This window comes from Atractosteus spatula, chromosome 16 (assembly GCF_055471065.1).
Source record: "Atractosteus spatula isolate fAtrSpa1 chromosome 16, fAtrSpa1.hap1, whole genome shotgun sequence".
Classification (NCBI taxonomy): Eukaryota; Metazoa; Chordata; class Actinopteri; order Semionotiformes; family Lepisosteidae; genus Atractosteus; species Atractosteus spatula.
Genome location: NC_142721.1, coordinates 9,151,472 through 9,212,386, shown reverse-complemented (window position 1 = coordinate 9,212,386; position 60,915 = coordinate 9,151,472). Strand labels below are relative to the sequence as shown.

The 60,915-nt window shown below is 35.0% G+C and overlaps 1 protein-coding gene across 2 annotated transcripts; it reads left to right on the top strand.

Moving 5' to 3' along the window:
- Positions 1-26,421: 26,421 nt before the first annotated feature.
- syt9b (synaptotagmin IXb) lies at positions 26,422-60,070 on the top strand. 2 transcript variants are annotated; one of them, XM_088934823.1, is made up of 7 exons: positions 26,422-26,697; positions 41,109-41,460; positions 42,933-43,479; positions 55,833-55,953; positions 56,837-57,008; positions 57,465-57,594; positions 59,434-60,070. In XM_088934823.1, exons 1-7 carry the CDS (start codon positions 26,550-26,552, stop codon positions 59,506-59,508), a joined length of 1,545 nt encoding a protein of 514 aa, XP_088790949.1. In that variant the 5' UTR covers positions 26,422-26,549; the 3' UTR covers positions 59,509-60,070. The 2 variants fall into 2 exon arrangements, 1 of the variants encoding a protein (XP_088790949.1); XR_016094312.1 differs by having other exon boundaries at positions 26,423-26,697; positions 57,470-57,594.
- The last annotated feature ends 845 nt before the right edge of the window (positions 60,071-60,915 follow it).

The window sequence follows — 60,915 nt, the reverse complement described above, 5'->3', positions numbered from 1 at the left end:
ACTGAGGGAGCAGAGGGGCTGCAGCCCCCCCCATGTAGTCACAGGAGTTTCTTTTTGCTAGGAAGCTGAAAGAGCCCTGCCATGGCTGACTAACCCCGGCACTGCCTGGACAGCGGTCTGACCATTGTGAGATAAAAAAAAAATGAAATCACCAGCCATCTTTCTTTTCTTTGCCAACCCAAGCTGGGATTTCTAAGGGAGGAATAATGAAGACTGGACATGCTGAAAACTGACATACTGTACAGCTTTACTGGTGCCTCCAAGCCATTCTTACAATGGTAATCTTAAGTGGTATCTGTTGATTGTAAAGCCTATGTATGAATGACTTTGGCCAGTCAAGCCATCAAAACATAAGAGACTCTGGAGTATGACTGCTGGACCATGGTGGTAGATACTGGCTGTTGGGACAGCCAAATAATTCTGAACATTCCCTTAATGAGTCAAACTACACTTTAACATGGACGATAAAGAGCATACACTTCATATGAAGACTACTGACAATGGAATAATGTTTGCTAAATATTTTTATAAAATATGCATGGAAAAGAGAAAACATTTGCAACACAAAGTTTCTTCAGGAGAGATTTCTTCTGGAAGTATTTGGACCTCATTGTAAAATGGGTCAGCCAGACCTTACAGAGATTAAAGATTTATGAAGACTGAGAAACTATATGGTGACAACAAAGCCTTACTGTGGAAGATATTTATCTGATATTTCCTCACGTTTGTGGCTATAGGACAAGTTAGGATTATGTAAATATTTATTGTTATTGTAAAATGGAAGGAAACATGCTGTAGAAACAAAAAAATATACAATTAAAGGGCATTTTAATACAGTATGTTTTGTGTCTATATATAGTACAGATAGTACATTAATAATGCTCAGGCAACAAACAGAAGTCATAAAACTATATGAGATGAAAGAGCTAACAATGTCATTGTGCTACCTCCTTATAGATTCATGGAAAATTCAGAGGGATAGCCACAGTAATGTACAGTGTACAGGAATGTACAGAGCACTGAAGGAGTTTACAGTAATTTTAATAATTATTTTTGATTTGATTAATCTTTGTTAAGGAAATGTGTATTTTCAACAGTATTATATATAGCAGTGCATGTGTTTTGGTATCATTTAATATCTAATAATAGTCTAGTAATAATAGAATGAAGGTAATTAGTTTAAGTACAAAAACAGCATATTATTAATGTTATGTTTTACTGCACAATAATTGTCCAGTTTCACAAGTGATCAATATGTGGCCACTAATTAATCATATTGTATAACACAAATAAGATTAGATTTATAATTAAAAAGTCTGGTCAGCAAACAAATGCCTCTGTTATGTTTTCACTGGTCAAACACAAAACATGCCTCAGATTTTTCTTGCCTTATTACTTAAAATAGAGCCCATTGTGTATTCAGTTTTAAAATCTCTGCTGAACAGACCAGTCAATAAAGAAGCAAAAAGAGATTTTATGGTAACATTTGATAAGGAGGCATCTATGTCAGAAAGAGAAGAATGATTTTTTTTCTAAACTAAGTGGTGGAGAAGAATTAATGGCTCTTAAACAATTAAGACAAGAGATTAATTTCACAGGCACACAGAACAGAAACTTAAAAAGAAATGTGACATTATCAGCCGATCAAAGCCTTCTTCAGTGGCAATCTAAGTAATGAAACTCTTTAACAGGAACACAATTAAAACGGTCAATGTGCAAGATTACAGACTTCCTACAGTGTAAAATGTGCCCTAAATAATGCATAACCATGAAATGCATTCTCATAAAAATGGCAAAAAACCTTCTAAAGCTTGATTAGATTTTTAAGAAAAGGACAATATGCTTCGTAAAAAAAAAATGGTATTAACTCTTTCAATGCTCAATAGTTTGTTTAAAGTAACAACATTGTTCAGTCTTTAATAATGTGATTTGAAATTAAGGGATGGGATTGGAATTTAATATACAATTACCTTTTATCTAATATTTGCATCACATAGGGGTGGAGAGGTGAATACAGTAAATGTGACATACTGTACTGTACAGTGGGATTTACAATAATCCGCACTTTTGCTCTTTTCTGTTCTTCAGTGCCAGGAGGTGGCAGCACAGCCAGTATGGCTGTACACCACCAATTAGAATAGGCTAGAATTTGTAAATTATAATCCTAAACTAGAAGACACAATAATTTCAATTGTTTTAGCAGCAAAAGTCACTTATTTTAATCCAATATTCCTTTTCAGCCCGAAGAGCAAATCAGGCAAAATGTAGTTCTCCACATCTGGCATTTTGCTCAGTTTATGATGCTCTTTTTCTAATTATGTTGTGCTCTGTCTAGAAGTCTTTTGGTTTATTAAAAATCTTAAATTATCATTACTAGCATTATAGCGACTTCATGTCTGAAAATCTTGTGGTCTTATTTGTTTTACCTTCTTAAGATTTTTATAAATGAGCTATACATATGAAAATATAGATGTCTCCAAAGCAGTGTTGTAGAATATCCTACAAAAGCACCAGTGTGTCTGCAGGTTTTTCCATTTCCATTTCAGGTCTTAATGACCTAGATCTGCTCCTTATTGGACCAGATTGTTCAGGTGCTGCTGCCCTTAAAGCAATATTTCTCAGACTACTAACCCTTACTGCTTTTTTATTGACTTCACATCCAACATGACTTATATTTGCACCCATTTACCCAGCTGAGTATTTTAATGGAGCAATTTGGGAAATGTACCTTTTCTCAGGGGTACACCAGTGTCTCACCTGGGATTTGTGATATAAATGTGTTGGCAATACCATTGATTTTCCTTGCTTTCGTATCATACCTATAAAGTAATGTAATAAATTTGTTATAAGAACTGTCTGTATACCTTCAGTATTTAGTGCTCAGAATCATCCTGATTCCAAATGATGATTCACTCTCATTATGAAATATACATGTTCTTGAGTAACACAGGTCTATTCTTTCTGTTTGACATTATATTGCTCAAAAGTGACATTTTAATGTAGCTCATTGTGTATTGGTAAAAAGGACACTCCTGACGTGGTATACCTATTCCTTGCCAGACAAGGACACATAACTTATCAAACCTTAGGTTACTGGCTTAATGGATGAAGTGGTCCAGCACATCACATCGATCAAAATGAAACTGAATTTACTGGTACTGGAAGAGATCTAAATAAATGATATATTACTGCACTCTGCCACACATCTCCTACAATGAGACAAAAGAGGAGACTAGCCAGGCTTTTAGGTGGAAGGCTTTGATGAATAGATTAAAAAAAAACATAACATCACTGTAGAAGACTGGAACTAATCTAGAACAATAAATAAGGGAATTGCATCAGTTTATGAATGGTAAAGAATTACGATGGCTCTGAGCTGTGCTTCAATGTGCCTGAAAAAAGGCACTTTAATTTGGATGTCTTCACATTAAGCATACTTAGGAGATAAGCTAAAACAGAAATCATTCCTACTTATCAGAAATAATAAGATCACTAAGCTTAGCAAAACCAGTGATTGTTTATGTTTTTATCTTTAATGTTAATGAACATTTTACTGTGCAATTCTCTAACTCCAGGGTGACAATAGTATTACACTGTTACATATTAAGAGTTGTTTTGCTCATTTAGTTCGCATTGAAATTTCTAAAAGCTACAATATTAACATAATTTAAAATGATTTGCAGATACTGTACATAGAATAACCCATTTCACCTCTCTTATGTAACTGTTTAATGTGTTTAAGTGGATAAAAATGTGGTCGCTTTTGTTTTCTTTAAAATTTAATGTGCAGAGGAGGTGTATACATGTGAAAATCAGCTTTGCTGATTTAAATCACATTTCAGTGATTCTAGACCTTAATGAATGCCTGATAAGACATGGGAATATTGAAACTTTTACTAGTAATTAGGACATTTAAAATTTATCCTGTCACAATCACTGAATTTCAATAGAAATCCCATGATTGACTAAGACTTGGTTAGTTAGTTGTGTCGGCATGCGTAGGCTGCAATTAACAAGTAAAGGTTTATTCCATGCTGAAAAGAGAAGCAAAGAAACACGTTTTGGCTGTGGAGCCTCAAGACCTGGTTAGCTTTGTCTAAAAACCTAGTAACAGGATCTCCAGATGAAGAGACCCTAACTGAACATTAACCACATGCTGTAATACAGCTATTTTGCTAAACATGCCTCTTAATGCTACTGTACACATGCTAAACACATCCCCTCTGGGGACATCTACAGGTATAGTCCCCTACACATTCTAATTTCTTAAATACAGCATGACTCACATTACTCTTGTTAAGATGTGAGAAATTGATCGGTAAACTGTCTCTGATTTTGCAGTTGCTTTGTAGATTAGGTGGAAAAACAGTTCAGTGATCCATGTGCAACCTCATTGCTGGTCTGTGTAGTGCCATTTACTTGCTTGTGTAAATCACTTTACATACTGTAGGGGTACTTAAATTGAAGTGTTTTGTCAATGTTGAAAAACCTGTTTACAAATGGTGAAATGGCATCACATCCATTACTTACAGAATAAACCCAAGCTTATCCCACTTATTGTTTATCTGGTATCCAAGTCTCCTTCTTTAAATGTGTATTATTACAGTATATACTGTATATTGGGTACAATGATATTATTGAGTGTAAACAATAGTAAGCACCAAAGGATCTTCATTTCTTTCCATTTCTTTAACAGATGCTGACTAAGAAAACTAATTCAACTAATAAGGTATTCTTAGATGCTTATATTTTGAGTTTGTGACCTCATCATTAAAAGGAAATGTAATCTATTGACAAAAACAGTGCTCACTACAGCAAATGTACAAAAATATACAGCTAAAGAGTAGATTTATTAACTTTGTATTAATTAACGGAAGCACACTTTCTGTGACTCATGAGTGGCTGTTATGCCGTCAGCTAAAGGAGAGAAAGAAGAAAAAAATAAGTTTTACAAGTCAAAGGGTAATACTTGACACTAAATGAATCCAGCTAGTAATAATGACTTACAAGGATTAAAACATGTGAAACCAAAGTTGAAAATATACAGAAAAGAATATTGATTCAATGTACAGGTATTTATGAATTATTATAATTGTAATTTATAGATCTCTTCTACATAGCTATAATGCTTCAAAATGTACTAGACATAACTACATCTGTACTGCTCAATTCTAAGTTTAAGTATTACCTGGAAAGAGTCAAAAGGATTCCTGTGTCTCTATTGAAAATTGTATTTGAATTCACACAAAGACTGATATTTCAATCTAATAGCTCTGTAGTTTAAGGGTTGCAAATTAATACTGTGCACACTGAAGAGAAAATATCAAATGGAAATAGCAGTAATTTGTTTGTAATGTTCTGTAAATGGCACTTTAATGCGTTCAATACCTTACCTACAGGTCAACAGTATGAACAAAGTCATAAAAGTAGAAGCAGACACAATAGAAGTACTAGTGGATATTAATGAAGTAACTGGAGTTTTTCTATTCATTTTAATATGAAATATTGGTGACTTAGAAAAACCAATAAGTTACAAAGCTAAACCATTAAAAATGTGCAAAAGATTCAAAGTACTCATTTAATAGCTTCACATTGATAGCCAGCATTAGTTTTTTAGTCTCACTAGCTTTAGTCAAACCAAATGACATTGTATTAAAAGAACAAAGCAAGACAGCCCAACTGTTGTTTGTAACATGTGTTTGGTGAGACCTATAGCCCATTTGCGTCAGAAATTATTTGAATAAGCTTCATACCACTACTCACTGCAGTATGGAAATAAGCTGAAGACCTTCTGTGTAAATACTAGTTATACTTACAAATCAGTATCCCTAAAAAATCCTCCAGTAATTAAAAGGTTCTGCTTTTTTGCTTCAGTTAACCAAAAATGACAAGGAGACAAGCATTCAATATGAACCCCTTGCACATATTTCATATAGTGTCACCCTGCTCTGTAAACTCCTCACAAACTGCAAAATCTGGTTCAAATTCTTGAACTCTCACCATTTCCCCAGTCACCAAGGACTCAGATCATATCATAAAACATGTCAGTTCTATTATTGGATGGAAGAGTTGTCAATGGCACTTGCATCTTCAACAGGCTCTGCATTAATGCAATTTCCTGCACCCCCTTGCTCCTCTCCTCTTTTCCCATCTAAAGAGAAGCAAAGCCAATTACAAAATGCTTGAAGCCTTTATCTCGCTTGATTATTTCTGATATGCCAAGAAAGTTCTTGTGCGCATTGTAACATTCTGAAAGAAATAGTTATATTACATTTCAAGCAGAAAATAATAAAAAATTGAGCAATTAAAGCAGAAGAGAGGTATCGCAAAAAATTACAAGCAGAGGATTTGTTTTTCTCACCTTAGTAAAAAATTGCATTTGGATGGTAAATATATCATCTCTAGTGTGGGGACTGTGACATAAAGAGATTGACACCTTCTCACACATGATTTTACAGAAGGGATTATACATTTTTTCTTCTTTTATCTAAAGCTTTTTACATTTTCAATATTTTATTTTTTACTAGAATCAATGGAGGGCCACACAGTGAAAGACAAATAAAACACAATAGATGAAAGCATTTTTTTTTCAATTTACTAAAAAAGACTAGTGTCTGCTCATAATGCACTTTGGTGTGTCTGTAGGGTTTTATTTCCAACTCAGTTCTAGATGAGTCAAATTAGCCTCTTATTGGTTTAGGTGGGTAAATTTACAAACTTCAGTTGCTGTTCCTCTAAAGTAATCTAGAAAGGTCTAGGCCTGGACATACTTGAATAACATTGCTCTTGTCACAGCTTTCTTAGGGAAAATATACATTTTAGCAGCCCTAATGAAAAACCCAATTAGTAAAGTGTTCAAAAACATATATTATATTGCACAATCTTCTAAAAAAATGTTACAAGTTTGTAACCAGGGCAACGTACTTCACATTAAACTAAAAATGGTGAGATTCAGAGAGGACAGCCATTTCTATAATAGACCTCCCTGGTATTGTGTTTCCAGAGTCTCACTGTAGGCTAACCACACATTCATGTTCCTTCTCCTTAGTTTGCCAACAACTGTTCCCACTGCTATGCTGCAAATCACTGTAGAACATTCTGAGTGCACTGTTTTTCTTATTCTACTGCTCTGAATAATCTTGAAATTGATTCCACACACTGTTGTCTTACTCTGTGTGTTCATTATCAGGTTTGCAGTTCACTTGCTGACATGCTTCTTACCATCAACCTGCTTCTCTTGCTAAATATAAAAATTCAATAAGGCAAGAATAAATGTATGGGTAATGTAGGATAATGGTACACAAACAGACAACAGTGATGTGGGGTTTAGTACTGCTGCCTTACAGCTGTTGAGCCCTGGATTTTATTTCAAATTGACCGTGTTTGTCAGGTACCCTGGCTTCCTCTCACCTTTCAAAGACTTGCTAGCTAAGTTAATTAGCATCTCTAGATTGGCCCAGCATGCCTGTTTGTGAGCATGCCCTGTAAGGGACTGGTATCCTACCCAGAGTATAGCCTTGTGCCCTATGTTTCTTGGATTTGCTCAAGGTTTTTTTTAAGTGTGAAATCTTTGGAAAGTATATGCATCACATCACTGAGGATTATTGTATTTGATTGCACTATTCTCTTTTCTATAGTTGAGTGTATTTTGTGATATTTGGATATATGTAGAATGATGTAGATTATAGAGGTCCTACAGTATATGAGAAACTCATAGAACAGTGGACACGCTGAATTGTATAAGCATATCACTGACCACGAAAGCTCAAACACTGAGACTTTTAAATTTTTTTGGAGACAGAACCTTATCCACTGATGAACAGTTAGTATTAACTCATACAGTACATTTTCTGGATATATGGTCAAACATTGCAGTTCAAGTTAAAACCAAGAGATAAAACTGGTCAGTATACAATTACACACTCAATTACTGATGTTCAAATGCGAAGGAAGGGGTCTGTAACACTGATGAAAGAAAGATTAACAACATTCACAAACTCTCCTGATCTGAGGATATCACAGGAGAGAAAACAAAATGTGACAATTCTAATTATAATAGTCACAATACACTGTTCCAATATTTACAAGTGTTCATTTAAAACATGTTTCGTGAAACTCTTCCCTCTCATTTTGTGTGGTGGCTTGCTTGAACAGCATATTGTATGTTTGATTTTTCTTCATAAAATTGGAATAATACCCTGTTGCAAGAGTAATATTTATGGCATACAGTCAATTGTCACTACTGCCTGGGAATACCAGAAAAAGTGCTAAGATCATGATCACTGACAGATAAGTATAGGATAACTTTGCTGGTAGAGCCCTCATGTAAATCCATTTCATATTATCAGAATGGTGCTCCTTGTAACCAGGAGGGCTCAAGGACTGGCTGGATTTTAAGTGAACATTTAAAGGAGCTGACAACTTGTTTCCATGGATGCTGATACAATTTGACTATTGGATGCCAACCATGGCCATACAGAAATGCTGGGAGTTGCTCATCAAAACACTTGCACAAGAAATGCCATGCTCTGCTGCTATCTCTTCTATCTGAAAAGTTACACATGTCAGAAGGACATTTATTTAAGCAAATTGATCCAAGGATCAAATCCAGCCATTTCTTGAAAGAAACCAGGGTAAGAGCTTTGACAACTTGTTTCATACTGTACTTCCATAGTCCTTTACATAACATGTGGAGGCTTTGAATGCCAAACACAGCCTCAAACCCACAACCCAGGTTTAAGAGTCTCATGTTCTGCCGAATGGTCATGCTAGGCTGCTATGCCTTAATGATGGTCAATGTTATCATCAGCCATTTTTACAGCCTTCTTATGCCTTCAAGCACGATGACTACGGCAGAGCTTTCAGGCTTCAAATGTCTCCAGGGTTAGGGTTATCCTTATACCTTTATTTCCACTGAAAAGCTCAATTTCTAGTATTTCCTTCTATGAAATTACTAATTTAATGAAGCCTAAACACAGTGAAAAAGTACATTTCAAACTGTAAAACATTGTGTACACACAGTACATGCACATTAGAATCTCTAGCCAAGTTTGACCTTGCGCTGATTACAACGATCCCAATATCATAGGGTTAACTTGAAAGAGCTCTGTGAGAAAATGCTAAAGGAAAGTCCATGCTGATAAACTTTGTAGCTACAGAAGGTTGATAACCAGTTCAGAAATTTAGTCATTCAATCACAATTACAGCAGATCAAAAAGGCTACTGACTCTTCATTCCCTTAAAAAAAATTAATTAGCTTAGTCAATGAATGCTTAACTGTCGTGTCAGCTTCAGACAGCACTAAAATCCTGAGGCACATCACTGCGATTCCCTTCCATAATGCTTTGTACTACAGAAGAGCAGCATGACTTTAAATAAATGATGAGACATTTATAAATAATAAATTAATTGTTACATTAAATATAAATTTGCATCACAGTTTGTCTTTTTTGTTTAGCTTTTAACCCAAGAAACCTGCTGCTAGAATTTATCCCAAGTAAGATTTCCACTTTTCAAAGCAAATCTCCTCAAGCCCAATTTAATTTATACCAGATGAAACAACTGTTTTGTTAATTGATGTCACAAGTGAATCTTTTCTAGAGCTTATGATGTTACTTTCCTTATGATGTTGTTTTACTAGAGCTGTAAAATGCAAAATACAGTAAAAAATATTCCTTAAAAGTTGTATTTTATGTTGATAAATCACAGAAACCTGACTGATCCACCAATTTGTAGGGAAGATATAGTTAGACCTGTTATTGTGTAAGTCAATAGTGGTTGACATCCCTAACATTGTAGTGTACTACTACAGTTAACTTCTATTCATTCCATAGGAATTCTAAGACTTTAGTCAGTTTTTGCTCCTTTCTGTACCACAAAAGGAAAAAGCTTTTCATTAATCTCACACCATGGTGGAATGCCTGCATTGCAATATTAATGAACTTTAGTATGAACTTGAATTAATTTGGAAAACAGGTGATATAACTAACCTTACCCATGAACTCTCTTTGCCTATGAGTATCTAATTATAGATAACATTTTAAAGTGTTCATTTCAACCAGCTTTCTAACATACTAGCATATCCATGCAGCTCTTTTAGATTTTTTTTTCTTTTACAGAGGACTAAATGAATGTGTGTAATCAACACATTGCTTGGAATCCGACAAATATGAGAATGCAGACATCATTTAGGTGACCTTTCAAAAATAGCCCATCTCCCTGCAGTGAAGTAAATTATAATGGGATCAAGTCAGCAAAAGGTCCCAAAGCACTCTGTCATGCAGAATTCTAGTCACAGCAGCTACTGTATTCGATCACTGACACTTGGCAAGCTGTGTCCTGCCAGAGCTGCAGTGTCATTTTATGCGACCACCAGCCCAGTGCCATTCTACACTAATGGCTTTGTTTAAAAAAACCTCTGTAAAGTCACTGAGCCCTCTGTACTCTGTTGGCAGCTACCCACAATAACACAAGTGAAATGTGCTATTAGCAAATCTTTATATTATCCAATAGCAAAAATGTTTAAATAAAAAATATCAGTCGGATTATCTTGTGGCACACCAGAAGACTTAATTAACAGCAAATCATATTAAATGAGAGATTAGCGTTTTGTCTGCTCAGATGTTTCCTGTCATAAATACAGTGCTTCCTGCAATTCACAAAAGGAAACTGAACAGAAAAAATAGGTAACAACCTGATACACATCATAAATCAAGAGACAGTGCTGAATCCTGTTGAATACTTTTATATTATGCCCTCGACCAGACCATTTAAATCTCTTCTATATTGTATCATGATTCCATAATCTCATTTACCATATACTGGTAATCATTGTGTGGAAGCAACTGGCAGGACTTACTCCAGCAGGAGGCTTAAAACTAATTACTTTTTTCAGAATGGAGTTTGACTCTAGAACATGAAAAACCCATAGAACCATTAAACACAAACAAATCAAACATTAATTTTATTTGTCATGCACATTTGCTGCAATTAAACTTGACTAGAAGATCACTTGTGGTGAAACAGAGGTCTTCAAAAAATTATTTTTGCCTTGAGAGTTGTGATGGCTGAATGCAGGAAATTGAAATTTTGAAGAACCGCACAATTATTTGCAGCACATTCGCTAAAGTAAATGTTTGTTTTGATTAAAAAAATGTTTCATTTGCTTCTCTGTATGACAGAAACTGAAAAGCAGCAGCCATTCTGCATATCATTTGATGAAATGGCTTCCCACAAAACAATTATGTAGCAAGGTTAACAGCTAGGTTAAGCTTCTGTTCCCTTTTTGTTGAGTTTTTTTTCAGAACATCTTCCTCCAGAGGTATCGCACTGACTGATTGTACAGTTCTTAGATTGTCAGTCCTTGAAAAAGTCACGCTAGAGCCTTGAGCATTGCGATTTGTTCACAATCATGAAATAAAAAAACAAGGATTTGTGTAAAGCAAAAGGCACTGTGAAAAGGGAAAAGGTTGTATTAACCCTGCTATTTCTGCACTGCACTTGTAAAACATTTAAAAAATGTTGTGTTTTCCAATAGCAAACAGAAACTACATCACAAATTAGATGTGTTGCATTTTACTGTAAAAATTTGGTTTTCTAAGTAGTTATACTAAATTTTACTACTCCTGTGAATACTTCTAAAATGGTAAATTTATGATAAATATTCATATAAAAATATGCCCTTGAAAAAATTACATTGGAGCAGGAATGAAGTTAAAATAATTAAAACGAATAGCCTATAGGACTGGTTTCACACACAACAATTTAATATACTGTATATATTGCTGTTCCGAATGACAAATAATGATTTGAAATGAAACAATTGAATTAGATTAGTGCCAAGCGGGATTTAGAAACCACTGTTTTAATGTGTGAAGCAATGCTCTAGCCAGAACTTCATTACCAAGTTACCTTCTTCTGTGAAGTGCAGTCATTGATGTTTTTAGTGTATTCGTAGGCAAATAATTTTTAAAACCATTTTATCCTTGCACAGTACTTTTTCCCTGAGTACAGTAGTGGTGTATAAAAAATTAAACTTCTTTTGTCATAATATTTGTTAATTTCAACAAATAATCAAACCAGAGAAATAACTCTCCAGTGGTATTATTCTACAGTTTCAGTTGAAAAAGAATAAACATGTTTATTAATATGTTAAATGAAGAAACACTTCAACAGATGACTTTGTTGGAATAGTCAATAAAAATGCACAATCATTGCAACACAGTCCCATGAGTGGGTGGCTTTTTTTGCAGTTATCACAGGAGTTCAAACAGCTAGAACTCCCGAGGGACAAAACAACTCTCTGTTTCATTCACAGACATGGACTCCTGCATATTTTACTATTGGCATTCCTTCATGAGGAGAACCAGAACACATGTTTTTTTCCTAAGGAGTAAGGTGGTTAATGAGATTAAATTAAAATATATCATAAGAGGTCATACTGTATACTGTGGATATTGTGTATCGGAAGATGGCATGGTGGTTAGTTCTGCTGCTTCACAACTCGTAGGTGAAATTCTGGACTGGGGTGCCTTCTGTGGGGGGGGGGTTCCACATTTCTCAGTGCTTGCATGGATTTCCATCAAGCTCTCCAGTCAGTGTGTGCTTTCTAAAGATATACAGTACAGTAAGGGCTAGGTTATTTGGTGTCTCTAAATTGTTTTAATGTGCTCAAGTGTACTGTGTACTGTATGTGTGCCTTGCAGTGGACTGACATCCCATTCCGAGTGCACTGTAGCCCTCACCTACGCTTCCAGGTTCCAAGATGTCACAACCCATCCCAGAAATAAGTGCATTTCTGAAAATGAAGGAATGGGAAGGAAAAGGAAAAGGAAAAGACAGATGGATAAGGTCTGTGTTGATTATATATTGATTGTTTCTATGACACATTGCATTGTTTTTCTTCAGCTAAAATTACTACTTATTGTAGTGGATTTTACCGTTAAGTCTGTTTTAAGGACATTTATTTAATGATTTAAGATTAACATTTGTTTACATTTAATTGAGATTCAAGAGCAAATTTAAGACTTTAAGACAGCTATGTATGCATTGAAATTCTCAATCCCTCAGTTAAAGAAAACCTATACTATTATGTTGTACTTTTCAATCATTTAAATGTAAAATATGAGTGCACCTTGTTCTCTGTCACCTCAATTATATTGCTTTAAAGAGGTTAGAAATGAGGAAACCTTGACACGTATAGATCTGCTTGGTTCTAGTGCACATAAAGACTTGTATCATTATTTTTAGTTCAATTCACACTTTGCAGCGCGTCAGGGGAGACATATCTGTATGTTCCTACCTAATTAACATAATGCTTTTAGGTTGGTGGTTTCACAGCTAAAGCTCAATAATTGCTTATTTTTAATTAGCTGTGTTTGGAACTTGTGAAGTTTCCGTCTTGCATTTTTTAACTGCAAATCTGGTTGTGCGGGTTTTGTTGGGTTGCTAAAGCTTTTCTTATTGCTTTGGTTGGTTGTCTTAACAGATTCAACCTGCTCTCCTGATCTCCATATATTCGTATAAATCTCATGGACAGGTAGAAAAAATAAAAGTTCACTTTACAACACTTGCATCTGTAAAGACAATAAGCAACAAATATTAGAACCACACGGACATTTTTTAGTGATCGCAATGTAAGCAATGTATTGCTGCTCTAGTGACAGTACAAGTGAGAAAACCCGTGTCATTTCTGGGCTGAAGGAAATGTCACACTCAGATATTCAAAACGCTGAAAGGCTATGAACATGTCAGCAACAATACACATTGTGACCTAGACACACAAGTGGAAATTAAATTTTGGAGCACATAAATATATATTATCTTACTCAGGGGACTGTAAGCGTCTGGAACCGGCTCTCTAAAGAATAGTGCCGTCAGGAATTCTCTGGTTGTGGATTCAAGTCTCCGTTGCTGTTGAACCTTGACTAGGTATAAATTGGGAGCTGCATTTTCTGGGGGTAATCCCTGCAATGGACCAGTTAATGCCATGGAAACCAAGGAAAACTCTGGACAGATGAGACGCTCTAGCTTGGATATGGAAGATAACTTACTTGGGATAGTGAATTGGTCACCTAGCTACAAATGCATCTCAATTGTTTTTCCTATTTAAAGGACACTGAATGTTATTGTTCAATATGGATCAAGAAGAGCTTATTTCTATGATGAAAAGTAGAAAGAAACATTTGAAACATCTTCAGGGTGATTGTTCCTTAAGTCAGAATTTGTCTGAAGGCAATTTTCATAACACACCAGAGAGGACCAATAACTGAAAAGGTATGGACAACGAAATGTACTCAAAACACTGGATAGGCAGTTCCCATTGTACTCACTCAACACTTCATTACCTCTACAAATGGACAGTCTTTATGAACCAAAACTATTTTTTAAAAACATTACACAAAAAGAAAAGTCACATGTCGAATATTTGTTTTAACTTAGCCACTGTGACAAAAAAGACTGTTGAATCAAAGGAACTCTCTATTCAGAAAGCTGCAAAGATTTGTATTACTACTAAACAATATAATTTGTCTTCCTATAGAGTTACTTCATGACTGCTAAGGATAATGCCATTTTTTCACAACATTGACAGCTAAATTTTAATGTTATGAAACATTCAAAATAATAATAAAATGAAAAAGATCATTTAGAATTTCCTGGTGTAAAGAAAGCTATACTGTACCTTGCCCATGGTCACATAAAAAATTGCACATTATAGCATGTTATCCACACTTAAGTAAGATTTCAGCCACAAACGTCAGTTATTTTTTTAAAAGAAAACACAGTTGATATGTCAGTAAAATCCCCTTAGGCTCATTTTAACAAAAGATCTCTGTTTTTTTTATCATAATACAATCAGACTTTTGTTCCCCATTTTAAACGATGCATTTCAATAATTTAGCTCATACCACACCAGTGACACCCAGGGACTGATTAATTTATTCTATAAACAGCTAAAAGACACTAGCATGGGTTTGGAAATATGTTTTATTTTGGCATATCACTTACTTAAGACAGCTGGCAATTACTATATTTTCTGTATGTTTTTTTAACACAAAGGCCAATTCTTAATACTGTATGTACAGTATGTATCCAATTTATTGTGTAACAGCATGGCTTTGATCAAATTCCTATATCACAACTCGCTTTCGCTGTCACATCATGGCCTGGGGAAGTAAATGCTACTGTACCTGTGCAAGTTTGCAGTTTTGTATTTTATTGTAGCAAATACTATTACTCTCTTCAAAAGGTCTGCAAGAGAATGTTCTGTGGAAGATCCTGGCGCCAGATAGAGAAACTATGTACATACACATTATTTTGTAGTCAGCATATGATGGTAGGTGATGGGGGTTGCTGCCTCGGGCATCAACACTCAGGCCCAGGCACCATTCCAGTTCCTGAGCATTACATCTCCATGTATGATGTGAAAGCACTCTACTTTGTCTTACAGCACCAGATATAGAGCTGGTTTTAAACGGATCATGTTAAATCTGATTATATGAAAAAATAATCATAGTAAATCATCTAATTAAAATGTCTTAGTATTTTCAGAGCATTCCTTAAGATAAAAAGCGTATCCAGCAAATTTGCTTTAAGTTATGATTAACATTTTTTAATTTTATAATTGGGTTTGAAGAAAGGAAGCACAGTATTTCTGCTACATGTCATAATGATTATATAAGCAATCTATCTTGGTAAAGTGTGCCAAAAAGCACTGATTATGAAAAGAAGCATCCAACAGACTATTTGATACATCAGATTCAGTACATATTAACACCATGCATGGCCTTTTATAACCATCATGAAACATTGAGAGAACAAGACACTGGTGAAGATTAAGAATTAAGAGGGTGGAGATAACTCCACGTTTGTACCAATAGGCTGTGTTTGACAATACACCCAACAGGATGTTTTTACCTACTGTATATGTATAATTTTGTTCGTATGATGCAATGAGTAATCCTACACAAACACCAGGTTTCACAAAAAGAGTGAGAGGCTTATGATCTTAGACACCTCATCCTGGCACTTCAGCTGCGAGTTAAAAGTAGACTGACCTAGTTTCAGTATACAATTTCAACATTGCAAGGCAGGGGCCATCACTATCATTCTGATTATCACATTATTGAATTTTTGCAACTATAACCTCTGAATAAAATTTAATGCTAACATTTTTATTCTGATTCAAAAGAGATTTCAATGAAGGATGCTGTACTGTGTTAAGAAGTCTTGGCACACTGCTCAATGCATCTTGGTTTGGTTTGGGAAACTCTGGGATTTCTCCGACTGGAGAACTCATACACAGTTTTGCTCCAATCCTACAGTAAATTATACTGCAATAACTTCAGACACACCCCATAACATTGTATGATTTAGTGAGCAATTCATTGGCTTGTATTTGGTTCAGGAAACTGAACCCTGCAGGCCTAGAGCTCTTGGTTAACAGTTCGCACTGGTGGAATAAGGTGAGGAGTCACAGCAAAGGATACAAAATCAAGAATGTTGTTATCCATGTTAATTAAGAGGAGACTGAGAATTTGTCTTAAATGTATTTCACTCTTTAAGTTTAGTTAAAAGAGCCCCATTGGCATCCACTGCAACACTGATATGTTGCAAATCCTGTGTTGTTCATCTCAAAATGTTGCTGCAGTAAAAGATTTTTTTTACATCTTGACATCAGTACATTCAATAAGCATTCTTTCAGCCAAAAGAAAAAACATCATACGATATTCTGCAAAAAAATCATACAGTACATGTACACAGTGTATAGTGTAAATTCTATTCTATTTGGTATTTTTACAAATGTTCTTTTGAAATTTTACTTTTCTTTTCTCTGGGCATATTTATTCACAAGAAGACAGGAAGATGTGCAACATAGCACCTAAGGACTATACCTTCTGGCAGCACTGTCGCCTTAGTAGACAGAAGTGATAAATGATGATGACAAAAACTGCTAGACCTTTGATACCAATCCTGTGAACCTAGTCACTGAAACTCTGCAAGAAAACCAAAGCATGGGACCAAAGTGAAGACAGTGAGCTATCTAGTTCATTTAGTGCTGGAAAAATAGAAGTTCAAGATCATAGGGCATGCTGTGAAATGTTTAAATGCAACAATTCTTTAAAACTCGAAATCACTATGCTAAATACTGAAGTGCATCCCTGTAAAGCAAATAATTGTTTCATATTTGTATTTTAAGTGCTTTATTTTTACAGTAAAATGAGAAATAAGAGTGGGGTCAACTGGGGTTAAAACAGGTAAACAAAAGAGTAACTGAACCTGAAAGTAAGACAGAAAGTTTGAAAAACTCTTGGTTCTCAATCTTTCAGTCTTGGACTACAGTAGTGGTTACGGTTGTTAAATGACAATTTCATGTTACTAGAACACCGAACACCGAACACCGAACACATACAGCAACATTTGTTAAAGAACACTGAAACAATGGTAAAAAAAACTAATTAAAGGACACGTTAATATATCAACCCAATGCAGCAAGACAGCATAGGTACAGTATGTGATAATAACACAGTAGCAAAGCCACTGGAAGCTGCAAATCTACTGTGCAAATTTACACTAGCAAGCTTTCAAAAGGTTAAAGATAACTAGCTTTTTAATATTGGTTTCAAATACTATAAGAGAGACTATCTACAGAAGCACGATGCTTCACAAAATTAACAGAATTAGGACATAATTCCCTGTTTTGAATTTTCACTGTGCATCTTTCAGAAGAGTAAGGGTTTGTTACTCAAAGTTGCTGTTTCTTTTCTGCTGTATCAGAAGCACTACTCAGCTTTACACTTTGGAAAGGCACCGCTTTTCTTTGAAGAAAAGATAAAGTATTCCACTCCATGGGGACCTTCAGCCTCAAGTACTTTGTCTCAAATGTTAAACAATTGTAATTTAATTTAACTCTATGTATATATTATTTATTTGAGGGCAGAGCTTGTCCACACTGATCAATTCAAGTTGACATTCAGGTTACTACTCATGGCTTGTGACTGTATGCTTACAAATCATTAGAGCTTGTGATTCCAGTTAAATATTTTAAAGTACTGCACTTGACTCTTTATGGACGAAAGTAACATTTTTGTAATAGAGTGACCTATGTGCTTAAAACCTGGCTGATGGTGGCTGACAACAATATTCCTTAATAGGTTTCTGTATTCTTATGCTTTAAAACTAATTTTCACTGATTCCCACCTTTTAAAATCTCTACAATACAGTATGTTGGAAGCTGCTCTTTATAAAGATCTACTTTTAACTGATTTATATTTATAATTGGCAAAATTCTTGTAAAGATGGACAGAATCCAAAATCATGTATTTAGGTATTTAGGTCATGTATGTAAAATAACTACCGAAATGGCAAACATATTTAAATTAAGAACTAATTGAAGACCAAATGTCATTCAATCTTAAATATTTAATTCAGAAAATGCCCTGCTTTGGAACTAAAAAATGAAATATGTTATCTCAAAAACTTATCTACAGTAGGTGTTGAAAAATTACTGATGACATTTGTACATTTACTGTAATTACATTTAACATTACCATTTATATAATTTGTACATAGATTGTTTTAGCAGGACTCTGTAATGTATTCTGTAATCTGTTAAAACATTGAAAAATGTATACACTTCAAAGCTTGCATCCCAATTAGTATCTGTTATTTTGTATTCTTCATTACATAAAAGAAATCATTGAAGACTTTCAGTAAAAAAAACTACCATCTATTTATCTATAATAGTGCAAAGATACGTCTTTATTTTGATTTTGGTACATTGATATGATTCTTGACACTCACTATAATTCTATGTAATGATCTAGAGATATTTCTTAGAAACACACAAGTCTAATTCACAATGCTTATTAGAATTCAAAACACCTCAAATAAAATGTACAATTGTATGTACTGCTAAAGGGATATTTAACATATCACTCCATTACATGTGGCAGAATCTGGCATAATGGTACACCGATGTAAGATGTACAGAAGCTAAAAATGAAAAACTAAGTAAGAAACGCAAATCTCATTTTGCATTTCCCCCAGAGGTGCCACTTACAGTACACAAAGGATTCAAAAGGATTTGCATTTAATAAATGTCTTCACACAAACATAAAAAGGTTGTAGTAGAACCAAAAAAGGAATGTTTGTTGGAACTCTGATGTATGAAATTAGAACTGTTTGGAATGCTGATGATAAAAGAATGAAATCAGAGACACTCTGTTGGTTTGGTACACATGTAAAAGCTGACCTTAAAATATCAACCAAGAGCCCTACACAGATAGATGGGAGTGTATAACTATGAACAACTAACTCTTTACAGTACATATTCTTTTTATGTCTTCCAGTTTGGAACCACTAATCATGGTTGAATATGACAGCCCTTATACAAGCACAAGAGATGGGAACAAGTCATTCAAAGCATGCACTAGATTTATACTGCAAGCCCACTGCATCAACAACACAGCTAGAGCATCAGAAGGTGGACAGAGACAGCTCTCACTGATATAACACTGCACGCTCACAGGCATTTTGCCAATGGTGTGCAACTGCTTCAGAAGAGCTGGTCATTGTTTGCTGACAACAGCACGGGTAGAAATCATTGGACTGTAGGTCCCAGCCCGCACTCAGAGGTCCGTCTACTGGCTTAGACACTAGGGAGACTTCTGACAAACACACCTAACCTGAAAAATGGTACATTTTATTACATACAGTATATCACACATCCCCTAGATTGTGCACAATCTTAACCTTGTATTTTGCAAATAGGCGATGATAAAGATAATTTTAAGATCAAAATGAATAAGTGGGAATTGTCCTGCATAGAAAGATGCATACAGGTCATATTCATCTCAAAACATACTTCATGTTATTTCTGTATTCTATCAAGTTGATATTTAATTTATAGTATTTGAAGCCAAAGTGTCTATTACTGTATAATTTGCATCTTGCAATAGTCCAGCACATTCAGACTGTAAAGAGCATTTTAATTGGCATACCAGTACTGGGAAAGATTACTTGTTTATCCTTTTTTACCCCTGATAGCATTTATGAATGTAAATGAGCATTGGTAGGGAATTATAAAATAAAAGGCCCTGACTCTATATAACATTTGAAGACAATTGGCATGTTATTCTCATTCATCTATTGGATAGCATACACCGTAGGGTACAATGTTAAATTAAAACACAGCAGGTTTTTTCAGCATTGTGTGGACAGGCTGTTAAATGCAGAAAGGTATTATTGGTCTCATAAGTCTTCATTGCAAAAGCAGGGCAGAAAATCATTGCAAATCTTTAATACTTTCGTCTGTGTCTATGTTGCTTTGCCTTTGGGGAAAAATAAATTGTTTATCTAAGGGCATAAGAAATAGATACACCAAGAGTCACTTTTGTTTTCCAGTTGCCATGGACACTAGAAAGCAGTCTTGATTCTGTGGAGTAAAACTGCATTGTTACCGTATACCACTGACCTTTTCTTAGTGAAGGATTTTTAAAAATTGTTTCATTCATAGCTTTTTGAAGATCTCGATTTTGGCTGGAAGAGGATGACAAGATGTAATAACCAGAATGGACAGAGCAACAGGTCAAAGCCACCTGGAATACGCCAAGTACAAGGGCTCTGGTCTGGGTCCCCTACTGTTCTCCATCTATACCTGCTGCATGGGGCCTCTCTTCTCTTCCTATCATTTTTTGTATAATTTTCATGCTGAGAGCACTCAGATCCTCCTGTATTTTCTTCCTCCTGACACTATGTTTTCCTCCTGTATCTGCAATTCTTAGAGTCATCTCCTCCTAAAAGCACTCCCATCATTGTAAACTCAAATTTACTCGCTCAAAATGTGACTTCCTTTTTCTCCTTTCCTTCACCTTTCTGCGCTCCTCTCACTTTTCCTCAGCTCCATCCCCCAGTCACCCCTCTCTCTCTCTCTACCAAGATCTTCATTGGCCCCTGTGACCCATCCCCCCCTACCTACTCCCAACACATTTCATTTTCAGCCAGCTCCTGTCTCTTCCTCTTGAGCAGGGTTTATAGAACCTCCCTTTCCCTGCTAGTTATTCTATGCAATGTCTAGTACAAGAACTGGTATTGTCTGTCAGTCAGCCACTTTGCCAGTGCTGTTCCTCTTTGTCAGCGCAGTTCACCCAGAATTCTGCTGCCCCCTTTGTCTTTTCTCTGCCTTGCTTTCCTTATGCTACTCCACCACTCCAGTCCATTCACCAATTCCTGTTGTTGCACACAACCAAAACTGCGGTGTGACAGACCCCACCCATAGACAATGTGGCTGCAGGGAACTGAACATATAAAAAAAAAAACAAAACATGATGACAGTCACTTTAAGGTGCAGAAGGCATTACTGCAGGGTTTTATGTGGATCTTACACATAAAAGAAGAAAATCCTGCTAAACTCTCGCCGTCTCCCCAGATTCCTTTCTCAAACCCATGTGGGATTCTGGGGTTACAGTAGCTACTGTTCCAATGAGTAATTACCAAACGAGCATTAAGGGCCAAATGGCCTCCTCTTTTTGTAACCATTCTTATGTTCTTATGCGTTGTTACCCAGGACGATGGCAGATGCTTTGAAAACAAATTATAATTATATATTCAGGTCTAAAGGGGTGAAAACAAAGTATTCATGAACAGGATATGTTTTCTCGTATATAGTTACAGTTGTTAACTGGAGTGTATTTTATTGTTATTAGGCAAATGGCTGAAAAATTCAACACAAGTACGAGCATAAACATTAAAAAGCCAGTGTAGATAGAAAAATACAGTATACAAAATTAAAATGCCATTAAAAAGCAATATACATAGTAAGCAAGTACTGTAGTACAGTACTGTAGGTACAGTGCAGGTACTGTAGTACTGCACTGTAGGTGCAGTGTAACTAAAACTGGAGTATTCTATTCTTTTAAGTTTCATGCCTTCAGATCTCTTCAACTGTGTGCACATCTGGAGCTGAATGGATGAATATGAAATGAACCCATCTAAATGCAATTAATTCACCTGGAATATATACTAATAATTTATAGGACTCAATAACTTCCATCCATTTTTTAACAACTTTATCCAATACACGGTCATGGGGGAGCTAAAGCCAATTCTGGCAAGAATGCAATAACCTACAGTACAAGAGGCAAATCTGTGTGAGAAAAAAATGCCTAAGTGTAGTATAACACTGTTAAACTAATTAGTGAATAATACCGTTTCATATCATGTGTGTCCATAATTGTGTCTGTGAATACATACTGTACAATTGCTTTTTCCTGTTGCGTATATCTTTGAATGGCTGACCCAGTTATTACACAATTATTTTGCTTTCTTTGACTGCTTTGGTGATATTTTACACTGATGGATTATCTCCTCTCTGTTAATCATGTATGTTAAACAGAGGTGTTTTAAGTTACTGCATTACATGATTTGGGTCAATGAAGCCCCTGGGAGAGCCAAGTTTTAGAAATGGCTTTGGTCATCCAGCTGTATGAGTGACACACAAACTCCTATAGCTAGGAAAGGCTGCACTTGCATTTAATTTAATCTACACACTTACATAGACCCCTACAGTAATTCAGAAATCACAGTTACCTTTGAGAACACAATGTAGAAGTATTTACAGTTTCTGTGTTTCCGTCAAGATGGGAATGATTCATATACTTTTGATAACTACTTTTTTAAATAAAAATACAGTACATTTGTCCTTTAAAACTGAAAAAAGCCTAAAACAGTATTCTGTTTCTTTATGATTATGTTTCACTTTGGGGATATAAAATGGCTTCAGATTCAAGATGAAATATTTTGGTTACCTCCAAATGCAGTATCTGATCAGTGGACTGAAAAAACAATATACACTGTGTATTGTTGTACCCAGTTACAGTATAAGCACTGTTAGAAATCTATTTTGTCTGATAAATTAAACACATTTTATATCCAAAGAATACTCTTTGAAGAATTATACTCTTATGCTATTATTTAAATTGATGTACACTGTTTGATGTCTCCCTTACAAAACCAATTACAGTAGAAATACTTGTACCTTTAGAAAACCTACCCTTGGAAAAATCAACTGCCTTTGAAGCCAATGGAAACTATAATGTCCTCATACAAAGATATTGTTTGAGCCAAGGGCAAGATATGATTGTCTTTTTATACACAGGACAGGATGTTTCAACATGACCAAGAATAACCAAGAAAAACAGATTAAAATGCAGATTTATATTTATTGTAATTTCCAACGGAGATCTCTTACTAGTTAGGATATGGTGGTCTTAAAACAGAAATCGTGAATACTCTCTGAGCAGTAAAATTATGAAGATTATGTCTTATCACACTCATTATGCAAGCACTATTTCAACAGATACTATATTTTTAGAAGTGTCCCCTATTTTCATTCCTAAATGCACTTTATTCTAATTTTCACTGGTGCCCTCAGGTCCTGTTTTTGTTGCTGAGCATGAAAGAGTAGACAGAATGACTTTGTTAATAACTTTCAGGATTTTGAATACTTTTATCCATGTAAATCTTCCCTTAAGATCAAAGAGAATATTTATTTTTTCATATAATTATAGTATGGAAGTGGCATTTAGGTCTTATGCAGTTTAACATGAGAACCATTTAAATAACATCTATATTGAAAACTGGCATGATACTTCTTAAATACAGCAGAACAGTACACATGGGATAATATACTATAAATGAAGTTACCAATGGTAGCTTACAATTACACGTTGGTCTAATAAAATGTTATTAACTTACCTATTGATTATTCATTAACTGTATACACCATCCTCGCTGATAGTTACATGTATATAGAGTGTATTGCTTGTTTCATCAACATATTGCAGCACATATACAAAACTTTAGCGGATATTCATATTGCTGAGAAAGTTCAAAATGTTTTGCAAAAGCTGGTTGTTGCTAAGGCCATTGAAAGAACAGAAAATTATCAGGCTTTCCATACAAGTTACTTTAGTGTGAAAAATATTTAGTGGGAGCACTAGTAATCATTTATGAGTAAATGATCTATTTTAACAAATCTTTGCATGCTTGCAAATTAAGCAGTTCCTTACATTTTGGATTATGCTTTTCAGAATTTTCAGATCCCAAAGCACTCTACATATAGTTAGTCATTCACTAATGCAATGCCCCATGCTTCCACTAATTCATTCACTACTGCAATGCACACTACTTTCACTAATTCATTCATTAGTGCAATGCCCACCTGGGTGATGTGAGGCTTCACTACACAACAGATCAGCATAAAAGTTGAGAAATTACATCACCCTTCAAATGAAAGAGCTAGATTAGGGAGGTCTGCTTGTGTAGTCCCAAGGTGGAATCCAATGGATGCCAGGGTCAGCACTCCTTTTACAAATAGTTCCAGATCAAGTAGTCAGGACCTCCGTTTAAATGTCTCATCTGAAAGATGGTACATTCTACAGCATAGTTCCCCCTGTTGCCAAGCTGGGGTATTAGTTTGGAAATTATGAACACAGAAGGAAGAGAGGCATCTACTGTTCACCAACACAACAACGTATGTGAAGTTTTTATTAGAGGTTACCTACAGAATGCTAATACTGACCTGCCCAAATGTTAGCGATTGGTGAGCTCAGAAGAGAATGATAACACACCTGTAATTTGAACCCACAATCCTCTAGTTACAGTACATGCATTTCACAGCATAAAGCCCAACAGTGTCAGTGTAGTGTATCAGCACAGGGGCCAGGAAGAGTTTTCCCCAGAATGTGTAGATTAGTTTTCATGGTGTGTAACAGAATGCAGCATATTTCTAAGTTGTTAACGTTGTACAACATATTTATAATTATTTCCATTAATGTATGCACACCCAAAAGGACTGACCACAAACAATGTCAGCTATGCACTTTACAGTCATGTGTGGTAGATTTTAGATCTTAGATCTTAGATTTGTGCTTTAAAATGTGGTCTACTCTATAGCTTTGCCTTAAGGGATCTATCATACACCTTCTGGAGAATACATTTATGTAAGTGTCTGCCTCATCATTTATTTATCCTAATTTATCTTAAATGCCTAAAGGCATCGTTGAACAAATAAGTGTAAGTATTACAGATATCTATAAGATAACTGGGTATTTTTTCAGACCAAGGGGTTTTCATTTATTTTTCTCCAAAAGTAACCTTAATGTTCCACTTTGCCCAAGATGGAAAAACAGGTGTCGAAAGATATGACAGCAGATGGTAAGAGCACATATCTTCATTACTTCGCTCCAGTTGATGTCTTATTTCATTATAACTGCATGTTATGTCACACAGAAGACGAAACCTTCACTTAAAAGTAAGAAAAAACTTTGAGCATGTTAACATGTAAAAATAAAATGAATGTTTTATAATCTGAAAATAATACTACAGGTAATACAAAAACATATATACTGTACTGAGATGCTATGCTAAATTATTCTAATCTGAATCATTTGTGAGATTTTTTGTATAGTCCAGAAGGCCAACATGAAGTCAAGGGAATTGTTTCATTTGTGGTGTCCTGGTTGGTGTTTGCTTTAATAATTCTGCTTATGTGCCTTTTAAAAATCAAGTGAGAGAAAGCAAAACCACATAATCCTGAAAGATCTCATCACTAAAGGAGCAACTATTCAGTAAGACATTGGCAATTACAGAAAGTGGAAGTTGACCACTTGCCATCATGGATCTAAAACAAAAACTAGGAAAATGTTGTATATGTTGTATATTTACTAATTAACTGTGGAGTGTTATGAATTTATGTACAGTAGCTTGTTTTTGTTAATATTATTAAGTGAAGTGACAGCAGCAGAGGCAACATTTGTAGAAGTGCTGTGATATCATTAATCATTTTATCAAGTCTGGTACAACGAGTACGTTTTATTTTCCTACAGTCTGGAACTAAGGGGGTTATTTTGAAGTCTGCCTTCATAAGTAATTATTTTACCATTTCAAGCGTCAGTGTGTACCGCATTATAATTAAGTTCAGAAAAGCAGCATTTGGATCACTGCGGTGCTATAAAGGAAAGGAAAGACGGGGGGTAACCAAAAGCTTCCAGTAATTAGTTGATCAGTTTCAACCGAGGCAGCTTGGAAATCCCAGGGCGCTCACATTGAGCGAGAAGTGATAGAAGAAGCCTGGAGTTCATTCAGACTCCAAGCGAGCGCGGCACTTCAGCACCATTACTTAAGAACAGCGCACTGGTGATTATCTAGATGTTTTACAAGTGAATTCAACCAGTGTCATTTTTTCCTACTTATTTTCTTAGAAAAGCGGATTGTAATTTCGGGATTGTCTGTTTTGTCTATTTAAACAATTTGCCATTCCTCTGTAAAAGAAAAAAAAAACTGCAAAAAAAAAAAAGACGTAACCCCCCTTGCTCTACAAGGTTTTAACCGTGTACCCGATCTTCGCCTACAAGGATTAGCTGGGCTGTTACAAAGTGTGCTTCCGACTGAGCAGATGCGCTGAGTATTGTGGATCCGTGTCTCTAAGGCGGTCGGAGTGGTGTGGTGCTGCCTAAGAGCCCCTCCATTCAGAAGGATGCTGGTGGGAAATGCCTGGCGACAGAGAGGACGAGATTTGTCAAAAGGCGCTGGAACTCTTGTCGGATCTCTGCTCTAAAGGCGAAGTGCAAAACGAAAACTGCTTGGATTTCATCTATTATTTCCGCGATCTTGCCAGACCAAGATACACAGATTCAGGTAATGCTTTCATTGTCACGGCAGAGACTCTGCTCTGGGATCAATAGTCTCTCCTTGAATGTTATACTTTGCATTTGTTCCGCACCCTTTTCCTATTTGTAGAATTTTAGCAGAAATGTGCCAGAGACGAAAGTACCTTTTGCTTTTTTTCCCCCACTTTGCACAGAATTTTCATTCACAACTTTGCAGCGTGTGAATGGCGCTACGGTACTCCACCCACCAGGCGCAAAAAGGCACCAGGATTAATCTTTAGGTACCTCCTTGCTTTCCCGAGCTAAGAACTAGAATAGAGAAGCCAGAGTTTAAATAAATGGCATGGGTGTTCTTTCGGAGAAAAAGCCAATCAAATACAATAAATACGAGTAACTTGTTGCAGCAACTATAATATACGCACTTTGTTTTCGCTGTCTTTCTTCGTTTAAATTAAGCAGACGTGAGTATGGGGACTGAACTGTAATTTTCCGTTTTCTCTTTATTTGGCGGTGATCGTCTAGGAATTAGTAAATCGTCTAGTTTTAGACGCAAGGAAGAACTCAATATTAACAACCCATCTTAAGAGGCAGAAGAAAAAAGTGCCCCACCCAATCTTAAGAGCTGTGCTAAAACACATTAAGATCTAAGTGCAGCCCGTATATGATGAACAATTCTTTTAAGAGATGAATCCATAAATTATGTCCTAATTAAGCAGCAAAAAAATCTTGAACAGAAATTCAGATTTACACTGTATGCTAGTTATTTCCGTTTTTTGCGGACATTTCTATATAAAATGAATTTGCAAAACATACTTAGGGAATTCATTTTCAAAAGATAAAGATACACAGACTTTTTTAAATAATGTACAGTAGTTTATTTCAGTGAGAGGTACAATAAGCATTTGTCAACGTGTATTTTATTGTTTTGCATTTATTTAACACTACCAGCAAGAGAACTGGGTTTACATATTCTAAGTAAGCGGCCAATTATAGCAGTTTGATTACAAAAATGTATGAAACCATGTGTTACAAATATAATAAAACATACATGATCCCATACAAGTTCATAGTTATTTCCCTAAAGGCATAATGACCTATTTACTGCCTGGATGTGCAGGCATTTTTTCTGTATTTTATTTCAGCAGAGTAACTAGATTTTTATGCAGTTATTAAAATGTCCAACATTAGCTTATAATGGGAATATTTAATTGTTGGGGTTCTCAGTGTTTGAAGTATATATTGATCTCCCCTTCCCAAAATTTTACAAAAGGTATGCAAAACTCTACAAAGATATAATACAGTATAATAGTGACCTATAATTGAGAGAACACCTGTTTTTCTAGAAGTGGAACCATACACAGAATGGAAGCCTATCTTTTGTCTTATGAAAGGGCAATACCACACTTACACATTACAGTATGTGAAGGAGCCCAACATGGCACATAATTTGCATGAAGGACTTCAGGAAACATGTTTTAGTTAGGAATGTTTTCCTGGATTAGTTGAGCATCATTCACGCAGTCTAGTTTGCACTAGACAGGCCATGTCAACTAGTTCCCAATATTCCATAATGACAAAATCTGCAACATACGTCAAGGTTGTTCTGGTAGGTTATAATACAGTAAACAGCCTCACCAAATCCAGGCATTGCCATGATCTGGTCAAACACTGTGTGTGAACTCCTTTGACCACATCCAGGCTGTTCTTAACCACACCAGTGAAAGCATATTAGTGAACCCACTTCCTTGGACTTAAGAATACAGATTCAGTGTCAGGACTTGGTTGCACTTTTGTACACCATTCACTATATAACTAATCGTCCGTTTTTGGCTTCCATTAAGCTAAATATGGCACCACAGAATGTGGAAGGCTCTCAGAATTTGACAGGGCTGCATATCATTCCAGAAGTTTCAGACATGAATATCTATAACTGTTTAGACATGTTTATAAACAAAAGTTTGAGATAATTTACAGGATATTAATTCATAAGCGGAAATATACAGCAAATGCTTTTCTTGTTTTATCCCTAGTAGTTAACAGAAGTCTGTTTTTCAAAAGAAAAATGAAATCAGAGTTCTTGGTTAAACATGACATATCTAATAAAACGTCAAAACATACAATTGCATAACAGAAGGCAAAGAATACAAAATATTACAGCTAATTATTTCAAGTCGTTCTAATTAGACAAACCATTGCAAGCTGTTACTAAATATTATTTTTAGAAACATACAATCTGTTTAGGTTATGTTCCATTTGGCACAAGAATAAAATTATTAGAATGGAAAAAAAACATTATAACGAGTATTTTTAATGAACATCTTCTGTTGACTTGCTGTGTAGAAGAACAGTGCATTTTTTCTTTAGGGATTCAATAAATTTTACAGCAGATGTACTGTAGGTCCAGCAAGCTTTTCTAGTTCATACACCCTTTTCATCTCTGTGACACAAGAAGCCTCAATTTTGACAGTGGTATTTTCCCCCCTAGAACACTGTCATAACTCCTTTTACAACACCTACCACAACAGCATTACTCTAGATAATTGCCCACCCCTACTGGATTCCACACAGTAAGACATAAATGAAAGGCTTTTTGTTTTCTTGCCAATTTATGAAGCAGTCGAGCCTCCTGCTTGGCAGTTTTGAGTGTGATAATAAGGTTTTGGAGAGGCAGATGTTATGGTCCATTGGAGGTGTGCTGGGGTTAAGATTCCCCGCCTCCACAGTCAATGTATTAATAACCTTTCTTTGATGCTCACACAGTTTGTGAGTAGTAAGGAGTTTTTACTGTGAGTTTCAAAATGCAAAAAGTTCAGATCTTTTTTACAGAAATACTAGTAGGGCTAATGCTACCATAGCTCAAAATCCAATTATTTATTAAACTGCAGCTACTGTACATACTGTATCTGTCCTCACCTTTTATTTTTTGAATTTTAAATCAAAATGTTGTGGAAGACGGTGTGCTCCCAAGAGGCTCAGCCAGTATAAGCAAGAGCATGGAGAGAGCAGGCTTAAACCTGTATTCCTGATACCTGTGGTTTGTACTTGCTCTGGAATTAGATGGCTTTCAGCAGGATTCCTCAAGTGGCACTGCACAATTGGCTGAGCAGCCCTGGCTTGAATGGACTAGACCTGGTCAGTGTTTCCCCAGCCTGCAAAGTGACAGACTACTGGGACCTGCGATTTGTTTACAAGCTTGACGTGGCTTCACCGACGCTGATGAGAGACTTGACATCCCCAATCAGTGCTAACTCTACCATAAGGAACTGTGGAGCTTACAGTACGTCAGATAATGAATGTCTCCGACAAGTGGGCATTAGATCAGAGTGTGTTTTCTCCCCTGTGCAGTCCAAGTTGATTAATAACTGTCAATTAATTATTGAAAAAAATAACTGGAGATTCAGGAATTGAAAATATAAACACCAGTAGAAAAATATTTATAACGTAGTCATCTGAATTATTGCCTAGAAGTAATTAAAGTGAAAAGTCAATCTTTTTATATCTGAATGGAATAAAATTATAGGGAAACTATGGGGTGGATATAAAAGGTTTTTAAAAAACAAAATCTGAAATTGTGAAAATGCCCTCATGAGGGTCCTTGGGAATAAAACTGAGAAGAAGTAGGTCAAGTCTGTAATGGGCAGTTAACACAATCTCTGAAACAATAGAATTCTCTTTTAGAAGCTCTGCTAAATTATGAATTCATCCCAAAAGAGGTATTCAGTTTGTATTCTTCTAAACAAGTTAAACCCCCTCATGTGCAAGTCTTTTTAAAAATACATAAATACCATACTTATTGTAAATTGCTATTATAACCCAAAAATTATATTTATAGTGTGGTTAATACTGCATATTGCATACAATAACTTGAAGCGGCATTTGGAATTGTATGTTTAGTTTTAAAAATGTCAGATGTAAAAAGCACTACTCCAAAGCAAAAACAAAATTTAGGCCTTTTCATGTTGCAGAAGCTTTAATCATGACAGCTTGTTCTAAAATAATTACATTTCACCACTTACTGTAATTAGGACATTGGAAGATTAAAGGTATACTCCATGTACAGCAGAAGGCGGCCTACAGGACCTTTAAGACGGCACAACAGTATGATTTTTTTTGCCATTAATATTTAGCTTTGTTCACTTCAGATTCCTGCAGGAAATATTTACCAACACAATGCATCTTATAATGAAGAGCATGGTTCAATAAAAGCCATGACACACAATAGAGGTGTCAAGCGGTCGAAAATGTCTGGAAAGTATGTCATCTATGCAGTTCGTTTGGCTGCTGTTACTGTATCTAGAGAGCAGCACATTTCATATCCTATGGGATCACTGGGATTTCAGTCACTGTAATCATTAGAATATATTAGATTTTTTTCATTTCTTATGTGTAATCCTTTGAATTTATATGGTTGAGCAATTTGCTATGAAAAGAGTACATACTGTATTAAACCATTTCATCACCTGAGTAATTTCCCCTGAAACATAGGCAAATACAGAAAAAAAACGATGCGGCCATGATTTATTTAATATAAACCAAGACAAACACTGGCTGAAGGACAATAGTTTTTGTTTACAATACTTAATTAAAAAAGGTTTGTGTGTGTAAATGCCAGATGGAAGGACTGACAAGACCATTCCTGTAAGACACCTGCTTTACTTAAACTTATTATATTATTGAAAATAAATCATTGGAACAATGTTAGTACAAACAATGGTGATTCTAAGGGTAATTTTTCTTTTACTGTACATCAAAACTTTTAATGTAGTATCCCTTGCAGTTCAATTTTAAAGCTTGTCATTGTTCATGATTACCATTTGCTACAGTACAACATTTTTAGAACAGTTGTACAGTAGGTAGAATTACTCACCTTGAGGATTCATCTACTGTATACAGGTGATGAGATACTGTATATAATTTAGGATTAACATAAAAACATTGTTCTGTGTAATTACACTGTTTATACAAATAGAAATAAAAATGAAAATATTTGTGATATATGTATGTTGTATATTGTATATTGTCAGCCATATTGTGCTAATGGCTTTGAATTTTAAATTTGTGCAGTACTGAAATAAATGCTGCCCATAGTGTGGGAAACAAACTCACTGCAGAAGGACTAAGATATCAAGTACACAGAAATCACAGTATCATGTGCCTGAGGGGGATTTATTATGTATAGAAATATCCATACAGATATGTCTGCTCTGTAGAAACAAAACTTTATATTAAGGAAAACTGTGAATTGCACTCACATATCACTGAGGAAAAACAGTGGAAAGATTGTGACCACAAAGTGCTTCCAGATACTCATCATTTTACTGCACTTCTCCTATATGACTGATCTGATTAACGACAAAAGCACCATGATTCATTGAGACATTATATGTTGTTGCACATTGTTAATATACTGCAAAGTAAAACCACTGTGGTCAATACAGAAAATGAATCTTCCAGAATGCTTGCTTAGAGTGTTGTCTTCAATGTCAGTGGTATAAAATATTGAATTCCTCTCTCAGGCCTTTAAAATGAGTGAGCTCCTCTCCAAGGAGCCTCAAAGTGCTGTTCAGAGTGGAGTGATTACAGAGTCCAAGTCTCAGGCAATTGCACCTTCAGGCTAGACATTAGGAATGTGATGGGGAGAAGATAGCACAAGGAGTCCATGGAGCTGGATCTACTAACATTTATTGTACATTCTGTATTCTCCAAGATTTTTCAAGATCCCATGGTAATTTATAGAGGAAATAAAATTCTAGTTGCATTCCATAAAGAGGATAAAACAATTTGCAAAAGATTGGCTCATCTACATAATCCTTAATTTAACAATTGAGAGCATTCCTTATAGGTATTAATCGCAGATAATGCTACATTGTGGTAATTTGTTCAAACCTGTCCTGTATATGAATCTTTGAACTGCACATGTGTACAGTTTGTTTCAGGGTGTTATGTTCAGTCGCACATTGCAGTTTTGTTCGAGTACCTGCTACAAGCTATCAATTGATCAACATAGTTTCTGGTGCACAACCTAGCACATGTGCTGAAACTTTTCTAATACCGGTGGAATCTATGCTCATCTACAGAAATATCTCAATGGTAATTGCATAGTCATTATTCTGTGCATCCAGGGGAAAATGTTGGAAGAAGACAACGTTTTGAGGGCGATAACTTCCTTCAGAAGTCAGTTAAGATATTCATAGCTTTTCTACACACAGTGAAGCAGCCACAAAAATATTATGTGCTGGCACAGAATGCATTTATTGGATTGCCGTTACTTTCAGCTCTTACTATATACTTATCTTTTGTGCGGTAGAAAATTGCTTCCTCGGGCTCATTTTGCTGCAATTTCTGCTTGCATGATATGAATGTGATGTTGAGCTTTGCGCTGTTTTATAATCAGTGAAAGTTTCTAGTTATCCATCCATCTATACATTCAACCTAGATATCATGAAAGAGCAGCTCACTTTTGTTTTAAAGTGTATTGTCTTCCTATGGATATTCAATCCATTTCTATTTTAAGCCTTTACCTTTGTCATTATCTTTTGTTTGCTATACCCAAATGCAAATTGCCCTTAGCTAGAACATTACTCTCTTTGCATCTGATTTATCAAAGATTTGTATTAATTGATAATCTCTTTTAAGAGGTTGTTTTGGTTTGTAATGGCTTTACAGTGCTTTTTTGTAGCATATACATTGCTAAAGAACCCACCGCATAAGCAATGCAAGATAAAAAATAAACAGTGTGCTCAAAGTTAGAATTGTATGGCCTGTCATAAACTAAACGTATGTGCTCAAGAATGATTAGCATATATTTTATGCAGACAGAAGCTGAAACAATACAAACTGAATACTGATCACTTTTTAAACAGGATTGAAGAGGCTAGCCTAAAATTTGAATGTCATAAGTTAAATTGTTAAGATAGCCTCTGTAATCATCTTAGCTAGTTGAAAACATCGAACTAAATTCATCCTTACTTATTGTTGCCAATAAGTAAGGAGTAAATACTATATTGCAGATTATTTGTGTAAGCTCCATGAACAAACCGCAGTTCTGAGTTAAGAAAACCTAGAAAGAATTGCCCTTATGCCTGGATAATATGCACTCTGCCAAGAGAATCACTGTAGATATCGCAAACATACTATGATATTCCTCAAAAACTGTAAAACAACAACAATGGTTCAATCTCTAATCTTATGATGCTGATTTCTTCCTCTACTGTTCTTTCCAAACTCATTCTTTCATCTTAATTTTTGGCTCTCTGTATATTTCATCCTGTCTACATCAGTTATGCCTGGCCTTTTTTTGAAGATCGATTCTAACCAAGTACAAAGAGAGACATGTTTAATCATGCTGCTGCCTTTAGCATTGGCAGTTTGGCTCTTTTCTTGCTCTATATTTAGCGTTATCTTCAAAGTGAGATGGAGCAACTTCAACTGGTGAGTTAAAGCACCATGTTAACTATTAGTATCACCATGAATGGCTTTTAACTCAAAGTTTGCAGAGCTCCACAATTACAGTGTGTTGTGTCTTCTACAATTATACCATGGTTAGAATACAACTCAGTGGAAGGCAAGCTAATTAATTTCTTGAGGTAATCAAATTTTAAGCAGGACAAGAGATTCAGATAATAAATATATACAATGTACATAAATAGTATATAGAAGTGCTCTCTCAGACCTAAGAAATGGTAAATCCCTTTAGCATATTTCTTGGGCAGAAAGTGAATAAGGAGACCCTTGGTACAGAATACAAACGTATCCAGAGAGTCAAAACTGCAGTATATGATAAAAAACAAAGTTAATGGCTCCCTAGTTAAAGTCGTATTTACTTAGCCAGTGCCATATTTCTATCTTCTAATGAAACAACCTAAATGTCTGGTAACCACAGATTTTAATTCAAAGGGAATATTTCATTTCATGGGTAGTGCCAAAACACAATATGTTTTATGATAATCAAAGGGATTGGCTGGCTTTCCGTTTAAATATGAATTGAAACAGCCCTACAACAACGCTCTCAGAGCATCATCACAGATGCTTCTTCCAAAATGTTCCATTATCAGCAAGCATCCAATTCCAAGACTTGAGAAATATCAGAACAGTGACCTGTTTAAAAGTTATTTTATTCTTTTCTATGCTCCTTTACCATGATCATTTTCATCTGTGTCACATAGTGGTGAAGTGTAATGCTTTTTGATTATCCTTATTAAAAAACACCCTTAATGTACCGTACTTCACTTGGGTTTGCTGGTTAAAGTCATATAGAGCTGTGAGATATCATGAAAGATTCTGTCACAGCACCATATACATAAGAGCAGTGCATTTGATGACATTGTGTTTAAAATGATACATGGTAGACTGTAAACTATTTTCTTCTATTAAATTCGTAAAATAAAACATTTTGCCAGAAATAAATCCCCTTTTAATAACATTTCTAATTTTCTAAATGGCATTGTCTTAAAAGCAGAATCTTTGCTCAACATTTGTTTAGAACCTTCTTCTAGCCTACAGTGAAATTAATGAAAACCATAGTTATTCACTTGAGAGAATAAAACTTTTCGCAAACAGAACATTCTGGAATATCCTCTTTTCTGGCATCAATAAAACAGCTGTCAAAATAAGGCTGTTCATGGGCTATTAGCTCAATATGATGTGATTAACATGGTCTTTATCAATGGTAACATATAAGATTTAATATCTCTAGTCACTGACTAGAGAATATATTGTATCCATATTTCATATTTAGTTCTTTAACAAATAGATTTATTTTCAAACAAATCAAGAGTCAAGTATTGTATATTTGGCTGATACTACATCACGGGTCTAAAAGTCAATCATTAAACTTAACTTATTAACACCAACTACTCCACTTCCTTATTGCTACTAATCCTGTGCTGTTTACTATAGCTTTTATTTCCCGTTAATATTTAAGGTTTTACAACATAGTGGTCATTAGCCCATCAAAGAACCTACATCTAATTTCCGTGCTAGAATGAGTAATGAATACAACTATTTTTTAAATGAAAGAAATTATGTTGTACTCTGAAAAAAAGATAAAGTAGGCTGGACAGAGTGCAAACTAAATCACACTAAATGAAGGTTCTTATAAATTCTTAATAAAAACTACAACCACCAGAAAAGCCACCATTTTAAAAGTGCTTTCCATGCAATTCTTTTCTTTTTCACCAGTTGTATACTCCAAGCTGGTTTGCCTAAAGCTGCTATAAAGAAGGGTAACTGGGGGGGCTTTTTTCAGGCAAGGATGTCTTGACTTTTGGTGCAGTAAGAACTCGCGACACCTGCCAGGACCCTAGAGCACTCCTCCAGTTGGTGGAGGTGCTGTAGAGCCTCATGTGAAAGGAGGACTTATCACAGGACCACATCTGTGGGTCCTCATTATCACCACAACAGGTGTTGCAGTCCTAAAGCAAAGATATGAGCAATTAGCAAATCCAGGCTAAATGGATACTGAAAATAATAATGTGGCATTTAAAAAAAACATTGGCAAGAGCTTGCACAAAGTACTTTCCTCTAGTTTTACCAACACTAATCAAAGACTGTGTGATTTACTATGAGCTACCAACATGATTTGCTTCTGAATTTCTAAGTGGTATAGTGTCAGGGTTATCCGGAACACAATTTATTTTTTTTTTCTTATATGAAATAGTTGCTTTCTATATTCATGTCTACATACTTTTCATCTTAAGCAATGTGTTTTAAACAAAAAAAAAAGTGTTGTGTTGAAGCGCCACTGTTCATCAGGGACTGGCTCTCTTATTACAAGGAATCAAAAAGCCAGAGGGTGAGCGAGTGAGCTCTTCTCGTTTTTAACCACTCTCATGTTCTCACGTGGTATAGTAATGGGAGCCGTTCCCTGTGCTATGCCAGAATATCAAGACACTTTTCAGTCACCAGCTGCAAACCTGGCAATGCAGATATGCTGGTTGCTACATTATATATTATCTTGGTTTGGCTGGATTCGGAGCTACTACCTGCTATGCCCCCTGATTCCGAATTTCCATTCCACTTAACATGCAACACTAGAGTCTTTCCAAACTAAATTGAAAACTTGTCTTTTAAGTTTTGCTTTGGTATAACGCAAGGTTCTCCGCTTTAATTCCAGGAGTGGCTAATGTCTTCCGAGATTTGTTCCACCCCAGCTCTCAGTGAAATTGTTGATCGAATTATTTAATTAACTGCATAATGGGAGTACATCTATCCAGGCTCGGAGGTGTTTTAAAGATAGCTGTACCTTTAATGAAGTGAACGTTTTGAGTAATCAATTGGAAAAGACCTAAAGAAAATTCCCATATATTCCTTACTAAGAAAATGACTAGATTAGATGTTGATTTGATTACTCGGGTTGCAACATGAGCCAGAAGACACTTGGCACCTCAGGAGCAGAGCTTGACATCCCCGGTGAAAGGCCTTTTAACTGGACTTATAGTTGATTATACTTTGTTTTTTAAAAAAAAATAACACTGGAAGGAGAGCGGTGTGTGAATGGCGCCAAGGGAGAGGGTGCCATCGAGCCCTTCTAATTTCCCTGTTTTTTAATGCTTTTATCCAGCATCCAAGCTTTTAAATGAAACATAATTAAATGGCATTAGATCTTGAGATCTGACCTACCAAAGACCATGGACAAAGTTACACAAATGTTTCTCATGTAGGGAAGATGTACAGTATGTGTCAATTAGAGCATATTTGAGATGAGCCCATTTGAACCACAGAAGGAATGTAAAATTCAAGTTTTTGATCATTGGTAGAACTTTCCAAAAAGGACATACTAACGTGTGCATAAACAAACATGAAAAATTAATCTTTAACAAATCATACTTAACTCACATATAATAGTTTTCAGAATACTAGTGTACAGTATGTCAGCATTATTAAGCTATTAAGCAAAGTAATTTATGTTTACCAAACAATTAACAGGCTACTGAGATGCATCTGAAAGATTTATTCAAACAAAATAACATCCAGAATAAACTTCTCTAAATGAAATTGAGCATTCATTTTTTTTTAATTTCAGTTAACATGACTAATCAGCTAATTTTTCTTCTGTAATGATGAGAAGCCAGATGACTCTAAATTGCTAATTCCTCTACATTTTTAGTTTATCACTGTAAGTAATTATTGTAATTTGTTATTTCAACACAGAGCAGGGTACAGTGGGGTAGGAGGCTGATTTCTTAATTTCCCAGTGTCTTACTTACTGCATGCATGGACATTAATCCTGAAAACATAAATCTATTTTATCTCACAAAAACACTCTTGCTCACAAAACAAAATGGAAATACTATGTACAGTAGCCATAAATAGCTTGTAAATACATTGTGACTTAATGTGCATTTATATAAGAAATGTTGCCTTACTTCCTATCTAATTAGATTAAAAATTCAGAGACTATAAAACATTAACTGTATTGCATTTTAGTACAGAAACAATGTCTTCATACATAGTTGTTTGTATTTCATGAAGAACAGGGGAAATCATATGATTAATCCATACATACACTACTGTATGATTTAAAGTGCATTTCATACTTTTCTATGAATTTCAATTGTATTACCAAAATACAATTACCATGTTATTTTTTTATCATTTACCATGTTAATAATATGTACATTACCACGTACATATTATTAAGATACGTTCATACAGACTGCACAGAATTATATGTTAATGAAATTAAAAATATGGAAAACATTATACGATTTGTAAATAAGACTTTTGCCTCTTTAGAAAGATGTGGAGGCCAGTTTTAATCTTTTTATACACCTTTACATAATTATGTGCAGTGCAGCTGGGTCTCACTCCAGTGAATAATGTGTGTAATATCTGTGCTAATTTAGACAAATAATGGTTTCTATTAAATGTGATGTCCAGCTGAATCACATTTTGCAAATGTATTCATTTATATCAGTTCATTGCTCAAGGTAAATCCCTTTATATATTGAGAGATTGAGAGATTTACTAATGCCCATAGCAATTACAAACCCATATATTGGTTGATGCCTTTACATATATATCAGCAATCAGTACATGAAGTTAGGATTATAAGGCAATTGCTGTAAATTCTAAATATCTGGATCTTTGTTCAAGCTGCACAGTTTTGGTTTCTGGTAAGGATATAAAAATACATTATACATATCAATTTAGTCAAAATTCTAAAATTATTTATACAAGTTACTACACATGGAAACCATAATAATATAGAGTAGTTGATAAACATACATAGTAATGTCCTTAATACGTGATAAATTTACAGTTCTGTACAGTATATCTAAAGTTGACAGAGGTTTTATTTACAATTACAAAAACAATAGCACTATACATTTCATACTGTATGATCCACAAAAAACAGGGGAAATGTTGAATCAATTTATGGAGTTATCACAGGACCTTTAAAAAAATACTGTATTTCCTAGTGCTCGTTTATTTATGATATAGAACTGTACACTTAGAAATTTCCCAAGACACTTATACAGTACATAATTCTTGAACATTTTGAACTTTTTTAAAATGCAGTTGCCTTAAAGTTAAATGTTTGCTGCATTTTCGTATCTACAACTGGGGGCTTATTTAACATTGTGAAGATGCTAATAATTTAAATACTGCTAGAGGGAATGAAATTCTATGGGTTGATCTTAATATTCAGAGGTCGTATTTCTGTTTTACGCCAGCAAGCATGAAACTAGACAAAAAGTCGTAAGCAGTCAAAACCTTCTTAATCTTCAAGTAGCATAATAATTCTTTCATTTTACTTTACTATTTGTCTTTTGCAAAACACTGTTGAAAAAGGCATTTATGTATACAGTGTGATTAGTAGGTGGTTGTATCATCCACATTTTAAACAGTGTAAAAATAATGTTTTTATTTTTTTAATTAGAATGTGATGCCAACAGAAATATTTGTGTACAGTAAATTCATGAAACTTGCAAAGCCATTTTATTCTGAAATCTTTTTGTTTGAAAATGCTTAATAAATTCTGATTGAAGAACACAAGAGTAACTTCTGGATATCCCTAGAGTTCTACAGTACTTCATTTTGAATCTGGTCATTTAAAAGTGTTACTACTTTATCATTTTTAAATACAATGAATTTATAATCCGCTACAGAATGTATGTCTTCCAAGAGAGAGACCTGCACTGTTACATCTCAAAATAGTCCAACACAAGAAATGGTGTGGAAATGCTGTATACAGTAAGTACAGTACACTCATTAGGCATCATGTATTACACATCAGGCAAAAAGTGTGACCAGTTCACAGTTAAATCATTCTAGCGGTGAATATTCCTTCTGGCTTTATCCAATACTCATACTAACACAATATTCTAGGTATGTTTCAAGAGCCAGTGCCTAAATTTGCAATTATCTAGATCAGTCTGCTCTTTATCTACTGCAATATAACAAATACACATTCAATGTAGCAAGCAATAGATCAAAATGCACAAAACAAAACTCTAAAAAGTATTTCTCATTTTAAAGTATCTGAAAGCCTATTGACAGGACACCTATTCTGGTAGTTCGTGCCAGACAACTAAAATACCTACAGTAAATTACCTATTTTGCCAGTCATGACATCATGCTGTAAACCTTTGCGCAAAACCCGAAAGAAGTGTTAATGGACCAGTAGTTGGCAATCTTCCCTCTGGACCAGAAAATCTTGGACCACTGCCAAAGCATGGAGACCTGGGACACTATGCTTGCCCAGAAGTCATTCTTCAGCTCAAAGTTAAAACCTCATTTTGACATCATTTAAGATCTTTGGGCATTACCAAAACTTAACCTCGGCATGCTGGCTATGTTTTCACTTGGAATTGAACAATTTTACTTCACCAAATTTCCCCGTTAACTCTGGTGTGTAGCTCTGCATCGGCAGCTCGACATTCTCCACTTGTCCCCCAGGGGGGTGCTGCCCATCAAGTGTACATAAAGTGGGTCCCCTCCTAGACATAATGCATTTTGGGATCCTTTAAGATAAAAAGCCCTTTATAAATGCAAGAAGTTATTCTAATATGTTTTTTACCCAACTTCTGTAATGCTATATTAGGACAGGAAAATCAAATACAGTTTATCCTGTAAAATAACGCATCCCCTGATTATTCTCGAATCATCCAGCTTCTAATTAAGAATCCCTAAAAACAGATTCCGAAGTTTATTTGTACTGTACAATATTAATCTTCATAACAGACTGTATGAGTCCTGGATTTTTAACAATCTGTTTTTTAACAATTTTAAGATATGGCAGGTATGATTAGTTTTTTCTAATATGATTATTTGTTATGAGGATTGTGTGAGATGTTGCTCTTATTTATATATATAACATATTTGATGCACTTCTATTTCGTGTTGCTTACCAAGACTTCATTTACTGTACAATCAAGCGGAATTTCCTTACGGAACAATCAAGTGTTGAATAGTGCCGTGTTTTGTGCCTTGCAGATGTCTCGGTGAGCTTGCTCTCTCTGGTGGTGACTGCTTGCGGTCTTGCGTTGTTCGGGGTCTCCCTCTTTGTGTCTTGGAAGCTGTGCTGGATCCCATGGCGTGAGCGAGGCCTGTCAACCGGAACCAAAGCCGGCCAGCCTGAGCAGCCCGTGTACACGGACACCGAGGTCAACGACAATGAGTACAGCGAGGATTACATGAAGGAGCCGACCACTGTTCCCGAGTCTGCCATGAAAATCAGTCACACCTCCCCCGATATCCCACTGGAGGCCCAGTCCAAACCGAAAGAGAACTGCGTCCACAATGCTCGAATGCAGAGGCAGATCACGGAACCCACTTCTTCCGTTCGGTTAGTTTCCCTTTCACTCCTTGTGCTATCATTAGATTTGCAGAATAAAGACAGAATAGTCACAGTTTTACTGAGTGTACAGCTGACAGTCTCATTTTTAACAAGAACATCTACAGCTGACTTTTTCAGTTTAAACTCCTTAAACATTATTATTCCACAGGTCGAGATCTGCTTCTAACTTATGGCAAAACAGTGGCAGCGAACAAAACATTCATTATTTGGTCAATAGGTTTAACTTATTCTATGGTGATCTTATACATTAGTGCAAAAATAAAGCACTTCTGTGTTTTTTAAAACATGTAGCACTTGAAGGAATTTAGACATTTTGTTCCCTTTCCAAGGTCGGGTGCATCTGGGCTATCAGATCACAACTCTAAACTTTACTACTTACTCTGCATCTTTTAAAGTTCTTTTCTAGACTTTAGATATAAATAGATCTGTCCCTCTATTTATCAAGAAGTATTTTTTATTTAGACTGGAGTAACATACTGTAGAATATATTAAAATTGGGACAAATTGGTAGTCTCAGCTGAAGTTCAGGAGACATGACAACCAAGTCACTTTCACCACAGCTGTACTAAATAATAATCATAATTTCCAGCAGCATTTCCTGAAAGCTACAGTACACCATATGTAAAGCTCTCTCTTTTCGCAATTCAACACATCCCTCCTCAACCACATCCCAATCTTTGCTTCTCATTGTGAATTGGGGTCCCAGCCTCCTAGTTCTGTGGCCAAGGGGCTGGTTCTCGGCTAAGCGAGTTAAGCCAAATCTCACTATAACTAAACACCCACAAACATCCAGTTCTCAAGGGATTATTCCTTCTGAATAATGTGATCGAGACCTGTCATTAACTCAGCCACATGAAAATCAGTTAAACATTAGCAATGGCTAAAGTAAGGAGCATAACCAAGGTTTTGAAGAGATTGTTAGTGAACACAAAGTCACCTTTTCTGTGTACATCTGTTAAGAGATTGAAAAAAAGAGGAAAAGCAACAAAAGGAAAAAAGAAATTCTGGGCTATTGATATGCCAAAAGCAATACTCCTTAGTAAAAGTTTACTAATGTTTTTATGTCCATCTGTCCACCATAGACTGATCTGAATAGAAACAACCTAGTATATGAAAAGCTTTGTTTGCCTGTAACTTACAACATCCTTATCAAAATGTAAATATCTCATTTAAAGAATGGAGGAAAAAAGAGTAAACATGTGGTATCCAAAAGAGTGTTTGATATGAAAAACTACAGTAAGTGCCTAACCCCCAGGCAAGAGAAGGGCTCTTAAACAGCTCTTAAAGGGTTTTGCATTCATTTGTGCTGTTGAGATAAAGGACATCTTTCTGCAGAGCAGCAGGGAAACTTTAGATCTTTAGGAATACATCATATTTTCCATAATGTACTTGTTACTATAATTTGAATGATTCATGATACTCTAATAGCACATTTACGCCTGTCTCTCCTTCCTCTGAAGGCACAATTCGATCCGAAGGCAACTAAATCTCTCCAACCCGGATTTCAACATCACACAGTTTCAAAGGCAGGAGTCACTCACTGGGCTTGGGAGGATTAAACCAGAGCTGTACAAACAGAGATCAGTTGATACGGATGATGGTAGGAGAAATAACAGCAAATCCTGTGGGAAGCTCAATTTTATCCTCAAATACGACTGCGACTTGGAGCAGCTGATTGTCAAAATCCACAAAGCACAGGACCTGCCGGCTAAGGACTTCTCTGGCACCTCTGACCCTTACGTCAAAATATATTTGCTCCCAGATCGCAAAACCAAACACCAGACTAAAGTGCACAGAAAAACTCTGAACCCCGTGTTCGATGAGGTGTTTTTATTCCCTGTTTCCTATAATGAGCTACCCATGCGAAAGCTGCACTTCAGTGTGTACGACTTCGACAGATTCTCCAGGCACGACATGATTGGCCAGGTGGTGGTGGATAACTTTTTAGACTTGCCCGATTTTCCACGGGAGACAAAACTCTGGAGGGATATCCAGTATGTCACCACAGTAAGTGCTTTTTATAGCTCTCTATCTGAAGCAGCTGAGAAATCATGCAAGCTTGACTCAAAATCCTCAGAGTATACAGTAGTTACTGTAAAGTATGTCTGACAAATGGCACGGTGGGTATCAGGTGTTTTTGCTTCATCATGCTTAATGACTACTGGTAAGAAATGTGAAACCTAACTACCTGGAATGAGAAGTGTAATTGTCAATATCCCCAAAACAGGAATTTTAGGAACCGGAATAAAAAGAAACAAACTTAATACTGAATAGGTCCAGAATATTCTAGAACTTGTACTTCTAATTCAAAATGAAAAAAAAAGATACATATTAGGAGTCTTGTTTCTGGTTTCTACTACTTCATACTTGAAGCTGCTAAATATTGGCAAAACATTTGGCAAGTTTATGCTCTTAATGAAAATTATGCACCAAAAGATAAAAATAAAACTTTAAAACAATAAATGGTTAACCAGAACAGGGAGTACAGGTTGACTTTTGAATCCACAATAGCATGTCCCACTTTGAATGACTTTGTTCTGACTTACATTCAGCCTAAAATGATGTTTTTCATAGTGGCAGGAAAATGATGCTGCAAAGGATTTTTTTTCATTGGAGACCACAGCAGGAATTTTTACTCTGTCTCTGCAATGTCAAATAAAAAAAGATCAAGGTGCCCTGGGAGAAGAAAAAATATCTTTTTGTTAAAATTCATACTGTATATAAGCAAGATGTGTTGTTATGTAAATAGAACAATCTAGCCTAATTGCCCTGTCCATTCAAACCAGAAAGTAATGAAAAAGTCTTTACATCATAATACAAACATTCTCATAAAACCTATAAGTGAAGTAGGCTCATCTGCAACTCAACAACCTTAGCCAATGTTCAACCAAACCGACTTACTGCAATCTCAGGAACAGGTGTTGAATAGCATTACAGAAGGAGTTATAAGGTAATACATGAATAATGTTTCAGAAGAATTAGAAGTACTTCCATGCCAATGTTTTACTTACAGTACATATACATGGTTTTATGATTCAATTAACAACTTTTATATCTGTTTATTAATTTAAAACAATTAACTTGGGTTTCTTAATTCATAAGAACTACGTGGGCACTACAGGTTTTGATAGCAAGAGAATTATCTTGGGTGGAAGCAGGAGAGGAGGGATGCTCTGTGAGTACTATAGTCTCCTTGATTATCTGTAAAACACACAGAAATTATGGGAATTGTGACTAAATTAGCTAAGAATTCAGTGCAGATCAAGAAAATGGAAATATTGCAGTTGTTAAAGATGGTGACAATATTAAAAATTCAGTTGTGATATTAGAAATCTGTAATGTGCAAACATATTTCCATACATATACCTGCTGTAAGCACATTAAGAGACTTCTGTTCCCATATAAGCATTACGAAAAATGACAGCTTTGAAGGAGATGGTGACACATAGGTGTAAATGCAAATCTGTAAAAGCCTGACTTAATGAAAGTCCATTATTGAACATGGAAATGAATTGCCAGATTAAATCAATTTCTCAGTGAAAAGAGTACTGCTGTGCCTGAAGTGATTGCTGCTACAGGTTCGCCCCAACAAAGGTGCTTGTTTCTCCGTGTCGATCTCATTTCTCCTTGCTGAATCCCTCTGCAGAGCAGTGACATTTACTGCACTTGCTCCCCAGTATCTGATAACCTCATCGCAGCTCAAAATGATGAGCCCTGCTGATGCCTCCTGTCACGTTGAAAGGAAACCTAATTTGTGTTCACTGACAGCCAGTACAATTCATTCAGTATTGAATCTTTCTCTTATTAAGATTAATTCTAGTGACTACAACAACCGTGTTTCCTGCTTAGAAAATAAAATGGATATTTAAAGCTTGTTCTTTCAGGAATAGGCATTTGAATCCGGATTTGGTTAGATCTAATGGGATAAAATTTTATAAGTGTTTATGGTTTTAAAATGCAAGACTGTAATTGATATACAAACAGTACAATTATTTTTCTTCAAAGAATGATTAACGTTGCCTTCTTTATATTTAATGACTACTTCTGTATGAGAGGGATCCTTTTCTGTTGTAAATGGGAGGTATGAGTCCCATTGCTCCTTGTGTTTAACTGGGACACAGTAATAATTCCTTAATCCTGGTTTTAGAAGCAAGTTCATTCAGTCATGAAAAAACACTAAGCTACAAGTGTCATGATTAAGTAATCGCTTGGAATTAAAAGCGGAGGTTTCCATTTATGGCTTTCTAGAATCAAGATGTCAGACACCTGTTCTGTTAGAAGCTGCTACTCCTTTAAAGAGTAAAACTGCTTCTTAATTCATTCACAATTTTTCTGTTTATTGTCATATTTACCAGATAAGGTCAACATCATTGTGAAAAGATCAATTGTAAAAGTCTTAGATGAGGACCTCTATCTACTCTTCTTATCCCTTTCAGCAATGAGGTTCTCTTGGATACAGTCTCTGCTGACATGTAAAAATACTTTGCTGTAGCCTCCAAGGCAAGGAAGTACAGTAAGTGGTACACTACTTGCTCTGAGAGAGTTCACAGAGACGAGAACTGTAGAAATTCAGCGGAGTTTCTTTTTCTTCTGTTTATTGAGAAATAAATAAAATTATCCATCATATATGATATAAACCATGTGATAAGGTTTTTCAAGGTTCAAGTTCAATTGAACTCTGTATGTTATTCAAGTACCTTGAAAGAGCAGCTAAGCTCATGTAGTCTCATTTTTACCATATACAGTAATTGTAGAGCAGTGTGAAATTAATCATGCAGCCTGAAACATTTTAAGTATTGTTTGGCTCTATAGTCTACACATTACAGTAGTTTATATATTTATTTAACCCTAGCTTTGTTCAGAACACCTGGGCCACACACATAGTGAACTGGCATAATTTAACCTATTACATTTTGGACATTAAAATACCGAAGGCAGCTGAGGGAAATCAATATTAAAGGAAAGGTCATAATAAATTTACATAAGACAGAACAGTTGGAAATATTTAAAAAAAAAGATTAAATACATTTTTACTACAGGGTAATTTAGATGTCAGAAATATATATACTATATATAAAAGTATGAAAACCATGAGGATTAAGTCATCTTAAACATAAAATGACTTCCTTGATCAATGGTCTCACTGGCACAGCTTTTGGAATTATAATTTGACTTGAATAAAGAGAATAGAGATCAAGATAGACAAAAGAAAAATGACCTTCTGTAATATCTGGCTCTAGCTTTCTACCAGCCTTCTGTTAGAAACAAGAGTCAGGTAATTAGAAAACGAAACATGTCACAACTCGAAAAAGAAGCTGAGGTTTCTGAAACAGCTGTAAATCGCATTGCATAAATTAGCTTTGGAAGTCATAAAATGGGATTTTCACAATCTTTCTTTTTTACAAATTCTTCTATCATGGTAACTCTGCCTCATATTGTTACATTATGTGCTTTATGATCAATACCACTGTAGTTTTGTCTAAGGTATTAATTTAAAGCTGTGCACAAAGACCATACAGGAGCTTATGATGAAAAGAAACTGTAGCCTAAACTCTACGAACAAACAGGAAATCATAGGCAGTAATAATAACAATGATGATTGAAAGGGATTTTTTCTCAAATAACAGTGCCTTGCTCTAATCCCAGTTTCATTAAGAGAAGCTACAGTACATATTTGTGACAATTATTCATCAGTGCTGAATGAAAATGGGTGTTTTATGAAGGACTTTAAATATATTTACTGTAGTCATTTCAGTATTTAGCATTTTATCGGTTACCATTTGTATTTAATCTGACCTATCCTTTATTTGCTATATCGATTCTGTCTGTTTCGGTGTTTCTTGCAAAATGAATCAGAAATGCAAGGCTGGAGAAATAAGGAGGGATATTTCAATCCACTTTTTCTTGCTGGTGGCTTTGCCTCCAGTCTTACTTTCAATCTATGCCTCTTATTGTTCTGTTGGGTTTAGATCAGATGACTGGGTCTTCCATTCAAGTCTTTTAAGCTGCTTCTTCTAAAGAAATGCCTTTACACATCTGGGAATTAAATAACCATCCACAACCTTTGTTCACTACATCTGGGAATTATTTTCTGTTCCCCCATTAGATGCATGCAACAATCTATACTGTCATCTGTATAATATACTGTACCTACCCCAATAAAGCACCAAAGCAGAGTTGTACAATCTCCTAACAGTCAGAAAGATGCACACAGATAAGATAACCAGAAATCCACATGTCATCAGTGATTTTAAACTCATGTCAACAGGATCTGTATCAACATTCTGTTGTAACAAACTGACTGTGTCTTCTTGTTTTTGCTAATTCTTTTTAGCTGACAAATTAACTTACTTTATGCAACACCAACACTGCTATATTGCTAATAATAGCAAGCAAGGCATATCTGCCTTCTTTCATTCACAATCATGAAGTCAATTTCTTAATTTACCATCAGGTCTCCTGCCATTCCAATAGAAAGCTTTTTTTAATCATACATTATGTAGTGGACTATTTTCAGAATCAGAAAATTTGTGTATTCTCTCTGCTGTTAATTTCTTTTCTGGATTGACTATGGCTAAAAAGAAGAAATTTGTTATTTGTTTTACCCCTGTGGAAAGGACAATAGGACTCATTTATACAGCATGTAATCATTTATTTGCATATAATAAGCTGCTCCTAATATTCCCCTGCAGGTGTACTGTACATCTGAAATACTGAATTTCATTTCAACAATTATAGTGTTCAACATGCAGTAACCAATATATCTCTCAAATTAACATATTTGATTTATTTTTGCTGTGCAATTTTTCACTTTAAAGGGAATTAATGATTATATCAGATTGAGTATTTTTTACATCTCATCTAGTAAAGGGAACACCCAGAATTCAAACAGCATTAGTCCAAGCAAAGAAATATACAGTACTTTCAATATCCCATCCACTGTCAGTAGTCTATATTTCCCATTACAGAAGCACCCCCACACACAATTCTTTCTGCCCCTGGATTCAAGCCTTCAGTTTAAAGAAAATGACATGAAAGTATACTTAGAGCAGTGAATATTTCATGAATGCCCATCCTGAAGTATACATAACTCTGACCTTAATTGGAATGGCAGTGAAAGCTATGTTTCGACTACATATATAGAGATAGAACCAAGACTTATATTCTGTTTTAAACTGCTTGGAGTCCTGCAATCCACTATTACTTCCCACACTGACCCCCCCCCCCCCATCCACCAAAACAGGAATAACTTGCCACTGCAGTTTGTTAAATTCCCATTATTTATCATCCTAATATTTTAGACATATTTTTAAACCTTTTGATCAACATTCGCTTGTATTTGCTTTTTTAAATTAAGGTGTTTTAATACTTGTATATAAAGTACCGTAATCTAAATGTGTATATATTTTCATATTTAATATTGGTACTATACAACAGGAATGCAGATAGGTGTTTAACACATCACATTAAAAGATAAAAGGGTTTACAAATCTGTGTCTGAGACAATACTTAGGAAACTAAATTGAAAAACAGGAGAAGGAACAAGCAGACCAAAAGAGCTATGAGGTATCATCAATTACACCTATCTTTCTCCTTCAATTTTTGCATTGTGCTTGGCTCCTTATGCGTTTTTGCCACCAGTTCTCCACGGCAAAGGAAATTAAATAGTAACTAGGTTAAATGCTGCTGTACCTTTTTACCTTGCTCAAGATCAAAGACTAATCTCCTTGACAAGGCCAATATCCTACCAGTTGAACTGCACCTTTATCAGAATTTTTCTATGTGGCATAAAGATAAAAATCAGTTCCACACATCTGAGATCCCAAAGTTCTATTACAGAGCAGAGAAGGGACTATAATTCTGGGACCTGGGTTCTAGGTCATCTGAAGCCCATTAAGGCCACTGAACTGGGACAGCCCTCTTGAGTAACAACATATGGGACATGAGTAGGTTTGTCATGATTATATGGATAAATAATTTAATAAGCCTCATTGCAAAGCTCACATTTCTGGCACATTCAGTAAGAGAGGGATATCTAGAGGTAAGCACTGTATTATAAAAGGAAAACAGATTCAATATAAACAGATATAAAGGATCTATACCTCCAATCAATCTGGCTATACACATTGAGGGCAGCTGCAAAAGAAGTCAGAAGTCAAATGTCAGCAACTACAGCACTATAATATGTTTACAGTCTTTTTAAGTTTACAGTCTTTGTAAGACTGCAAAAAACACATGGATGTAAAATACTGGGTTGCCCATTGGTCTGCAGATGTCCTAGATAAATTTCTTTAGTAGTTACCACTTTCACTTTGCAATTTCCATGCTTTTCTTTAGGCTTTGTGGCGCTTGAAGTTGTCTTTGAAAAAGAATCAAATTATTCAGCCTTTCCCTTTCTCTGCTCTTGTGAAGATGTTTTCTTATACAAGGTATAAATGAGGACCTAGAAGAGAGGAGCCTTTTATTAAGCAGACAACCATAAAGGATGCCAATTAGGCCCAAGATCATTCATCCTCAATAGAACAAGTAATTGTTTTGTTTATCCTGTTTTTTTCTTATTCATTAGTATCAAGGGAAACTTGTACATCTGATTTTACAGTTTCTGTTCCCCTAAGTATCCTATTAAGATATTTTATACTGATCTTCAAACTATTGTGTTTTTCAGATCAATCAATACACTGTAACCTTTTTCTTGTTTTGTATTTCTGATCTCGGCAAGTAATTAAGAAAATAACCAACCAAATCAGATGTCCTCAAAAATATTCCTCTCCTCATACACCACACAGGTCATGTATAATAATGGATTTTAATAATGGACAAAACACAAAGCACTGTATAATGGATGAGAAGAGAAATTTGAAGAAGTAGATTAATACAACTGATTGAAGGAAAGGTTTAGTCTTCAGGTGTCAGGTAATGTACATTATCAAATGTGACTTCTTAAACATTTCTAAACATTTAAACATTACTGTAATTCTTATTTCCTTTTTATTTTTTGTCATATTAAATAGTGTCATCTGTGTTAGTAACTAGTTTAAGGGAGTTTATGTTCACAAGGATAAGCAAGAGTTTTCTTTTGTAAAATATAACTTCTAAAAACCTGGGGAGGATAGAAAGTTTAAAAAGGAGAAATAGCCAAGATGGCCCAAAGGAATTGCAGTTCTGTTTATATATGTATGCAGAAATAACTCTCCTCATTTAAGAGAGGTTTAAGATATAGAAATTAAAATAATTTTGGAAACTCAACAGCATTAAGTTGACTCACAGAAGGTATGCTCCTAAAGTAGCTCTTTTTGGTTGCATATAATGTAGTATACACAGTGGGTGTTACTATATTTAGCAAATAGTATCTGTATGACAATGTGCAAGATTTTTTCAAGCATAATTCTGTCACCTCCATGTCACCTCCTCCTCACTCAGTAAAAAATTAAATATTACCTAAAAAAATTAGATGCAAAGTAAATACAACTTGTCTTATGAATTCTTTGAACAGTATACTTTTTTTTTTAACAAAAAAATTGTATTTTGCAAAAATGTGACTACAGTATGCAGGAACAGTAAGCTAAAGATTTATTTATTACTATAAAATTGCTTAATAATCAATATTATGCTGTTTTACAGTATTATTTACATACACATCCCCAGAAGATTCAAAATTTTAATGCTGTATAACAACGCCACATACATTTTGTGCAAACATTTACATGTAACCTTTGATTCTCCAAATGTAGCCAAGGTGAATACAGAGAACCCTAGATTTTTTACCATACAGAGTGCCTTACATACTTAGGGTTCTCTGTATATACAGGTGTACTGATGCTCACAAAAATACACTTATTTAATTGACATTATTATATATATACTTATTTACCTTTTAAAATAAAGGCTATGATTATTATATAGCCAGTTAGTGGATAAAAGGAAAAGGATATATTACATGTACCTGATTGTGATTATTTAAAAACATGGCTATGCTTACATATAATAACACTTTTGATAATGTATTACAAGTGGTTTTTCGGCGATTAATTGACACAAAAAACTATGGTTCTTGTGTTGATTATGTAGTATTATGGTATTTGACATGAGTGCTGTATCTCTGGGAGGTCATGCAGTTGATTAATACAGCTCCCAACAAAAACTACATCAGGGAGACAGTTGAACTTTCAAAGCAAATTCTGGGCAGATTCATTGAAAAGCACCAGAGAAAGAGTATAAGAAAATTTTCAAGGCACTGAATATCCCCCAAAGCACAGTAAAAAGTCCATTATAAATAAATGGAGAAAATATCGCATAACTATGAATCTGTGTAGAACAGGGTATACTCAAAAACTGAGTATATGGCGAGAAGGGCTCAAGTCAGGAAGGCCACCAAGAGGACTGTGACTGCTTCACAAGTATAAGTTTCATAGGAGACTGGTAAAACAAAAACCATTGTTGAAAAAAACTCACATCAGTTTGCCAGAAGGTATCTGAGACCAAGTGAAAGAGATTCTCTGGTCTGATGAGACCAAAATTGACTTTTTGGCCTTAATAATAAGCGCTACGGTTGGTACAAGCACAGCACACCATCTTAAGAACAACATCCCTACCGCAAAACATGGTGTTGTCAGCATCGTGCTATGATAGTTCAGGTGGGTAGCTGCGTCAGCACACGTAGTCCACAAAGGAACAAGTAATAGGTTTATTCCATGCTCTTTTCAGCATGGAATAAACCTATTACTTGTTCCATTGTGCTATGATGATGCTTAGCTGCATCAGGGAATGGAAGACTTGTGAAGATGGAATATAACTGCAATCATTTATTTTCTGATTTATATTTCTAATTAGGAGGATCAGTAGATTTTTGTTTTCACTTTGACATTATAGAGTACTCTGTATTAATCAATTGCAAAAAAAATCCCAATTAAATACATTATGATTCCATATTATAAAACAATCAAATGAAAAAAACATCGAAGGGGAGCGAAGACTTTAAATAACCTCCTCGAGTGCAATCCAATTTTAGGATTTTGCCTTAAAACCATTTTTACAGAATTACTCACAAAAAAGTATTTTGTCTCCTATTAAAAATAGCAGTTTGGTAGGAATAAAATTGGCATGTACACATTGGTAACCACAATATGTTCTCAAATTTTCAAAAAAGTAGCTTTTTTAAAAAGTAAAATGATGCGAGAGACAATACTTTATATCAATTTATATAAAGCAATTGTTTTCCTTTACCAAAGCCAATGCATTCCATCCACCATTTAGAGTAATATGCAAATGAGCAATGTTATTTCATTATAAGCAGGTAGTATTAATCTACGTTTATGTTTTTTTTACAGTGAACAGTCTCCAATTTTTTTGTGTTTTGGAGACTTTTTTGCTCATTGATAAATCTTGAAGGCAATTATGTTACGGTTGATTGGCAATTGTAAAGAGAGACATCTCAAAGCTGGAAAATATAAGCTCTGTTAAGAAACACATTGTGAATTTTCCCCTTACCTCCATAGAAATGGCACAAAACAATGTAAACAGTGCAAGGCTTGACAATCTTCTATGTATTGTATTTGGAATCATAGAACAGAAGTGCAATAAAAAAACCTTATAAGATGAGGTTTCTGTACCATCAATATTTTTATTTTGTTTTATGAGAGAATTAAATTAGGGGGCATTGAATTTTTTTTTCTGTAAATAATTTAAAAAAACAATCATCTTGCCAGGACTTCGTCATTACCCTTAAGGTTTTTAATTTTGCACATTCACAAGTATTACTAATTTATAAAACAGATAACTTTTTTAAAGGAAATAAATATTGCATCAGTACAGGTGTATACTGTATGTTTTTTACATATATATACATACACAATATATTGCTTTTAAGTTGTACCATGCCTAATGGACTATTCATGTTGAGAAATCATTCAAAAAATATTTCATTACTCATCTTGACCAAAAAACTGATGCTCAGGCTCTTCTCTATTTTAAGTTTCTCTACAAAGTAGATTAGCCTTCAGGGAAGGTGTTATATAACTGACTGCTTCCATTTTCTCCCAGGCATATTGAATCTCACTGCTTAACAGTAATTTGATTGACCATAACACACATGGCCTACTTTGTCCATAATGTTACCAGTGACTTGGTTTAAGTGCTCATGAAAATGGAGGTAACTGTCATCCTATAGTTGGGAAATGGATGTGGGTAATTTCATTATCGGCCTAAGAGGAACTGGTTTCACAGACCAGCCTCCATTTAACATGTGAAAAGCTAAGTGCATTGGTGCTGCTCAGCGGCAAGTTACCGTAACTCCTACTTGAACAGCCCTGGTTTCATTACTATTTCTACAGCATGAAAACATCCACTGAAGAAAGTTTCACCTGCATGTGACAAAACGATTTGAAAGTGATATGTTTGAATCATAGGCTCATAATGGGAACTCTGATGTCAGGAGCTGTCTGTCTTTTCTCATTGAAGAAATTTGATGTGATGCTCATTTCACCCATGAATCCATTCCTTATTTGATTAAATTGAAATGCATTCTGAATAGAGGTCTAAATGAACACTCCTTGGTTATGAAAGTCTTGACCATTCATACTGCATTAGCCTCAAAATATATCATCAGCAGGATCACCTAATGGTTTTACAACTTTTATGAGTGTCTGCTATTTTTGTAATGTTAGAGGATACTGTATTCTGATTTCTTGGCGGCACTAAAACAATTGCCTGGAATGTCTTTAGTAAGTATGTCCATAATTTTAAGAATTAGCTTAGGCCTCCCTATGATTCAACAGCTGATCGTAGTACAAAAATGTAAAGGGTTTATAATTGAGGAGGGAAATTAGAAATCTTTTAATAAAAATGGAAAATATATTAATATATTTATTTTTAAGGATTTTAAAAATGCTTACAACATAATATTCCTTACCTGAGAGTATGGCTACATTTAATGCCCTAAATTTTAATCATTTAATATCTCTTTCCCATAAAATCCATCCCCTCATGTAAATGTGCTATGAATCGGGATTATACATGGACACAATAACTGAGAGAAATGGGAAGCTGTGCTTATGTATCAGTGTCTAACTAATCTCTGATTCTGATGAACAAATTGTTTTTATTTTGTAATTCATGCTTCCACTATCACATAAATGAAAACAAAAGATGATAAACATGCTAAAATATACACATTTTAAGGTGCTTTTAAATGGATTGAAGTCAATCCCCTGCGATCCTTCAAGAAAAGCTGGATGAGACCCAGTGATCGATAAGCAACTATGAAGCAAATGAACAAGATGAGTTTAATTGCGTCCCCTTGTGTGATACCTATGTTCTTAAGGCATTATGTATTGGTTTAAATGTCTGATTAATGGAAAACCATTTCAGGGTTTATATGAATATTACAGAATGGATGAGAAAGGTGTTCAGTAGATGCTAGGCTCATACATCTACTTTATTTGTCTCAAATTGTCAAATGTAACCTCGCTCCATAATAACCAAATCCCTGTGGAGTACCAGTCTGACCTTTTCTCATGATCTGTAAAATTCTATTTTCGGCAATAAGAGACCTCAGGCATGTCTGTGCCAGCTCATAGGAAAAAAAAAGCTATTTGATCAGACTGTTCTTTCGCCAGGAGAGATACAATTAGGCTGTTTGTCACAGACAATTTTTACTGGGCTTAAATATTGTGACCATGTACTGTGTATATATTGTGTTTTAATGATTACAAACGCAAGAAACATCTTATAAATCAATACAATGCTGCATATAACATACAGTAATTGCTAATCCACTTTAGTAAAGTTACATTTGATTATTATAAATCAAACTTCAGTTCAGAACCTATTTAATGATATAGCAAAGATCATATACTGTCTTTTTCCAAACATTGTATTATTCCTTTGTAATATGAGTATATTATCAAACAGTATCATGGATTCAGTACTTCACTTAAAAGACATCTGAGATTTTTGACAAGAAAAGAAGCATATCTTAAAACATAGTTCTTAGTATTGTATGTTGTGAGAGTTGGTTACAAGCTATTTCAGATATATTCACAGTGCTGTATAGTTAAAATGCAACATCTCTAAGAGATTTTATTTTAAGAATGGTGATAATTGGATTCCCTCTGGAGATGTCGCCAGTTTATGTGAAAGAGAAGGTGGCTCTTGTGATTTCACAGAATCTTCAGATGGAAGAAGAGGATTTCCAAGAATGTGATTTACATTTGAAATGTATTCATTATAAAACATCTTTGAAGGGGTTTCAGAATTACCAGTTATCCTTTCCCTTTTTAACAGTGTGAATTAAAAAAAATTAAGTACAGTTTTTCTTCCCAATAATGGCCTCTCATTCTCATGCTTCTTACTTTCTATTACAGGATAATGTGGACCTTGGGGATCTTATGTTTTCTCTGTGTTACCTTCCAACTGCTGGGAGATTAACTATAACTATAATAAAAGCAAGAAATCTGAAAGCCATGGACATTACTGGTGCATCGGGTGAGAAAGTATTCTTAATTATCATTTCTGGAAGCATTTCTTTTTTTGTACCATAGATAAGTTTAACTAATTGATACGCAAATCAAAGATACGGCAGGAGATTACGTGATCTTTTTGGTGGATGTTCATTGATATTAGAATAGTTGGCATTATAACTGCATATAGATAAGAGAGAGTGAACAAAGATAAGTCCATGGGATGCCTTTCATATCGAGGTATAGGTATTAAATATAAGACATGATTTCCTACTGTTAGGCTTTTTGAAGAGCTGCTACACATTCATTTCCTATAGTCACATAATAATGCAATGACCATTGGTGTTGAGTGAATCATTTGGTCTGATCCTGATTTGCTGGGATATGCATATTTTTTCATTAATAAATAGAAAAATAGTACACATTGAAGCTTATGGCAACATGACATTGCAAGCAAAATAAAAACCAGACAACTGATAAAATTCTCAAAACAATTATCCTGTGTGGCTGTGTTACACGTAGCGTGTAAGATGCAACAGCTAGGGTTTGTAATGTCCCCTGGAAGATATCCTGGATGGGTCAAAGACATTTCCACAGACTAAACCGATACTGTATATTGGTACTATATTTAAAAGAGAGTACTCGAGAGTGTAAAAAATGACTGTTGGTCCCTGGTGGAAAGATTATTTATTTGGTATATTTCATAATTAAAATAGAGTTTAACATTATTTTGACAAACTATAAAAAAAAAATCAGTAATGAAAATAAAAAGTCATTATTATGTATTTTTATATTGTCGATGTATATATTTTTGACTAATAATAAGTTAAGTGTTCAGGGTTGGTTCTTGACTGTACTTGCACCACTGTTTGCTGTCTCCAGGGTAAAAATTGTTTGTTTATTTCCAGATCCTTATGTAAAGGTTTCTCTCATGTGTGAAGGGCGGAGATTAAAGAAAAGGAAAACATCTACAAAAAGGAACACATTAAACCCTGTCTACAATGAAGCCATAGTTTTTGATGTTCCTCCAGAAAACATAGACCAAATTAGCCTTTTGATAGCGGTAATGGACTATGACCGGTGAGATTCATGCATTATTTTTACATGGCTTAAAAAAAAATACAAATACACAAAAAAGTAAAAAACTAGAAAAGAGTGATACAGAAAATAGTACAATGAATGACTCAAGGGTCACCTTCATTTTAGAAATGTGGTATTTCCCTCAAAAGTAATCTCTCATTACATCTCTTCAGCATAATTCTTGAAAGTCTAAATATTACAATCTAAGTGCTACTGTGTATTTTAAATTGACAGCAGTTTTTGTCATGATTGGGTTTCTGAAATAAGAAGAAATAGCACTATGTTGATTTAATCATGTTAAACAAGACAAAAAAAATTGTGTGAAATTACATGAGGTACTGAATATTATAACTTTTATTCCACTAGTTATTCTACATTTAAGGGAAGTGTCATTAGGTTTTTTGTAAATATTGACAGTATTTTTCAAGAAAAAAATATTATGCCCCGTTTTCACAGTGTAGGTCACAACGAGGTTATCGGCATATGTCGAGTGGGCAACGATGCAGACAGCCTGGGTCGTGACCATTGGAATGAAATGCTGACATACCCTAGAAAACCTATAGCCCACTGGCACCCCCTGGTCGAGGTATAATTTTTTACTTTATATCCATCCAGCTTTACTTTAAAGTAGATCAAAATACATATGATAGATATCCTCTAATTTTAATAAACCTTTTACTCCTAAGCAGACTAACTGACCATCAGTCTGGGTAATGGTGTTTTATTTGATCATTTCTAAATATGGGACAGAGAAGTCAACTTTTTCTAAATTTTCAGGCCTGGAATGAAATCCCACATTGTTAAGAATTTTCAAAACATACAATGTTGAGATCTCCAGTTCTTGTATGTAAAAGTTTTCCGTTAAAAAAACAAAAATATTTGCCTACTTTGCCCCTGTTGACCCTTATATATAGTCAATTTATTATTATTTTACTATTATACAGCCTCAATTACAGATAACATTTGGGTAAACTGTCAGTATTCAACACATAGCTAATTCAGCAATGATTGCAGTCAAAGAGTTCCATGTTGTTGTAATAATTCCGTAGAGATATTGGTCTATAATTGTACTCAAACCACCACTACACATACAGTACAGTATGCACACCCTTATTAATACAATTAAAAAACTTTTCAGAGTACCATCACTGATGAAAGACTACTGCCGAATGAAAATGATATACATTACTTAATTTACCGAAGTCATTTTCCATGATAATCTCATTTATGCTTTAATATATTATGGATCACTATAAAGACTTAATCTGAAATATGAAATATGTTTAAATTAGTATAGATTACAATCTACAACAGAACTGTAAAAAAGTATATACTAGTATTGCTTATGAAGATCAACTATAAATCATTCTACCCCATTATCATACATTAATTATATTACAACTAAAAAAATATTATATTATTATTATTATAAAATATAATTGGCATATTATATATAATTTAGCATATAGCATCCCATGTAATTGCTTAAGCATGAGCACAATTCAGTATAAATCACTAATATTAAAAAAGAAAGCCAATGCTATTTAAAAGATTTTTAAATTTAGCATTTAAACTCTGTTCCTACTCAGCAGATAAGAGAGAGAAGCAGTGATTTCATTCCATTTGTCTGATGCTGAGCATGCTTCACTAGCTTGAAATGTTCGTCCAAGCCACAGCAACCCTCAGAGATCATGCTCCTCATCTATTATTTAAAAAACCACATCCGCGGCCAGTTTAGTCAAGGCTACACTTGCTAACTTTAAGTTACCCATTAAAGCAGAAAAAAACATGCATCCAGAATGTATTTTTTTCATTTGATTTTAATCACAATTGTATGAAACAGGGTCTGTTTCAGTACTGGAACAGTTTGGAAAAAACTGCATTTCTGATTTTCAAGTTTCAAGTTTTAGCTTTATAGAATCGTGGGAAACAATGTCTAAAAATAAATGTTCTAACTTGCAGGAAAAGGTACTGTAAAAAAGGGAAGCAGTGTCATCAGATTGTCTGAGGTTGCAGCTGTGGCTTAATGCATTAGGGAGTTTAACAGAACAAAACCTTTAAAAATAGCTTTATATGTCTACATAAATAAATCAGTATAGCTTTAAAGCCACTTCTCAGCTTCAATTATCTTAATTTTGCATTGCTTTATGGATCATCCATTTTCAACATAAGAAAACTACACACAACAGACATGGGTAAGAAAGACACCTATTAAGTGTGATTTTATCCCAATGAGTCTTCTTTGTACTAGAAAAGCTTTTCATCTGTGTAGGGTGTGTCTCTGCCCAATAAATCACTTTGGTATTCCTGAACTTAGTATTTATGTTCAGTTTTTCAAGGCTCTGTTTTCATTTAATTCTGCAAAGCAGTTTCATTAGATGCGTCAACGTCTTCTGAAGTAATCAAAGCAATTTCTTGTTTTCAGTGGGTAGGACAAGCACCAACAGGTGGAAGTCAAGCTGGTTCCTGCAATTCTTTGAAGGCTCCTCCTTCCCCATAAGAGGACAGGCCACAGTCACCGCAGAGGACAATACAATGGATGTCGGATATCCGACATCTGGATGTCGACAACTGCAGAGAGGAAGATTCTGTATCGAATTAAGTGTTCATCTTAAATGTATACACATGGGAAAACTTGAACGCAAATGTTTCTATGCCTACATGAGTTTCCTTTGCATGGGGACATTGATTCAGTTGCATGTTGAGTAGCCATCCTTCCTTTTTTATACATAGCTAAAACTAACAAAGTCGTTCTAGTTTCTGTGAAGCATTACATCTTAAAGTAAATGTTTTCAACATAGTGTTGGTATACATCTGATAATGTGTCTGCATTGCACATTATTAATTATATCAACAAGTGTCTCATTTGTATTGACTTTCTTTGAATATAGTGCATGATTTCATTTTGGCAGGAAATTCTCATTGACTCTTTCTGTTAATGTTTTGAAATCAGTGAAATTGTATGATATAAACGCTAGTAAAATGTACTGTGGCTATTTATAGAACTAGTATGTAATATGGTCTTTAAAATGTTCCTAATACATTTTTCTAAAAAAAAAAAATCTTTGTGTTTTGGAGTGCCTGAGAATGTTGCACTGAGCATAACTGCTAGTACACTGCATGTGGAAGACTCTCTCTTGATCTGGAAGACTCCACCAAGAAGACTTACTTTTGAGACTGACAGTGTGGCATGATTACAATTCTACAATGACCAAACACCTTCCAATTGCAGATTGTGTCATTCATGCTTAATTTTCTTTTTGCTGAAGATATACCCTTTAAAATAACACAGAAAAGGGAATTTGTCAGGGAGGCTTCAATTGTAAACCTTTGTTATTTATCGATGGGAAAAATTGATTTAAAGTGGTTTTCCAAAGTTAGAAGGCCTTTTATATGAATGCAAAGGAACAAGTTATAGGTTTATTTCATGCTGAAAAGAGAAGAAAGAAAACACAACATTATGGCTGTGGAGCCACACCCAAAGAACGTTGTTTTCTTTCTTCTCTTTTCAGCATGGAATAAACCTATAACTTGTTCCTTTGCAGCCTATGCATGCTGACGCAGCTACCCACCTGAGCTACTTTTATATGAATCGTCTGAAAACAAGGGTCTTCTCAAAACAAGCTCAGTCTTTCTTCCCATAACAGTGCAATCACTTACAATGCAAGTGAAAGAAAATCTACAATCGATAAAATATGTTTTCTCTAGATCAAGACTTGGATCAATGTTGGAGATACAAGAAAAAAAGAAAATGTTGCTTTTCAAGCTTATTTCCCAGCAATAATTTGATCACCATCTGTGCACGTTGTGAGGAATACCCAGCCAACTCTTCTATGAAAAGTCGTTGAAAGGTCTCCACCAGTGTTATTAAACTGAAATGTGAATTCTAAATAATCAGGTGTCAGAA

Bases quoted from the DNA above. Each gene is read 5' to 3' on its own strand.
- syt9b (XM_088934823.1), top strand. From the start codon at position 26,550: ATGCCTGGCGACAGAGAGGACGAGATTTGTCAAAAGGCGCTGGAACTC. The intron at 26,698-41,108 runs GTAATGCTTTCA...TGTGCCTTGCAG, and splicing joins ACCAAGATACACAGATTCAG to ATGTCTCGGTGAGCTTGCTC. The intron at 43,480-55,832 runs GTAAGTGCTTTT...TTTCTATTACAG, and splicing joins ATATCCAGTATGTCACCACA to GATAATGTGGACCTTGGGGA.